Raw genomic sequence first — 72,089 nt, 5'->3', positions numbered from 1 at the left:
CACAAAACTTTAATGCCCTCTTTTTCATCCATTTTTTGTGCAATAAACATGTCAACGATTTTTATCCCTCCACTCTTTTTCCTGGCCCTTTACATCCTCCACGGAATTTATGTCTTTCCTTATGGCACACCCTTTGCCTCTTCCCTGTCCTATCTTTCGCTGAAATCCGCTCCCTGAGCCTTAAGGAATGGATAGACATAACTCTCTATCAGCATTGATTGTGCTCTCCTATACATCCATTGACCTAGTATTCTCTCGCCGGGGCAAGCTTTCTTTAAATTTCCGATCGAGATTTCCTTGCAGCACTCCATATAAAATAGAGACGCCGCCAAATATTTTAAGTGCCTGGAAGAATTGAGGTGGATAACAACCTATCCTTGGGCTAAAAAGGCCGTAAGGTATAATTATCTATTGAACCGAATCTTCGCGAGCATTTTCTCCGTATCTATTTGTCTCATATACTTGATATAATCGACCTAGTTAAACTTAATAGTGACGAAAAGAGAGAAATAAGTAATAAAACTAACCATATAATTATCTATGTGGAAGAAAGCTTAGATAAGCAAGTAAGCTATTAGAGCGATAAGGATTGAATTAGAGAAGTTAAAATTTCAAAATTATTTACCCTATCAAAAAATACTCATGCCGAAAGATGAAAACAAACATGACTAAGTATATTAAAATTTGAAATAAGAAGTGGCTAAAATAAATTAAAATGCTACACGGACTGACTGAAAATTATAATAGGAAATTCCTGTTTCCCCCTGGGTGAATAGATTATGGCAAGGGAAATACTCCAATACCAAAATAGTTGGAAGACATTCAAACTAAAGTATAGTAATAGGATAACAAAACAATGCGAGGAAAATAAAATGAATGATATACCACATGATAAAGGGGAGGGAATATAGGCACAAAACGTTTGGCAGGGAAATATGGGGTGCAGATAAAATTGGTGGGAACTTCTGGCAGAAGTTACCGAGGAAACAGGAGTGTACTCTCCACTCTTCGTCACCGAGAAAACATAGTAACCATTTAGTTTAACTAGGTCGGTTATGGATACAGCTTCTATTATCAAGTATATCAGACAAGAGGGCAAGTGATAAGTATGCTATAGGAAGGACTTTTTGATAAGTAGGGTGTGGAGAGCAATCGAATTCAAATATATTTTAGAATTTTTGAGAGCCAATCTTGCTGCGAATTGAAGATAGATGTTCATTTTAGGAGTGAGTGTAATGTTCCATGATAATCTGCCTTAAACATTAACAATTCTTCAATAATAACTTCGATCTCATATGTTGGTTCTTACACGGGGAGTGTCACAAAAGTGGATCTCAGATTTCATGCAAACTTTGTTGTATTTTAGTCTATCGGGAACGAAAAAATGGACCGTGTTTTGACACGAGAATAACGTAAATGAAACAAAGCTACCTTGTGAAAAAAGTTTGGAAAAGATCTGACGCTTCCATAATGCAGAAAAATGAAATTTTAATTGAAAATCGTGGAAATAATGACATACAGCAGGCTTTCTTAAATGAAAGGTAGAAACAAATTATGAAAAAATGCCGCGACCAAGACTTGTAAGCAGGATCTCCAGGCTAACACTTGCTTATTCCTAACGGAAAATAACCTGTAAATGTTTAACTGCGTTTTTTCTTTAAACTATTGGTTATATAACCCTACGTGGGGGGTGGTCATCCGTGGACAGCTCCCGATGGACTACAACACTAATAAGTTTGATTTAAATCCGAGGCCCACTTTTGTGACACTCCCCTTGTTAGATTTTCACGGCATATCAAGGTGCGTTTTCAACCTGAACATCATAAGCTATTTTAGTTCCCACCTGCATCAGTTATCGAGGATCCAAAGTTGGTGACGCAATTTTTTTATACCCTTTATATGTAACGCCGTATATGCTTTCGGAATAGGTATTAAATATTCTCATATCATCGTGAGTTGCACTAAATTTTACCGACTATATTTCTCCATGCATGTTATAACATCTGTGTATTCCCACGTTATGAATGGCCAAGTTAGCATCTAAATAAAATGAATTTTTATTGCATATTCAAGAGTACAGTAACGTATAAAAAGTATAAAACGAGTAAGTTCATAAATGAAAATAATTTGCAATAACTAAGTTACGAGATTGAATGCAGAAAGGATTCTCGGGTATTCCATCGTGTAATTAACTCCATATCCATCCCTCATTTTCCGCGATTTATGTAAATGCTAACTCAGCCAATTATAACGTTTGAACAAACAGATATTATAATGTACATGGGTAAATATTGTTGGTAAAATTTACTTCAACTCACGATGAGATATGGTGAGATATTATTTTAAACCTATACCGAGAATTTATACGGCGCTGCATGTTAAGGGTGTAGAAAAATTGCGTCACCAACTTTTAACCCAGGAGAGCTGATGCCAATGGGAACCGAAATACCTTATGATGCTCATGTCGAAAACGCACCATTTTTAACTACAGAACTGAGCCAAGTGCTCCGATTGGTTGAGACTTTGCCCTGATGTCGGATGCTTTGCATGCATCGCAATCTCCGGCAGGCAAAGTGTTCGAAGTTATGAGTTGTCCAGACCATCCGGCAACACTGCAAAGTCGCGGCAAACCGAAGCGCTTGGCTCAAAAATTCTGTAATTAAAAGAGCGTTTTTAGCCATATCATCAGTATAAATTTTGGATACTATTGGCATTTTTGACCTGTGTATTTTTCTGAATTCATGTATTGCGCAATAAAAGTTTTACACTATTTAATTACAATCATATAATTTTGAAAAATATTATCCATGAAATGGGTATCGATATTACCCATTAAATAGAGTAGTGCATTACGATATATTATCAATACGGTGTACAAACAACACGATTCCAGCATAGTACCAACACGGTGACGCATCATCACTTTTCCACAACGCCATGCTCAATATCTGGCCAACGCTTCATTTACTCTAAATTCTTTTCATCAAATATTAACTGCTTACTTTAGTTTTAGTTTTAAACATTTCTTACTGAGACTGCTTAAAATAAGAACTTAAGTAAACGGAAGTAAAAAATAAAAGTTAAAAAAAAAACTGAAGAAAGATTTCGTGCTTTCCCAGCGAATATACTTACTGAAGAGTACTCGGGATCGCCGCCGGGGTCAGGAACTGCAGTTGCGATTCCGAGAACTCTTCATTAAAAAACTGTTTAAAATAAGAGAAAAGTAAACAGCTAGTAATCAATGAAAAGAGGTACAGCTGACACTATTTAGAGTTAGAGCTAAATTGAGCCGATAGTACTTGATGAAATCTTGATCTGAGACTGTCTAAAAGTAAAGCTGAAGTAAGTCGTTCCTACCAAATGACAAGAGATACAACTTAGACTGTCGAAAATTAAAGCTGGAGTAAGCTGTTAATGCTTGTTGAAAAGTGGTACATCATGGGAGAATACATATATGAATAAAGGAACCTCGAGTGCCACATTTGACAGTTGTGCGGCCGATAGACAACCTCAAATATTTTTCAGAAAATTCCACCCTCCCCATTTCTCAATTCTGAATACGATATCAACGAAATATTTTCTGCATGATCCGAAAATCGTTCATATTCCATAGCTATAGGCCAAAAGCCTTTGTGAAGGAGAGAAAATCGGTATACACCGCACGGCCTCTTTCTCCCCATCCATTTTGCCGATCAGGAAGAAATGAATGAAGACATTTTATTCGGGCAATATGAAAGCCTCCAGGAATCCATAACCTTTGGTCACGCTTACACCGCTTTAGTAAAAGGATCAGGAAAAGGGAAGAAGGTACGGAAAAGGAAGGAGATGTGTTCGTCTCAGCAAAAAATAAGAAATCACATGACCTTCGAACTACACAGATTCATACAAGTACTTATATTGGTACTTATGTATTGATTGAAGCACTTATTTTAGTACTTCTAGGATTCAATTTCAGTAGATTAGTATCGCCGGTATCAAAAACGCCAATAGGAAAAAAAATATAGGCCGGAAAAAAACTTCCCTTCTTCCCTTTCCATAGCAACAATGCACGTATGAATGAACGCACAAATTTGAATGTATCAAAAATAAAATGGTCAGATTTCTCTCTTCCTTTTTTTAAATTCGTAAATACTTTAACAAATACTATCGGACTTTATTTCACATTAATCCGTTTATTATACTTTAATCGTATGGTAAGTTAATTAAATTATTATTAAATTTAATCACATTGCTTTTATATAATTTTTACATCCACTTGCTTCGCGCATATAATTGTAAACCCCTTTCTCGTACAAGCTAAAGACCTGATTCTCATAGAGGATTGGACACATATACGATACATATGTTTAAACGATAATATTTTTGTCTTTCTCCTTAATCGTGTAATTGAAAAGTAAAAATCCATGCACGCATAAGCCAAATATGTCATACCCTGACATTTAACTTTCTAAGAGGAACGGAGCAAACTATTGACATAACATTATGGTATACAAGCATTTGATAAGCCATACAAGTTATTATATTGAATCCAAATTTAATAATCGTGCGGACATAACAGCTTACAAATGCTTAGAAATAAAGAGCCTTTTTGGCCAGAAAATAGAATAGTTTCCACTTCACTCCTACAATATTTTGCAAACTACATTTTGAATTCATAAACTGCACAATGAGTAATGTACCCTTATTTTTTCGAGCCCCTACGTATAGTTGGCGGTTTTAAATGATTTTTTGTACAGTTAGAGACCGTTATAGTTTCTTACGATTTTTGCTCGACTGAGAAAGTTTTTCAAACTTTTTTACCTCATGTAAAAACCACAAGTAATAAGAAATCGTTAACATACCTATTCGCGAAATCAAGGAGCCCTTACATTTTCAACACATAACTTCCGTTCAATTATTTTTAATTTGAACAATATGGTCTACATATACCAGACGACTCAATAAAAAGAATGGCGTGCCTTTGCTATTAAACGTCTAATACGCACCGTGAAGAATGAAGGAAATGCGAAATTTGAAAACAAAAGAGGGATATCAGGCTCCTTGAGAAGAATGTGTTGAGGACGATGGGGAAGAACCGAACAATGAAAATACCAGGAATAGCTTCAGGAGAACTTCAGCTGCCGAGTCTCCCTGCAATTGTCCCAACACACGGTCCCTCAAATGTCCCCTTCAATGCCCCTTGAAATTCTCTTCTGCTACCTAAGCCATTGCTTGACCGACCATCACCCTGCAGGTTCTCCTAAAACCTTCTCCATCCGCGGACGTATCCTGAGAAAGTTTTCTTCGTTCTCCAATTTCCATTAGGCCATACGACCGCCAACGTAGCCTTTCTTCCTCCTCACCTGTCTTGTACCATACTATGTTTCTGCCGATCCCAATTCCTTCCAGCGAGCTCCTATGGCAAGACTCATCGACGCCCTTTCACTAGCCCAGAATAACACAGAAACACTATACCCGTGGCCCGCATAAGAGATTCATTACGCTTGTAACATTAGTAGTAACTCATTATGATTCAATTTTTAGCTTCATTAATAGGGAAGTGCACTAATTTTTTTTTATTGCTGAAGTTGAAAGTTTAGCCTAAAAAAGAAACATTAGTATAGTCACTTTTATTTTCTGCATCTGGGGTATGTACTTTAAAACGTTTTGAAAGTCGGAAAATTTCATGTTGCGCTGAAACATAGTGCCTCCATCTTGATTGAGATGTGACGTCACAAGGCAGTAGTCACCAGTGGAGTATCGCTGAATTCCGTCGCCTTCTTTAGCGCGGCGAGAGTTTCCGGAATCGGTGGAGTTTGCTTCCTAAAAATGTCGTCTAGTACCGAAAACATGAATTCAAAATAGAATTATAAATGATTTTTTGTTCCAAATTTCATCTCGACGTCGAAACAAAAGCCTGGAGAAGATATTCATTCCCGTGCCTTAAGCACAAGCTATACGGAATAAATGGTTCAAGGCTGCTCCTGACTCTTACTTATCGATGATATTCTGTTTTGAAGATCATTTGAAGGTATTGTAAGATCAAATTGATATTTATATTATAATAATTTACTTAATAGGTACCTCAGTCACATCAGAAAGTGTGTTGAGTCAAACTATAGCATCTTCCGCGTAGACCTACGTAATTTATAAACTGAAAGTAGTTTGGTTAAAGAATTATGGCGCGACTGTTTTTTTACACGACCGGGCAAAATGCGTACTTTGCCCATGATATGTGCATATATGATAACAAACGATTTTTGTTAAAGTTAATCTTTATTTGTTGAAATTAGTACATTTATAGGTGATACAGATATAAAGGTACACGGCAGGTCGCGCGGCGTAATTTGTACTCCACTGGTGACGGGTTCATCTTGCTCATCCAAAAAATTAGCTACAATACCTCGAACTTTGAAAACTCGCAATATAGGCAGTCAAAGTACATTGTAAGAATACACGAGACCATTATAGCCCAGAATGTACGTACAATGTCGAAATCCTTGGTTTTCAAAGATTGACGTATTTTATACGCCAGCGCGCCCGGTCCAGGGTTATCAACTTTTATTTCATCCTATTTGTTAGTTGAAATTATATTTCAGAATGGTTCTTTTAGCACTGCTACTGAGGTAAACTGGTAGGTACTGAGTACAAGGTACTGAGGTATGTACTGAGTAAGTAAACTCCCTTTGAAGTAATGTGAATTACAAGTGTTCGAGATATATGGCATTTTATATTCGCTTTGTGTTCTTATTAATTATGCATGTACGCATATTGTTGCTTGCCGCGAGCCTTTAATGGTATGTGCTCTTGCAAGAGTGGTTTTCATTTTTAATGTGGAAGTTGGTCAGTATAAACAAAGAAAAAATTAACATTTTAGCGCACACCAACCCTTGTAGTCATCGTATCTCTGCGTTTGTAATGACACTGCTAAAATACCTAAACGCCATAATGATGATAAAAAAAATTGTCTTATGTCAATGATTGCTGCAATTATAATTAATGATAAACTTGATGCCGTATGATCACAATGAAGACAACAAAAAATAATTCCGTGACGCAGTCTTGAACCGCGGTCCTTCGGATGAGATTTGTCCTATGAATCGTGCACGCTACCACTACCCCAACCGACCCATTGAGAAATAGTATACATTTTGAATTTATATATATAACTTGTTAAAAGTAACGCATGAAAATTAATTAATTACAGCCTAACTTACGCCCTAATTGAAAAAGATGGAGCAAGGTACGCGGTCTCCCCTTGTTAGCCTTAACGTCTCGCATTTCTATGGAGCGTTGAACCTGTCCTCCTTATTCAGTAACCATAAATACATCAAAGTTTGGTATACCATTTATAAATCGTTGGAATTTTCCTTCTCCCAACCAAGATTATATTTTCTTGAACCCATCCTGGACAGCGAACCATTGCAACAACCAGCCAGCTCGGAAATAAGGCTAACATCCCATGATTCTAGTTGCGAAGGGCGAACGTTCCGGCCGGCGTGAATACATACGCAACGAATAAGTCTTGCATCAAACGTCTGAAATAGGTTTATTAGTTTGACTCGGTTCTTACAAAAAAAGTTTTGGCATGATAAACGGCATTGTGTCAAAATATACCCAGCGAAAAATAAATGCCATCATGCATTTATTAAAGATTCAATGTGCTATTCGTACTACTCTTTCCAAACTTGAAGTTGACACGTAAATGAATATTAATATATTACGCAATGATGAAGTCGTTTACTCAAAAGAGAAGCAGCCACATATATATTCTGAAGATATTTTATGACAGCAAAAAACGGATACCCTCAAATTCTGTAATTTTTCTATGCAATAATAGTGGTAGAACTAAACGGTGTAGAAGCTGCCTTCTGCTACTGCCTTGTGACGTCACGGCCAATATTCAACATGGACACCCGTTTTCGCGGCCTTTGAATTTTTCCATATTTCAGACGGTCATCTCGAATAAAGTATTCACTATTAGGATTTAAACTGTGGTTTTACGACATTATGTTATTCTGAACTCTAATTTAAAAAATGTGTTTGGTGCATTTGAAACACTAGTGCACTTCCCTATTGTCCGAAGTTCATCTAAATCTAAGATAGGGGTCATCATCATAATTAGTCAACAATCCTACTGTCGGCGTCAAAATGGTGTGCCTCTGTGTTTGCAAATTTATATCTGGGCTTCAGTGCGTGCCATAATAATGAATAATACGTCATTTTATAGGAAATTTTATTCTCAATTCTAATTTGTTATGAAAAATTCAAAATTGTAGACACGCCCGTGCAATAAATGTCTCTGCGCACCGTAAAATTAGCTGTTATTTCAACTTTATAAACTTTGTAACTCAACCTAGGAAAAACTACTACGTATATAAATAAATAAAAGACCGTAGCACTTTTCCACAAAATTTTCTAAAACAATTCTTTTCAAAAACAATGACTAGTCAAAAAATTGACTGTTACAATTGGTACAACTCCACTATTTTTCTAACTCAGGGGTGTGAAAGCATTTCTATGTAATTCCACCGTTGACCGCATTCACGAGTATCCTTTGGAATTTACAAAAATATGACAGCTATGAAATATTGATATACCCGTCATGCTCTAAATATTTAGCTAACGATGCTAATGACGCTGTGAAGATGGAACATAGACAATAGCTCCAAGCTCTACAATATATATAGTTATTGCCACGTGAAACTGGCCGACGGCATTCCGTGAAAATTGCCAACATATCTACTGATGTCCTAAAATTACCATGTTTTAAAATATATATATGCTACTAAAGATAATGGCTGCTCAGTTTTGGTAAGTGTTAGTAATTGGCGTCTGTTAATCTATGTAGTTTGGAATAGTACAGCTTTTATTAATGACGAACCTCTTGCACCACTCAAATAACCCTAACTTCATTGATTCCACATCATAACAACTGAGTTTTTGTGTGTAGTGCCCATAAACACCAGATGGAGGCTTCTTATTTGCCTCTGAGCTCCACTGCAAGACTCAATCTGAAATAATGTCACTCATGGCGAATGGGATGTAACTACTACTTATGGAACTTCTACATTGCATTACGGGTGGTGAGTAGTGAACGAAAATCTTCAAAAGATTTTTATTTCGCGGATATCCATCGACTGTTTTATAAGGCTGACATCGCCCTTACAAATTGTATGTATGTTTCATAAAATCACAAAGTTTTAGAGTAATAATGGTCAGCAATTAGAGTGAATATAGATTTTCCAAACCGGAACATTTCAATTTCATAAGATCACCTGTTCGAGCTTTACTATTAGCGGAATATGAGCTTTGATTACGGAATGAATAAATAATATCTTAATGTAGCTCTAATCAATGAACTTCTTTTCATCTTCGAGGTATCATCAGTCTCATATGATCACTACATTTTGAACAACTATTTACGTTACTTTACCGATATAAATATAAAGAAATTTAAAAGCCAAAAAGCAAAAACCATGTCGGAGGTAATATGGAAAGCATGTAAAAAGGAGATATAAATATTTAAGATCCAGAAGAGATAATAATGATAGACCAGATATTACCGATGCATGCCAACGCTACATTTCAAACGGAGGAACGCGAAATCGTTATCATTAATTTTTGAAGAGCCTTGAAGTAGAATAAAACCTTGTGAAAGGATACTAGCGCTTCCAAATCGTGAATCAAATTAATTACTACGCTGGGGATTTTACGGCCATTTCATCAGAACTAACATCAATGCATTAAAATTAATTAATTAAAAGGGACGGAGTAACTTACACAAAGAATCTATTTCCAAAATGAACGAGATAATACAATAAGATAACCCTACCAACTTCTGTACAAAATCTGTATAATGAATAACTCAACAAAAGAAATAATTCATGTTGTAGTTAAGTGAAAGATAAATGGTATTTTTTACGACAGCGAATTTTATGAAAGAGTGGGAGCTGTTTACTTCAAAGAATATTTCTACAAACAAGTGAATTTCATTCAAATGAAACAAACTGTGATTCAGTGAAACAGTTAAAAGATTTCAGCAGGATTGGAGGCCGATATTTTATGATCGCTTTGAGGGAAAATGTTTCACTACGTCTATTAAATGAGCTCCATGCCTCCAAATATTCCTACAAAAGTGCCAAAGAAAGTTCTCGGAAGTGGAAAAACACATTCTAATGGGTTTCAGTGTCATATCCTGAGCTGATAGAGAGAAGGCACACCAACGATTCATCTAAGCATTCCATTTGGTATATTTCCTGTCATTATATCTAAATGGCAGAAAACAGCTCACTGATTGGAATGGTTTACCGAAATTATTTTTTGAGCCTTTCCCAAATAACGCCAAGATATTAATGACTAATTGCAAGTTAAATAAAATTAAATTCTGAGGGATATTCCAAACGTTTTTTTTATTTAATGTTCAATGTTTTTTGCTTTGGTCTTCATATATTCTTGTGTGTTATGTATTGTGTGAAAATGGTATTTGAGGGCTTTTTCAAATTTTTTTTACTTAGTACTTTATGTTTTGTATTTTGGTTTTTGGATATTTTTGTGTGTGATAAAACATATCGATCAAGCTGCTACTACGCATCTTATATTTTTGTCTTTATGTAATTTCTGATTTTATGTTACAATCCGACTTTACTGTTGACTTACAACAATTTTTGTTATAGTAATAATAATAATAATAAAGAAAGAGGAGCCCTTAAAAAAATTCAATCGCAAAACATTATCGCTCATATTTTACAGTGAAATCAAAAACAGAGAACTCACTTGCATTCAGATGTTATTTCTTCACATACGATGACTTTGAGGTATTTTTTTTCCTACCATACATTTTTATATGCATAATTTTACTGTTTTAGGGCACATTAGGACAGTACTTTGAGGTGAAACTTTAAATTAACACGTTTATTGAATCTTGGAAAGAGATCAGCCCAAACGTCACGGTTACCCAGGAAGAGAATAAAGATTACTTTTGCTTATTTATCACCCTAAATGTAAATAAAACTACATCTTGCTATACTGCTTGTTCGTAAGAAAAATTTGTAAAGAAATTATATTTCGTGTAGCTATAGTAGGGAGGCATTATAAACATACCAAATAGCAGAAATGAAATGGAATTTGGCAGTAACTAATTAATTGAAATCTATTTTTTGGAAATCCAATTGCCAAAACAATTAAAAAATGTTCTAGGATAATTATTTCACATAAAATGTAATTTTATAACAAATATATATAAAATTTAGCTTCAAACCTTTTCATTGAACCTCAGGTAAAATGAATTGAATTAAATATTATCATTCTTTATGAGATGAAAATTAAAATATTTATCAAGAGTTGAAACTAAATTCACTAACACAGAAAGGAATATTCAGATAACTCAAGCATAGCTTAGATTTTAGAAACAACAAGATACTTCTTCATACACGTAGGCAAAAAACTTATTTTTTCTTGCATTTTCTAGTATATATAGACTGCTAATGATTAAGGCGTATGTAAACAGAGCCAAAACAAATAATCACACACTTTCTCTTCGTGTAGCAAGAATATAAATCACAAGTTGGCAAGGAACTCCCTTCTTTCCGAATTTCTGAACCATTATAAATCCTGAAAGACAAGATGCGAAGCATTCTGAGGAACATACGCCTAGAGTCTACATTATAAAATACGTCTTTTGATCAAAAGCGACAAAAAAGAGCGCTTCCGGTAGCGACTTCCTTTCGGAAGTAGCTCCTTCACAACGATTCGCGGTCTGCGAACCGTTCCCCATTTCTTTATTTTCCTGACTTCTGCTTTCACCTTTTATTTCTTACATCCTTTGCGCAGCCCTTTCCAAAAACACGCTTTTCGGTGCTGAGTCCGATGCCCTTGGAACAATAAAAATATTGAATTTATCTTTGTAAGAGAGCCAATGTTTTCGTGGGAAAAAGCAACCGTATAATTTCGTTGCCTGCAGTGTAAGGACGGTGACCTAGGCTTAAAACTCGACCTTTTCTCAGCCATTTAAATGTCAGATTTGATGTATCGTAAGACCAAAACATTTAGCGCAACGAACCCCCATAAAATTTATATAAAGAGTGCTCCATCCAGTTGCTAACCGAGAGAATTCTTAGATCAATTGCAGGTCCAAGTAGAAATTTTATCGTAGACATTATGCACAAAGACATCTTCATTGGTCAAAATCAGAGGGTAATTTTTCTTGATAAATAAAATTTGACCATTTGAATGAAAGCAACTCACATATCAAGAAGTTTTTCATGTAAAAATAATTTGATGTTTACCATTGAGAGATGTCTCTTGACAATAAATCGAAATGCAAATATCTCTTTGCAAATGAAAATTTTCAACCAATACATAAGTACAAGGTTAGTTTACTACTTCGCAGAAAATGACAAAATTGTAAGTATTCATCAAATCAACTCACAATCGGGCAAAATAAATGAAACTATCACTAAGTCTGGGAATTTAATTGGCTATCTGGGCTTCTAAAAATAAATTGGAAAATATGACACAATAAATCGCAAAATTATCCCTGGAATCGGCGTAATAAAACAGCAAAATAACCGCCAATGAAAAACTAAGATAGAGCTTAGTATATAGTCAAAGTGTGGCTATAATATTACTAACTCGACCACCAAATTAATACGTAGGCATTTATCAAGTGAATACGCTTTACAGGTAAACATTACGAATTATATCGGCGATTTATCTCGAATCTACTTCAAGCCAAATGAGTTTTCTCAAATGGAATTTTTTAAAAATACTTCGATCGTTCGAGCACAAAATAATGCCATTTTTCTATCTCACCTGTAAATGAATTATGAATGTACCGACCATTTTGATATCTTTTAATTGCAGATTTTCCGACAATATCATCAATAAGTGGTAATAGTATTACAAATTTCACTTTTAAATTAATACGTAGGTAGTCATTTATTACGCGCATACACAATACATATAAACCTTGTGATAAGATGTGTGGGTTATGTCGAATCTAACTCAAGGCATATGAGTTTTCCTTGGGCATTAATTTGAATTTTTAATAAAACTTTCAACGCCCGAGCACAAATTAATACCATATTATCCTCTGACCTATATATTAATGTACCAACCTCTTTGATATCTACCCGGTGCAGAATTCCCGGCAGTATCGTTAAGCTGAGAAAGGTTTCAAGTAAATTGGATGGAATAAAACGATCGTTGATTGTCAGGCAACCTATTTTCACGTGGCTCATACCGAAGGTCGGCTTGAAAGGTGGTCGTTAATCTGATGAAGTACGGGGGGGGGTTATTGGAGAGAACTCCCGCATCACAAGCAGAGCACTACCTCATCCGCAGATTTGAATGAAGGTGAAGTGACTCACAGCTGGGGATATGCAGCAGGTGCAAAAAGTCTATCTATTTTCCTCCCGATGCGACAAGCACCGCTCCCATTATTCATGCAAAATTTAACGCTGCGTGTAGCTTCGCCTCTCTATCGAAAGAACATTTTAAATTAAGAACTAAGAAAGAAGCAATAGAAATTCTGGCTCAAATGGTTACGACAAGAAAGAACTCTTTTAAAACGAAGTAAACGGAGGAAGCATGGAGAAAGAGAAGAAAACAGTTATGCACGAGTTAATGGTCATGAAGTTAGAAAGAAAGAAAAAGCTTGAAGAAGCTATGGGGAACGTGGAATATAATCAGGAATACTCGCCCTTGAGTGTTTCCAGTGACGGCTGGCGATTAAAACGCAACGTTGCCGAGTCGAAATGACCTGCACCGCTCAGCAAATTGACGTAGAAGGCAGAAATATCGCATTTAAACGTGCCAGAGCAGGTATGCCTTCTCCACGCAGGCAAGGTCCTTGAAACGGAGGAGTCACACACAAGGCCTTCCTATTCACTTCATGTTGCCAGCACCCAGCACGACGAACGAAACAGAATGATTCATGTTTCGCTTAATCACGTTGCTAGGCACGTTAAAAGCCTAGAAGCCTCTTCCATCTGGCAATCCTTAACCTACATCTTCGTTTTTAAGTTTTGAGATACCTCCCCCAACGACACTCTCCCGTAGCAAAGTCTAGCGAGGGAAATAGCAAAGGCGAAAAAGATTAGAGACAGAAAAAATTCCCTCCAGCCCTCGTCACTCCGAGAGGCTCGTGACAACTGCACACACATTGCTTCATCCATGTCTCCGGCGACGCAACAAAATTGGAAGGGAAAGAGGTTAAGGCCTCGACCTGTCCCAGCGCTGTCCCATTCCTGCTTTTCCCATACCTTTCCGGGGTATTTGGTCCTGTTTATTTGCGGCCTTTTTTCCTATTCCCTACTTATTTCATATCCTTCCTCCCTTATCTTTCCCGTCCAACGAGCCATCCGAAGAAGGGAAAGGTGGCATGAGATCGCACCCTACGCCAAAAACCCTTCTCATCGTACAAGAATCCCGTATCCATTTCGTGGACATCCCAGCATCCAATTCCGTGAGACGGTGGACCCTTGGTATGTGTCGTTAAGGACTCGGACGGACAGTTTAAGAGTGGAGGGCGTACTGTAAGGGTAGGAAGCGGAAGGAAAGAGATTGTATTCGTGGAAGCAGGAGACGGAGAGCGTTAGCTACGTGAGGAGTGTTCCGGAAGATTGGTGCGGATGCCTCGTTGCCTTGGTCCGGATCGCTTATAACTCGCCGTAGGAGTTGCTTCGTGCATGAGGGGCTGATTCTCAAAATTGCAGTCACTGGAAAGATAGCACATACTTAACATACAGGTCTGGGCAATGACGTAACTAGGAACATGCTTTGTGGGAATGGGGGCGACCGTCCCCCTCCCCCCACTCCGAAAGTGGGGGGTCCCGGAAAACTTATGAAAAATGGCATTCCTGGAAATACATTTAACAACTTTCTCGCCCTTAGAAGCAGATGCAGTTATTATAGTCAGATCTAACGTTCCCGCAGCATTTTTCCATATGAGTCACCGCTTTCGGGCGTTCCTCTGCGTTATGTTGCCCGTAGGTGACGACAGAGTCTCCAGCCATCCCGCTTGCGACTTCTGACCTGAAGACGCCAGCAGGATGGCTAGAGACACTGCCCTCACCTATGGACAACATAACGCGGAGGAACACCCGAAAGCTGTGAATCATATGCAGTTATTATATGTCAAAACTAATCAATATTTTTAAATATATTTTTTTATTACTCGGAGTCTCGGGGGACACATATATACCCTCATCCACCCGATAGTTACGCCGCTGAGTCTGTGTATCAATGGTAGTAGCATGATAATGGATTTCATTTACATTGGCGTACGTAAGCAGTATAATTGCCAGGAAAGTAGTTTGCAAAATATTACCCATAGGCGTTCCAACTAGTCCGTGGTGGGTATTTATTAAGTGAAAATACATTTTTGGTATTTAACACGTTCCCTGCCGCGAATTTTCAGACGAATTCACCCATTGGGCCAACGTGTTTTTTTTTTCTTTCGTTTAAATACTTGGGTCATTTCCATTTGAGTTTTCGCGTGTATTCGGCTACGTGCGCCGTGTCGGTCAGGCCATACACACGACACTGAAGCAGCTATGATCAACGGCGCGCCGGGAGAGGCCAGAAAAAGTGACTAATTCTTCGGTCATTATGACCGAAGCGGCGTGAAGATGAAGTACTCGTTTCGGTCAATATGACCGAAACGCCATTGAATATGCTAAAAAGTAAAAACGATTGCGATGAATGTATGATTATGAAGGTTGCTTTAGCAAAGGTTCTCCTATGAGGCAACCCACTATTATATTCTTATTCTACTATTGTAATAAATTCAGTATTTTGTATTGCTTTGTTTCAAACTGTTAATTTACTTTAAATTTACATTTGTCACGAAAATCATACGAAAAATGTTTAATTTCAGCTGATTTCTTAGAATTTGCATTTCTAGGTAATGCGTGTCAATTGTAGTAGCATGATGATGGATTATATAAATCTTAATTGGTGCACGTAAACAGTATAATTATCAGGAAATTATATTGAAAAGTATTACCCATAGGGGTTCCAACTAATCCGAGGTCGGTATTTATGAAGTGAAAATTATAAAGTGACTATGAAGACGCCGTAAAATCACTGCAGGAAAATGGTAAAATGTGGTAGACATGATGTAGCTAAATAACTCCCATCGTTTCCATCAAAGCTAGGTTAAAATCACTTTCTACTAAGAAAGAAATAAACAAAGTGGACTTTATGTAGCAGCTTAGATCAACGATTTTGTATCATCTTCTAGTAAAATCATTTTATGGGAAGAGCTATCAATGGTTTCAATACAATATTGGATTCACCTAATTTGGCATATTTAAGCAGGCAAATTGGCAGAAAAATAAATTACTATTGATTACCCATAGGCGTTCAAACTAGTCACAGGTAGGTACTTAAAATATGGAAATTACAAAATTCGAGTAATTCGCCATACCACGTGAAATCGATGAGGAGACATATTCTATGGATTCTAATTGATTGTTTGAGGCGTAACTTTGTGAAAGCGATTCATTCTAGTTACCTTCCTCCCTCCCCCCCCCCCCGTAGCCTGGTATAAAAGCATGTGATGGACCTCTGTAGAGTTCACCTGATGATGACGTCTATCGTTGAAACTACGGTCGTGTAAATGTGTTAATAAATATTCATGTGAAAGCACTAAGTTCTTCTTTTTAATTTTTATTCTATGGATTCTATTATTCTGATCGCAAATGCATGCCTGAAGGATTAAGGCTATTCAAGAATTACTTCATGAGCTATTTATTTCAATTTATAATGGTCTTAATTCGGAAATTAATAGTAATAAACCGAGAAAGAGGCAGCTTGAGAGTATTAGCCCCTGTATATACAGAAATATGAACCTCTTTTCCAAGGTGAGAGGTACTTCGGAGAGCACTGTAACTATTTTTAATTTTCATGAGGCATACCTAGTCAGAGCGCGATCAGTAAAATATCGAGGTGCGATAAAAGTCAATGTAGCACTTTAAATTGAGCTACAGCTCAGTAACAGCATATTGAAATTTGATGGAAGCCAATGGCTAGAGTTGGTTTAAATTTAAGAATTAATCTTCAAATTAGAAGCTCTGCTAAAATATAACAATTCAGATGACATGGAAGATTATTGGAGATTCCCTAACTAACTATATATAACTAGCCTAAGAAACTAATGGCTGCAGATTGATCAAATCAAAGAATAAATCCTTAAAGCAAGGGGCTCACTAGACAAAGCCGAAGATAGTAAGAGATAGTCTTATAACTTCGATTTTTATTTCATTTCCTGTTAAACAAAATTACATTTGAATAAGACTACTCGAAACTACCATCCACCTTTATTTAGATAACTCACCGGATTTACTGATATTTTTCTCACTACAATAGTGGGCACTGTATGCATAAACGCTTGCAATGGCACATACAGCCTAAGCGATGATGTGATGACAGACTTAGCAGCAGGAGGGGTGGGTGGAGAATCCCCTAGGGCTCGAATACTCACAATAGATTCTTGAATCATCAAGAGCTGCTGAAATCGAGTGAATGACGTTTCGTGGTTGCCTCGTTCCCAAGGGTGTCTAGCATCCCCGTCGCTGCCCTGAATAAGGCTTGACATGAAAGTTGGGAAGAAGGGAGAGATATAAAAAGAGACGGTGAGGAATGGCGTTTCCATCGAATATATTGAACGTACAGGACGAGTGGAAAGAGAACGTATTGCGGGCGATTGGGAGAGAGCAGTTCTACATCTACATCAAAATACTACCCCTCAAGCCGTCTAAAAGGCGTGCGGCAGGGGGTATTAGGGCACCAGCCGCTTACACCTAAAAAGGTAATGCGAAATTAAGGAGAGCATTTATTAAAGTCCTTTATCGTTCGGGGGAAAAACGAGTCCCCATACCTATATTAAAACGCTTATCCTATTAGCCGGTTATCCTAATCGGTTATTAGCCTATCCGCTAAATATCTTTCCTAATTTATAACTTCTGTCGGATCTGGACATGTAGCGGAGCTGTAAAATTATTTTCTCCGTGTCGCTCTAGAAGATATCTATTCGGTTAAGGCGGGGAATTTTCATAGGCGGTGATAAGGAGGCATCATTGCGCTGGAGGTATGTCATACGTAACTAACGATATCGCTCTTAATAAATGTAGTACTTTTATTAAACCTATTTACAATTGGATTTCATAGTATAATGTTTCATTATTCACCTTTATTGCGGATGACTGTGCACTGCACAGTGTGCAGTGACGCAGCCAGGAATTTCGTTCGTGCCCGTTCCAAAACCGGATGGTTCCGGGGGAAAATTTTTGAAAAGCAGGGCACTAAGTAGAGAGCTCTAAACTAATTTAAGTACTTCATCATCGAATATACTTCATTTTTCAAAAAATTCTATTTAATGCATGATTTTTTCAATATTTTGTTTTCTTTTACGTTGAAGAAAAGGATTTTTTTCATATTTCGAATGGGGTGACCGCTCTTACTACGCAACTGTGACTGTGCAAGAACTGTTAACGTGTGAAATTTTTAACAGCTGTGCTAGGGACCTGACGGAAACGTAGTATTTAAGGAGTACCATGAGTACTTAAATAAATCTTTAAAAATATATTTAATACTTAATTATAATATAATAAGCAAGTAGAATTCATTATTTGTGTAATATCCATCTTCATGGGCAACTGGCAATTTTCCCACTGCGTTATTAGTTGAGGGAATGTGGTTCGTAAAACCATATTTCTCCTGAGCGAAATCGATCATATAAGTAGGTGTAAAAGCGTTCATAAAATAAGGTTACAAAAGATGTCACAAGCAAAAAAAAATACAAATTACAAATAAAACTATCACTCTATGGTAACGTTGGTTATCAGGACTGTAACATTCAATTATTACGCACTCTTTTAGTGCACCATGTTAAATGCTCCTCAAACCAGTCCCTCGTCACAATAATTGTATGATTAAACAATCAAAATTATATAGCGAGTCGTGAAGGCCAGTTAACTTCAAAAATCGTATGCTTTGCCCGAAAATAAAATATAATCTATAAAATGAGAAAAATAAATATTCAAAACCGACATGAATAATTAAATTCTCATACTTAAACGGTTATTTGACATGGTTTAAAACTTGCGACATAGGCTAAAAGTTGCGACGTGATTTATAACTTCAAACACTTAAAGGATTTCTCAGTCAACGTGAGACTATTTTTCGTTTTCTTTCGTCTTTCTATTTTTGGAACTTCTTTCAAAATAAGAACACAAATTGGAGCAAAAGACGCTTATACCAGAAGGGAAGAGATTTTTCCATGTACCAGCAATGGTTTTATGTACATTTTCACGCATAATTTAGTCCAAAAAAATGTTTTTTCGTGCTTCATGATCGTAATTTTTTTAAGCTTCTCTGTTTCAAAAATACACTTAGACGTACATTTAGCCCCAACTGAGGAATTGGTATACCCTAAATTGCAGTTAATTTTATTTGCTCATGGTGCTATGCTGTGGCAGGAAATCGTTTAGGTTTCATTTAGAAAATTTTTATTGTATAGCCAGATGAGATAATGAGAACCCCCATTTGAGAAACATGAAATTTCCAATAGGATAAATACTTAGCGTATGCTTAGTATTAGAAATATTAACACTCGCTTTCTGGATGCGTTCCGAATTAAATATTGATGTATGGTGACATTTCTACCTTCTACATCTGAGGTCTTCCGTACGTGAAGTATAATTCGTGCACAAAGCGTATTATTTTCACAATATTTCAGGTTTAAGGTGTTGAATCAACTTAATATGCTGTGACTTAAATTATTCTCAATCCGATATATAGGGCCTCTAAATACTGTGCTGATGTTCTCCAAAACGCGCTTTAATTGCAGAGTGCCACTAAACGCAGCCAATGACTCATTAATTTAATCAACAGATTTAGGCGTTACTTGGTGGAACGATGAGATATTCATGGTTAAATAAAAAACACAGTACTATTCCACAACCTTATATTTTTAGATAGATATTTAGTCTTGATAATGACGTTGTAACGTTGAAACTAGTAGACTACAAAAATATAAGGTTGTGGAATAGTACTGTGTTTTTTATTTAACCATGAATGACTCATTAATTTGTTTATGAAAGTTTCACTTTCTAATATCAATTTGGTATTTAAAAAGTAGAAACGTTTCCGATCAATTTATAATTATGAAGATTGCTTTAGCTAAGGCAACTCAGCTTTCTTCTTATATTATTGTCATAAATTCAGTATTTTATATTGGTTTGTTTTACTCTACTAATTTAGTTCAAATTTACATTTGTCACGAAAATCATAAGAAAAATGTTTAATTTCAGTTTATTTCGTATAATTTATGTTGCAAGGTAATACGTAGGTATATACGGGGCTACCTAGCTGCATGAGGCCTTGGAAAGGCGGCGGCGATGGTGCATTCACTGCATAGGATGAAGGTATTCTGCATTGGTAATATTTAAGGCACACAAAAGATAGGTAATAATGATCCCTAGAAATATGTAAACTTACTTAACGTTTGCATGGAATTTTTGGTTAGCGAAAATGTTCACGAATCAGGTGATAACTACTTTTGAAAATAATCGGTTTGATCATTCTCTTAGGAGGAGTCAAGATAAATTTGAAAGATTACCGAGGCCCAATGAGAAAAAGCACTACTTACAAAACGAAGGAAAAGGATGGGATACTATTTTGTAATTTTATCACGTCCACGAGGCTTTTTAAGTCTGCCCACTCCCTAGAGAATGTAGTGATGAGAAGGAAGATGGTAGTGAAAGATGAATTTTGTCAAATCTTTATAAAAAAAAAAGAAAAAGATGGGTAAAACTCGAATTCACCCTGCTGTCAGCTATTAAATCCGTCACGTTCCTGGTCCGGTCTCCGAACGCTTCCCCTATGTCCTTTCATTCCACTCAAAATATCCCCTCCCCTTTCAATCTTCCTTCCCCCTACACGACGACAACTTCTTTCATTAACCCATTAAAGCCCACGAGCAACTTAAGTTGCATCAAGGAAAAAAAATTCTCCTTCCCTCCTGGAAGCTCACAAATATGCAGGAGAATACCCTATTTAAGGGTTATTCCTTCTTCTAACTAGGTTATTTTTTAAAAGCGTCCAAGCAAAGAGATAACGGTGCTTTGCTGCGCCGACCCTTTTAGGGTCCGTCGCCGCCAATTGTGCTTCTGACTCTGTGCTGCTCGGGAATATATACCATCTGTCCAGCGGAATGCATATTGGATTTGAATACTCCAAAATGGTAAGTAAATATGTAATTCTCTTTGAGTAAAATATTTCGTGATTTGGCTAGAAAATAATTTTTTTATTGATGGTCAAACTTTTGATGCAACTGAAGTTGCTCGTGGGCACATAGTAGTACTAATTTTTGCCTTTCCCTTAGAATTTGTCTCCTTTGCCTTGAAAGATTGAATACCAGTTTCAGTTCTTCCCATGCATTCAACAAGGTGTAAAAAGGTTTTTCTTATGTATTACTTACTAAATGTTAAGGTGAGGTGGAGTAAGTGCGACTGCGGGATAAGTGCGACCTCCCTTGAGGAAGATCGTATTTCTGTTCTCAAAGCAGGTGGCGGTAGTGCAACATATTCCATACATTGTAATGGAACCAGAGCCAACAACTTTGTAATAATTATCCCTTTAGTTCTCGTTTCACATGCTTAGAAAATATACCCGTCCATTCATCTCGTAGTCTTAGTTGGTTTTGATGAGAGGCGACACCGCAGTTCTCTAAGAATAAACGCATCGGAGGTGTAAGGTAAGAACTGTATCTTGTTTCCTCTTTTTTATGGAATGGTTTTCCTTGCTTTACTCTAAATTTTGGAACTCGGGTATTATATTTAGTTTAGATGGGGGGGCGCACTTTCCCCGCCGTATAGAGAGAGAATTTTTTCAGTGATTCACCTACATATTATACATTGAATCTCATGTTTTAGCAAGCCTAGAAAATTTTCCTAAGCTAGTTAAAATTGATGTATGCTATTTAGGGGTCGCATACTCCCCACATTACCTTACATAATATTGATCATTTCCATGCTTTAAACGTCTATAACATTTATGAACTAGCTTTTTTGCTATTAGCATTTGTAGGTGCCGAGTGATTTGCAGTGAGGGCTGTTCTTGCTGAGACTGTTCGTCTATTGAGACATTCTTTTAAAATGTAAGTTCATTTAACAAGTTATTTATATCATATGAATTTACGATTTCCCGTGTAAATATAAACTTAAATGATGTATTTTCAGGTCTCGACAGCGTCTGACCGTAAATGAAATAATAAATATACTTGAGGAAGAGGGTGACGAACACAGGCCGCAGACAATAATTATAACTGGACCGGAGGAAGGTGCTGAGGCTATTACGGATGAAGATTCCGATGAATCAGATGCGGAAGTGACTGGAGATCCAACGCATCTACCACGACGTGTTTTGGATGCAGAAGGACAGCTTCATTCGAGGGAAACTCTGCCTGAAGAATCGCAGTCAGAGCAACCGTCGACATACAAAGGGTGCAAAAGGATGGCCAAAAAACGCAAGTTACAAGATTCAACAAAAAAATGGTCGCGCGATTTAACTGAGTTAAATTTTAAATTACCTGAGTTTATCCCCCCTCTAACTCCGAGTAGATTCTCGATCAATCAGTCACCCTTTGATTCCTTTAGGGTTTTCTTTTCTGAGGATTTCGTGTTGCACATAGTAGAACAAACAAATATGTATGCGAACTTGAGAGGGAATCATGGATTCAGCGTAGCTAGTGAAGAGATATATGCATTTCTTGGCATATTGCTATTCTCTGGATACCACTTTTTACCCAGAAAACGCCTCTTTTGGAACACAGATGATGACTGCAATGTCACTATTGTCAGAGAAACAATGAGAAGGAATAGATTTGATGGTATTCTCCGCTACTTACACTTAGCAGACAACACAAACCTTGATACTTCTGATAGATTATATAAAATACGGCCAATATTTCAATTTTTAAACAGAAATTTTAAGCTATTACCTCCCAGGATGAACTGCTGTGTTGATGAAACTATAAATCCATATTATGGAAAACATGGCGCAAAGCAGTTTATAAAAGGAAAACCAATTAGGTTTGGGTTCAAACTATGGTGTCTGGCAGAATCAAATGGCCATATAATTCACGCAGAGCCCTATGGAGGATTGTGTACTCGAATCCCGAAGTCTGATCTTGGTCAAGGAGGTGATGTAGTTGTGGGCTTATTGGAAAAGAGTCAACTAGAAAAAGGTTCAAGGTTGTTCTTCGATAACCTTTTCACATCTGAAAAGTTACTGTACACTTTAAAGGATATGCAAATTGGAGGGACTGGCACACTACGTGAAAATCGAGTGAAGTATGCAGAAAATGAGTTAACAGAAAAAAATAAATTCAAAAAAGAAGCTAGAGGAACGATGGAGGAAAGAACCAATGGTGACATACTTGTTACTCGCTGGAACGATAATGCAGTGGTAACAATGATGACAAATTGTATCCAGGGAGGAAATAAGGTTGTAAACCGTTACTCAAGGAAAGAGAAAAAAAATGTTACTGTTCCTATTCCTCTTGCCATTGCAGAGTACAACAAATTCATGGGAGGAGTAGATTTATGTGACCAACTATTGGCCATGTATAGGGTGAACATCAGGACAAAAAAGTGGTGGTGGCCATTTTTCGCCTGGGCAGTAGACGTGTCATGTGTTCAGGGCTGGTTGTTACACCGACATGTGGGGAGTACAATGGACCATTTACAGTTTCGACGAGAATGCGCTCTGTACATGATGAGGCATTTTGGATCTCCATCTGCTGGACGTGGTTTTAGACAATCACATACGGGGGCTGAGGAAATCAGGACTGATCACTTAGACCATTTGATAACTAAAGGGTCATCGAAGTATAAAGTATGTGCTCAGTGTAAAAAAAGAACAGTTTACATTTGCAAAAAATGTAATATTTCTTTACACCCAGAATGTTTTCTTGCATTTCATGAGAAATGACGAAATATTTTGTACATGGTGGAAACACCCGGTAAAAACTGTTTAAAAAAATGTAACTCTAATATTTTATGCTCATTGTATCTATGATGCATCCGAATTAGTGATATAAAAGAATAAAATGACTAACATGTAACATTTAAAAAAAAGTATCTTTCTCATTACAATACTAATGAAGATCCTGAATTTAGTTCACTCAAGTGCCCACGAGCAACTTGAGTTGCATGTAAATATTTCTACATTGAAAAATGCAAAAAATTTAAAAAATCATTTTTTTAGTATCAATGAGTTCATATAAAGTAATTCAGGTTAAAAAATTGAAATTTTTGTAAAAAAAATCATTTGGGCACTAATGGGTTAATGCCCCTCGTTCCATTTCCCGAAGCTCATTATCCACATGATTTTTCGTCTTCTTCTTCCGTTCTTCTCTGCCGCCTTTGCATTACAAAAATTTTCTTTGAATTCACATCGTCCGTGAACAATCGTCTACATTACCTCATATCACCGGCCTCGGTAGCGGCGGGGTAACGTCCTCGCATACCAAACAAGAGGTCGCGGGTTCGAGTCCCGTCTGGGTAGGTTTTCCCCGGTCCAGGGCATAGTTGTTCGTGTTCGTTTAATTGTTACATTTTTTTAATACCCCGGTATAAAATTACCAATTAGAGCTGTATCCGGTGGTTTGAGAATAAAATAAAAATGAAATATCTATCTATATAAAAGAGTACGTCTATTAGTTTGGCCGCTATGCTTTCAATACGGCTGCACGGATTGCAGCCAAAGTTTTTAAATTGGTCATCTCATGCTCTCAAACCCCGTAGTGTTGCTTGTGATTGTGCCCGATGCATCCTTTGCATTGTTTTATCATTATCGTTTTTAAAAGCACGTCACACAATTTCTGCGATTGTGCATTTTGCCGGGTAGACATCTCTCGACACGCTCAAAGGAATACATAACCCAGAGGATACTACAATTGACTATGAATCCTTTTGGTGAAATTTTTTGCTGGGGCATGCGCTCACTCGACATTTTTGGTCTACAAACGTACGGACACACGTAATGGCCAGTGGAAACTAGACTCCAGGGCGGGCTCGCAAGGTTACACTCCTGGGGCAGGGACTGTAAGCGCAAGCTCTTCTCCTCTGCACCCAGAAGCGGAAGGACGGGAAGGAACAAAGAAGGAGGCGCCGCCGCGATAGGAGTCCGACGACTCCTCCTGGGAGGGGATAGGGAAGGAAGGGAAGGGACGAGGAATCCCGCACCGTCACAAAGGCGGGCGGGTCCTACTATAAGCGAAACCAAGCATATGCAATTAATTCGCCAGCGATTATATTGCATTTTCCTATGAGGAAGAAAAATCCATCGATCAAATCGCTAGATACACGTAATGGTCAATGTTATGGTGCGACCAAAGTTATTGCGTAGGTGCAATTCATGCCCCGAACCACGTAGTCTACTTAGTGAAGAGTTCTCGGGATTGCCACCGGGTCAGGAACTCCATAACTGCCGACTTAACGATTTCCGACTCGGTCATCGTCCTCAGGGCTGTGAGTGGCGAGTGTGACTTTTAACTTGCTTATATACAGTCACTCTGGTGGTCAGGTGACTGCTGATTGGCTGTCGTAAGTTTCTTGCCAATTGTATCTAAAGATCACCGTTTTTGGTGGATCCGTTCACGGACCAATGCTAGGCTTGTCCGCCGTAGAATTCGTTGGGCCGCTGGCGACTTCACCGATGACCGAAGCTGGGCGAAGGTAGGGACCGTTTCTTCATCTCGACATCTCAGCAAAAAGGCAAGAGAGCTCAGAAAGCTCGCCTTATCCATCCGCAGCTGTTCAAAGGTCCGAATGCTGCGGTGCATATCCTCCCCGTAAAGGTAGGTGAAGAAAGATTTCGTGCTTTCCCAGCGAATAGAAACGTTGGCAATATGGTATGGTGGTATGGTATTTGGAGGAGGCGACCGACAGCTGAGTTCATTTGCGCCATGAGGGAAGGGTGTGGAAGTAAGCGTGGAGAGAAACCCGGCGTCGGCGTTAGCCTGCTCTTAACGAAAGGCGCGAAGGGGACCACGGCTTAACGTCCCATCCGACGGACGGAGTGTTGCGCTTGAAATGTCCTCCACAATGTCCTCAAGCAGGGATCGGGTAGTCTCTGAAAATTCTCTGCCACTGCCGGGATTTGAACCCGAGCCCGCCGGGTGGGAAGCTAACACTCTAGCCACCACACCAACCCGATCCCCCACGTCGGCAGTTATGGAGTTCCTGACCCGGTGGCCCGAGAATTTTTCACTAAGTCTATTCGCCGAGAAAGCAAGAAATCTTTCTCCACGTAGTCTACTTCCGGCGGCGCACGAAGCGTCCTTCCCGTCGTTTTCTCATTACCGTTTCTTACGTCTCGTCACACAACTTCTGTGGTTGGATATCGAACTGGGTTGGCACACCCCTCGACGCTCTCACAGGGAAAAAATCAAACTTACTCTTACCCGTCAATCCTCACGGTGTAAACCTTTTTCCTGGGGTAATATCTCACACAACATTTTTGGTGTGTGCACGTCAGTGGCGGATACAGAAAAAACTCAAGGGGGGGCGCAGCATATCTTGAGTTGTCTTTACTTTTATCGTAATAAAAGATGATCAAGTAACAGGCAAAGTATATGAAAATTTTATTTAAAGTGATTATAAACATGTAAAAGACAACGCCATCTTATGATATAAAAAAGTTACAATTGTGGTTTTGCAATGTTTGGCAAATCTGTATCCGCCACTGGTGCACGTGCATACACAGACAATGATCAATGTTTCCCGTGCGCGATGTACGGAAATCGTTTTTTTTTATTGTATGCTGTTATATATGCATCCCATCATCATACATAGATTGTTCCTTTGCCTAAAACTTATACCATTAATTCCAATTTCCAAGTTTCCCACTTCCCTGGGTAATAAATATCCTACCCGAGCGACGGTGGGAGGTCTGCTACTATTCAATATTTCCTAAACTTCATATTATTCCAATGCCTATTGGAATTTCTATGAGAAAAATTCTCCTGGACCGGGAATTGACCCATGAACCTTCGGCTTTCCGGGCCACTGCATAGACCACTACGCTATCCAGTTTCTTTGATTCTCAAGACAACTTTTTGGAGTATTTTTTGCTGTTTGGTATGCAAACTATTATCATAACTACTTCGTCTCTTTACCTAAAAATCCTGCCATGTGAAAATGAATTACAAGTTCCCAATACTGTGGGTGCCTACTATCCTTCCCAAACGACACCGGGTGGGCTGTTAGTCTCTTATGTTTTCCTAAGCGTCGGACATCCCTCTCTCTCTCCCGGGTCTACTTCAAAGGCTTTCCCTAAATGTCCATCCGACCAAAATCTCATTGAGTAGAGACGCGACGAATCAGAACGTGACTGACACGAAATGAAGTCTTCTTCCTCCCTTTAGGGCTCTTTTACTCCAGAAGTGTGATTACCACCTCCCCTGTCCCCATACATAGAGAGCCGATTAAAGTTAGTCGTTGTTTTTCGAGAGAATATTCTGAAAATAAAAAAAACTACAAGGAGATTTACACAAAAGAAATGGATATATATTTCGGTAGGCTAAATTATAATTTAATATTCATACTTTAACCATAAAATAGAACTCTTGAAAAACATTAACTCTCGGTCAGTCGCGTAACATTTTGAAACGCAATCAGTCGCACGGCGTCTCAAAGACACCATTTTGAAACTCTTAAACGAAATGCATGAAAGTAGAAATAACTATTTTAACTACAATAAATCATTCATTAAATACTTATTTTCATGAATGGACAACAAATTAATGCATAATAATGATGGATACATTAGTATTAATAAAATACTGAATTTAATTTATTATAATAAAAAAACTCGTAGCAATAAGACGCATATCCAAAATTTAATGCTTTAGAAAGTTGTTAGTTTAAATTGCAAACGTATTAAAAAATTTTGCGATGAATATCACGGAGTAATTAACATGTAACGTATTGAGACTCAAGTCGTCGCGCCGCGTCGACCACACTCCCAAAAGAACAAAACATCAAAATTTAATCCATAAGTGCGACAAAACATATAATCATATTGATAAACATTTCAGATTCATGAAATAATAAGATACAAGGAATATGAGTTACCTTTTTTATTGATATAGGATGCGGGGAAAGTAAAGAAAATGGCCTGGCCATTTTCAATATTTTAAATTTTCAACGTTTGAGTTTAAAGTTATATAAAATATCAATAGAATATAAAGCTGAAGCAGAATAAAATTGTAATAATAAACCTACGTATACTTCATGCTATCGTAGAAATTTCTCTACAATAACATCATGAAAGCCTTTATATCATTCCCGAAAGCTATATTTCCCTTGGTACTCTGACCGCATTTTTTTGTTAGACGCACACTATTGATAGTCTATGGTTAGTATTCCGTAAGAAAAATTATATAAATATTTGAAAATTAATCAGAGAGAGTCTAAAAATACATGAAAATAGATTAATATATTTTTTTGAAGTCATAGAATGTGTGATTGAGGGTTACCTTAGCTAATTTGGAAAAAATGTTCACAAATGAAACCGAGGTATGAATGAAGCCTATTAATAAAAATGTCATATAATTGCAGAAATTGATAAATTTTTAAGAATAACTATAATGATATCATTTATTCCCCCTCAGCATAGTTCACCACGAATATATGAGTAACAAATGGTAACCGTACACTGTAATATTGGTAACCCTTAGGTTAGCCTGAATTTGGGTTACCATTATACCTTAGCTTAAAGCAGCGGCTGGTGCAGATTCATGCACATTATTTTTCTATTCTGATGGCAGAGCAATAATTTAGGCATTCAAATTTATATTTTGCGCCGCACGAGAGTGGAATAAAAAAATAATTAAGAAATGTAAATAACTTATTAATTTTTCCTAAATAAATTAACCTTGAACCCGAAGCAAGCATCGCCACACGTTCAGCTAAAAAAAACTAATGCATATAAATTCTTTGAAATGCTGATTACGACTAAAAAAAGTTATATTACGTGTCATAAAAGAATTTCACAGATCGATAAATAACAAATTTCCTTTTCATGAACTGATTTCCTATGCCTATATTATGAGAAACAAAGTTCATATATTTCCTCATTATTAGACTTCATTTAAAAAATTCCTTTCCATTTAATAAATTCATCACCAAAGCAATACTGTATTATATTGCCTTTTCCTTTTCACTAATAACTTCTTTCAATTATTACTTAATTAAAACATGATTAATTATTAATAATTTACGCTATTAAAAATATGTTACTGATCCTTTGTATCTCAAGGTACGGGATGACTAGAGAACACTTTTCTTTCTTTGTTGTTCTTTTATCGGTGATAAAAAGATTCATCCCTAATTCCCCATTAAAAATATCAAGTTTCCTTTGTCTCTGAAGTGAATTTTTTCCTTCTACTTAATTATTTTTCTAGGGCTTAGTTTTCAATTTGCACACTTCCTCGTAATAATTAAGTTATTATACCAGTCTGAACAGTCTTGAGAGTAAATCAATTGGAAATTATTAAAATCAAGCTGAGGTCACTAATCACTAAAAAATACCATACACATGCATTAAATAATTATCATGGAGCAGCTATTTTTATTTTGGGGTGTGAAATTTCTTTAATCAAAATATTGAGGAAGTGATTCCAATATATCATCGAAAACTTGCTAGAATGCGTGTCATTTAGTCTATTTTCAAACAAAAAACTTCGTATCAAACATAATAACTTCGTTCACAACCCGAGTCGATAAAGGTTTGCGGATTTCCCTTAAAAGTTTTTGCTAACGGCGCTTGAGAAGGAATCGCAGTAAAAGTATTTTGATGGACAGTTCTACTTTCCGCGGAGAATTATCGCTAAAATATTCGTATAAATGTTCATTATTGCATCGGGAATCCATGAATGTGGAAATACAGTAAATGTAAACCCAAAATAGTATCAAATAATTCCCATTAATAGTGTTTCATAGAGAATGTGAATTGTGAATTACTACGACATTAGCAGCATACTAAATTCTACAAAGTTACTATGAAAGTTACTGTGAAATAATTAACCTACACTTTAGTAAAAACAATACATTCTTTTCATGCAAGTTTATATATATCAAACTTTTATGCCAATGAGAATACTCCAATGCTCAGCAAAGAAAAATCATCACAACTCGATATATCATATAAGAAAATCCTTTAGTAAGAAAATATTAGCGAACCATATCATTTTTTATTTAGGGTAAAATTACTTAAGTGCATCTTGGAATAAATAGCTTTGATTATGATAAATGAGCAACAAAAAAAAATTCACGAAAATCTATCGTAAAAAATAAATAGAATTTTGAAGAAAAAGATGAGTGAGAGAAAGATGATACATCATGAGTTTATTTGGTCCTGGGAGACTTCATGCATCTTTCCTAGAGTTAATCATTCGCTCTTATTCAACTAATGAGGGATAGGATACTTCAGAATTACTCCCAAACACTACCCCGAGCTGTAGATGAAATGTTTTACTTCACATACCATTTCTATTAGTCTTAATCGTTCTTTGTAGCGGAAAACTTTCTGAGTGAAATTAACCCAATATAGAATCTAATTGAACGAGCTAACAATGGCCTTAGGATAACCGTGTTCGTGAGAACTGAAAAAGTGGGGCTTGTAGCTACGATCTCCTCAATGCGCAATGAATGGAACTCGAATACTCCTTTGTCGGGCAAAAGTACTTCCACGTGGAATTCATCCCAATTTTATGGGCCCAAAACTATTGCTGGAATCTTACGAGTAGCCCAAAGTTAAAATGAAGGGGATGAGTCGAATTTTTCTTTCGAAGCGTTGGGATTTAAATCTTCAAGCCTTCCTTTCCAGCAGATGAGTGCACATTGTTTGGCAAACTCCCAATCTAGTTCAAATAAAGTTTAAGTCTTCGATCCACGATGATCGATTCTCAATAGTCTTCCACTTGAAAATGCTGGGCCACCATTTTTTTCCATCAAAAAAGTGTATATTTGCACAACCACATGAATTATCCAAATGATGAAGAATGTGATTTTTAGCCGCAAAAAAACAGCAAAAATTGGCGCATTATAGAAATTCATGACTATTCCTTTAATGCTATTGTAATACTTGAAAGTTTATATATACATAGCCAAACACGAACAACAAAAAAATATCAAAAATATAAGGCCAGCCAAAAAAAGGCGATCAAGAGCACTACCAACTTCAATTACTATCATCGGAAATGGAAAAAATTTCCAATTGAAACACTTTTAAATTACATTTCATAACGATTCTGACACTTCTTCTCCTTCTTTTTGAGCTATAAATTGAAAGGAAATACATTTTCCAGCTCCAATAAACTACATAAAAACACTATTGTCGTAGACAGCCAATAAGACCCATCACGAAATCTCGAATTGAAATATGGTTGCTGTAACGAACAACTCCACACTGATGTACCACTAGGCCAAAGCTTACGGAAGACTCTGATTTTAAAATATTATTAATCTCATCGTATCCGTCTTGCATTTAAAGATTACTGATTAATAAGTTATGTGAAAATCGCGATAGCCCTCAAAATTTAATGGATCCCAATCGGAAGTAATGTCATGACAACGAACACTATCGTAGTTGCAGAAAAGTTTCTCGGGTTTTCCACCGGTTGATGTCGTCCATGTCTCCCGACATTTCGATCCGCGACTTGCTGATCATCCTGGATCTTCCGAAGAATTCCGAAGATCCCCTGAGGATGATTAGCAAGTCGCGGATCGAAACGTCGGGAGACATGGACGACATCAACCGGTGGAAAACCCGAGAAACGTTTCTGCAACTGATACGCCGGGAAAACTTAAGATCATACGCTATCGTAGTTTTTCTCAAAAAATCTCGTATCCAAAGAAATCTCGGATTTAGCCATGTGAGTCTAGGTTCCATGTATAGGAGACGATAGTTACTCTTGTAAATATATTCTTACTAGCTGACCCGGCGAACTTCGTACCGCCTAACAATCAATGAACTTACAGTTTACTTACACCATTTATAAATCAAGAGCGGCTGTATCGTTTTTAATCATGTTTAATTTATTATAATAAAATAACGATACAAATTCAATAAACTACGTAAATGAGTACCAAAATTGCTTGTCAGAAAGACATTTTCTTTATTGAATCTACATGGGGTGGATCGGAGCACGTTTACGCGGATTTTTTTCAACAAATTTTCTTACGTTTTGGTTTAAGAAATTTTGGGCATTGTGGTTTAATAAAGCAGTTTATGAAATAAAAATTATACGCATTCAGTTGTTGGCTATTTGCGTAATTAGCTGTAAAAAAATGTTTTTAGGTCCAAGTCTGTTGCATACACTTGGCCCTTTCAGAGGGCAGGTTGACACAACCCCAGACCGACGCTTGACTGATGCTCAAAATCGTGCAAGAAAAGCCCCTATGAAGCAGCATTCGCATTAAATGACTTAAGGCGCGCCAGTTTTAGTATCTCTATTTGGAAAAAATGCACTGCGTAAACGTACTGCATGCGTAAACGCACCACGGTGAGCCCTACACATTCGGGTTTAATGTCTTGCGTCAACCACCTTCTGATAAACAACAGTTTTTGTTTTGTATCAGGCGCAAGATGAAGCGGATGAAGCTAAATAAATATAGCGAAGCAAAGCAGTGACGCAGCGAGGGGAGGCTTTGGGGGATAACCCCCCCCCCCCCCCCCCAAGAGCTTAGAGAATTTTTTTATGAAAGATTTTGTTATTAATATTAGGGGGACGGATGACTAACAAACAAAACATATTTAACTATTCACACAGCCACAAAACCCACTATTTTGAACCATTTATCTTAAAAAATGTCTGGGGGAAGTGCCCCCACACTTCCCGCTTACCTTAGCGAGTTTTCTATACCCTACAAACCCGTGGTATTAGCTGCGCCCAAAACCCCCTATCCTAGCTACGCACTTGAAGCGAAGGAAGAAATACAGAGGATGGTTTATCCACTCGTGAACATAGCACGCTAAATTGACCATGAGAAAATCATGGGTTTTCATTAGCACATGATCACAAACAACACAAAAACTGAAAGAATGACCATGCAATTTTTTAATCGTTATCACGAGTGCATAACGAATTTGAAATTGGATACGTTTAAGCTCAAAAGGACATATGAGTTGAGATCATGGAATCTACGGAATGAGGACTTCCTAACCTTTGAATTTTCCTTTGAGTAAAGTTGCGTGAATCACATTCATCACCAATTTTTTAATGATCACACACGTTCCGTTGGATAGTTATGGTTGGTTTAGGCTTCGAAAGATCATGAGCACAGAAACTACATTTTTCTGTAAATCGTGCCTTGGTAAGCCAGGTACGTCCAAGGACTTAAAATATTCAGATAGATAGTTGGTGATTTCGTCTTCGTTTGTTACACATTTAAAAGATTCGAATCCATGCAGAGTACGAACTATTTGAATTTACCTCGTTTTAGTCATCCACATCTTCGTTCTTGCTCGCTAAATCAACCATCTTTGATTCGGAACACGGACATTACCGTTTGTCAACAGTTGCTTGGAGATTTGTTTACAAACACGGTAGTGAAGTGTCAACTCGAGTTGGGCCACGCTCGAATCAGCTCGAATTAAATTTAAAAAATGTAATTTCAATTTAATTAATATTTTGAATATATTTAGTTATTAAAATGTTATATTGTTACTAAATTCAGTTATTAAAGTGGTAAAAACAAAACAAAGTATTTAATTTGTAGTTTTGACCGACTTATCAATTGTTGTGTTACTATAACTCCTAAAAGCATGTCCATAGGAAAGAGATGAATTTTTTGTGTGAAATTATCCTTTTTTTAATGGCCTATATGTTAACCCCGCCTGAGACGAATCCAAAGAACCAAATCTCATTGAAATCGGTGCAGCCGTTCTCGAGTTATAAGTGTTCTAACTAACACGATTTTCGACTTTCTTTTATATATATAGATGATCATTCGTTCAATGACAGTTTTTCAAATTTTTTGAAGATTTTTTGCTGCGAAATTGAGAAATTGTAGAAGCGAAGCTGATTCATGTTTGGGGCGAGAGGGTGGGGAAGGGATATTTTGACCAAGCCCCTCAGGGACATAGATGATGAGAAATTCAAGAAACTGAAATGTTTTCAGGGTTTCTATCTATCTAAAAAGTAACCATTTACATGAAATATTTAGGTCCACCACGTGGATTGGTATTTAGCCGTTTTAATCTTGGTCCCATGCGTAGTGGATGAAAATTGCTCTTTGGTACGTTCATCCAAAATTGGAAACTTATAGCTTCTAAAGGTTGTATCTAAGTCAAAAAAGTAGCGAGTAAATGATTATCAATGACCTAAAGACGCTGGTAGTGGTGCTAGTGAAACTGTTGTCTTGGACACAGCAACCGACGCGGTAGTAACCGAAAATGAATAACTTCAAGTATCCTAACAAATTAAATAGCACAACTTGAACACTACGCACTTATGCAAAATCAACTTTCTCTAATGATATACGTTACTCAAAACGACACACTTTATAAGCGAAATAATTTGTAATGCGTTTCCTCGAGGTTGTTATAACGAGAAGTTAATTTTAAAATATAAAAAAACATAACGTCCCAGAGGGGACATTAAGGTGTATGTCGCTATAATTTACAGTTATTCAGGTCAAAAACATGACAAATATAAAAGAATATTCTCCTACATTCCAATATCTGGTTGGCAAGCAAGCAAATGAATTTACACCATATTAAAATGCTTCATGAGCGAGGACTTAGAACAACATTCGGCTTCAGGCATGGTCTAATTCTTCCGAAAAGCGAAAATGGCGAAAGCCTTTCGAGGGAAACATTTTCGACCCGTAGTATCTCTATACCAAGTCTTCCTGGAGAATCCTAAAGAAGCAAATCGCAAAAACATGATATATATAAAAGCATTTCCTCCTTAACTTCATTATCTGGTTAAGAAGTAAAAAAATCATTTCCCACCATATCAAAATGCTTCGTGAGCGTGGACTTAGAACAATATTCAGCTTCAGGCGCGGTCTAATTCTTCCGAAAAGCAGAAATGACGACAGCCTTTCAAGGGAAACATTTTCGACCCACAGTATCTCTAAGCCTAATCTTCCAGAGTAATCTTAAAGAACCAAATCGAAAAAATAAAAGCATCGCATCTGACAAGCATCGATACATTTCACCATCAACATCGCCCATCCCTCACACCCATGCCTTCTCCACATTCCCATTCAACTCGACTGCTCTATCTTTCTCCCTTCATATCCATCCGGCTATCCTTCATCTCCCTCTGCACCAATCCAATCTTCCTCACCCAGGACCCCCTCTCCAACCCTCCTAGCAACTCCCACCCCGCGGGGGACCCCGACTTTACCACCCTATCTCCAACCACACCCCCCCCAAACAAAGTCTTACTCCGTCCCCCGAAAAAAAAACCTGGCTGCAGTCGTCCCTTCCCGAAGAACCCCCCCCCCCCTCCAGGGGTCCCCACCCTCGAAAAACCAATCATTCTTCACCTTCCACCCCTTACCTCTTCCTCCTCGTGATATCCTCCCCATAGCTGGGCCAAGCAGTTCACTCCTTTCCTTTCCCAGGGCCCTCCTTAGATTCTCATCCCACGTCCAAGGCACTAAAACCTAAACCAATGCTGTGTCCCCCGGTCCACCTTCTCATTTTTGCCCCTCACCAGTCCACGGCGCTTCTTCCTCAGCTTTCTGAACCATCTATAACTTTCCACTTCTCATCCAATCCTTCCAGAGTACTATACCCCCTTCCTGCCCACCTCGATCTCCAGGACCGCGGAATGGATAAGAGAGGGCTGAGGTACGGATGGCCCCAAAGCCTTTTATGGCTACCAGGGGATCTCAATACGTGCATGAACGAGATTATGGAAAAGCGAAATCGTTCGACGATCAAAAAGATTACTCGCGAACGGGTGAAACTATGGGAAAAAAATTAAGAGGATTTCCAAATCACAATTCCAATCGGTGGCGATGATTTGATTAACCCAGAGTGATGGAAAATAAAAATTTCCCTCGAAAAAGCCATTTAATAAGTAATCTTTCTGGATTAATCTGGAGAAGATAATATATTCTATATATAAGAGATTCAGGCACAATGTGCTTGCCATATCTTCAGAAAAGGTATCGCTTGCAATTTACTGGCATGGCATTTAAGCTCTTGAGTGTATAATACTGTAATACGAGAGCTTAAGAGGCAATCGATACATGAAAATCCTTACATTAAATGAAAGTATCGAGAATATCTATCTATCTAGCTATCAAGTAGCTAGTTCTGTTAATTATATCCTATATTTCTGAGGGGAAAACGAAAGTAATTGCTACACATCATGGCTATAAAAAATTGCCGGTTAATTGAAATTCAACAATACGGAACGCAATTCCATAAACTCGAGAACATATCAAAATGAAAATTGAGCAATGGTTTTTATTATCGAGAACTATTATTAACGGTATAAACGATAGAGTTTTGAGCACATAATAATTTCTGCCGAAGAACTATTAGCACCACATTCATACGCGGATTTAGGGAGGTGGCACGTGCCCCCCCCCCCCCCCCCCCCCCGAGACGCTTAAAAACAGACCAGAATTTTAAGACAACTTTAAATTAATTTTATATTTTAATAAAAAAGTTATAATTATTTACATATTTATAACTTTTATATTAAAATTAAGATTATATTTCATACAGTAATTGTTGCATATAGTCTTTAATCCCAAACATGAGAAGAACGTTTGCCCTTAAGGCCCTGATGCCCCCCGAGAAAAAATCCTGGATCCGTCGTTGATCACAATTATACAGGTAAACAAATCATTTTTATCTTATTAACTTAGTAACTCTCATTTTAGCAAAGCAGTTACTGAATATAACATTATGACATAGATCTTAGCAACCTACTTAATTTATTATTTAGCTTTTGATTGCCCGGACTTAAAAGGACACATATTTGAGCGTGTAAAAAAAGATTACTGAGCATAGTAAGCCACGAAATGGTGAACATTTTTCATCTAAGTGTAAAATTGAATGTTGTAGTGAATCATTTGTTCTCAAGAAAAAAATATTTCTGAATCTCTCAAGGAGCACTGTGAGTTTCCATCAGCGCGGCTCTAAATTCGAAGCACGTGAAAGGAAAGCACAATCCAAATAAAAAACAACGAATGAGTGATACACTTAACTTAAAATTAATTTTATCAAAATGTTTGCTCGCAATTAATGGTTGACTTCATTTGTGGCCGAACTATGTGATGGTTTCACCACCTTGTATTTTAAGAACATCTTGAAGGGGATCGGGTGTGTATGGTGACTTGAGAGTTGGCTACACATCCAGTCCGGGTTCAAATCCCGGCAGAGAATTTTTAGAGACAGCCCGATTCCTACTCGAATGATGTGTGGAGGACATTTCAAGCTCAATACTCCGTCCGTCGGATGGGACATTAGGCCCTGGTCCCTTGGGCACCTTTGGTTTAGAGTAGGCTAATGCTGTCACCGGTTTTCTCTCCACCCTTCCTACCATACCCTCCCCTTATTGCATAAAGGACCTCAGCTGTTGGTCTGCTTCTCCAAATACAATACCATATAGCCTGCAACTTAAAAGCGCTAGACAGTATGACGAAAATGCCTAGATAAATGCAAGGAATCATTTTCTTTCCCTTCCTCAACTCTTTGATTAGGCACATTTCCCTTTTCATCCAAGCCCCCTTAACTCCAACTTGGCCGAACAACAAACCGGGCCCTGCAGATTGAGCGAAAGATAAAACCGTGCCATCTTAATTTTATCCCTGTAAATCTATTTGCCTTCATACTCTTCTTCACTCCATCTTCGAGGATATCTTCCAAACCTGTGATTTTCCACCGCCTTCCCACACGACCAACACAATCCTGAGAATCCACAGGAAATCGCTACACCCCCCGTTTTTGCAACGCCATGCTTGCCATCTCATTTCAGGTGAACGTTTTTTGCCATTGGATACTATTTTGACGTCATCCAGCTCAAATATTTGGATTCCATTAGATTTCCAAATGCATTACGGGCTCTCTAAACCGTAACGTTTTTTTTTCACTTACCCAATTCTCCCGAGAAATTTTTTTTTTTCATTTCTTGACCACTTATCTTAATTATTTTTTAGATATCCATTTAAGATGGTTTGATTTCACCCATTCATCGAATATTGATTCTAAAATGAATTGGAGGGCACTTGATCAAATCTCAAAATAAATCAATCAGGAGCATACTCACGAATACTCGAGGAAAATGCTCACCTTGGATTGCGTCAGACCATTAGCTTTCCAATACCCTTGGCAGATCACTCGCATGATTAGCAGTTCCTCACCCCTCGCGATACAATTGGGTTGAATGATGTCACGTAGTTTTCTCCAGAATACTTGCAAAGATAACACTGCCATTCATACAACAGCGTTTACACGACCGCAGCCAATGGCAGAGTGAGCGCATGCATGAGGCTCATCACTGATTGCTCTTCTCAAAACTATCCTATCCAACCTTAATGGGCTAAATAGAAAAAATATTGTTAAGCATACCCGTGTTGAACAAAATTGTTGAACCATATTAAATTTATTACAGTAAACAAGGTGATAAAAAAGACCAAATTTACTATTTCATTATATATAAGGAGCCAGCTACTTAACAATACTTTAACCGAGACAAAGTCACATTGGAATATAAGGTTGATAAGAGAATAACAGGTAATACTACAACCAGGCATACAAAATGCACACAAAATACTAAACAAGTTACGTAGTAATGTAATTAATTTACTAGGCTATATTGTACACTCTAAACTGTCTATCATCATGACTTTTCCATGCGAGTTGCAGTTTGGTATTAGGGACGGTTAACTTATTAACAAGGAACTTCCAGTCTTAAAAAAAAAATTGAAGAATCACAAGTACAGTTTTTCTTACGTCGAGAGGTGCCGTAAAGTAAGCTATGGAGGAAAACTGCTCTTTTTTAGAGTTATTGAATATAAAATTGTGGCAGATTTAATTCTTACACTCGGAACAGGGCCAATTATGACATCAGATAAGTCATGTAAAGCGAAAAAATATTAACCCCAACCAATATCTGATGCTAATACCGATAAAAACATTCTATAGAAGTATCGTTAAGTAAGATGAATAATTAGAGGAGTGATTATCAGTGAGAAGTCATGGTGCAGAGTGCAATGGAGTCAGTAGGTACGCTCAACACCTGCTCCTACACTTGATTCTGATGAGTCAAAGACATATTTTGCAACAATTCTCGCCAGCTAATCAGCTCATATGTTGTGTTCCTAGTAATGATATACAATGAAATCATTTACTCCGGGAACTAAAAATTGCACTAATTGATAGATATAGTTAGTTTTTTTCCCATTAACATACATATATGGCGTCATTTTCCCTTGCAATAGGAGAAGGAGATTCTAAGAAGAAGAGCATAAGATTCCTATGTTATCCTAAGGAACTAAAATTAAGCCACTGTTTTACGTATACAGGGCTTCAATCCATTCATAGAAAAATTGTAAAGTGTCACTATAAATTCAAGTTTTTATTAAGCAAAAAGAGTTACCATTCATCACTGTAAATGTCCCATTGAGCCAATGTAGGTTTTATAATTTGATTAAAATCAAATTGACGATGCAAAAATGATTATCGAGACATCTCACATTAATCCTATGTCACACACGATATGGAAGAAAAATCAAATGTCATTAACAAGTCGGTAATAAAATAGGTAAATTAAATAAGTCTACAGTATGATAGGTACTATACTTTTCATGAGATGGTAACCATAATTTATGAGTCACTTTAAATGTGACTTCAACGGAGAGAGGATAAATGAAAGATCAATGAATTACTATTAATAGCGAAATATATCGTTTAAAATAGGACATGTTGTAATAAAATCGCAAGACATAAGGCTGGGTAATTAATTTGACCAAAACTCAGTAAAAAAAAACTGAGCAAGAAGCTAAGCCAGCAATGCAGTATGGTCGGAAAAAAATGAAAAGCTATCCCTAGCCTAGAGTAATCAATCTTCGAATGGAAAAGTAAACACTTCTGGACAAGTCATATTTCCCAGTCTTAAGTCCCACAACCCGAAAACAGGTCGGGCCATTCAGGATATTGCTCAGCGCCAGCTGTTGGACCATATCATATCCATTTCCACAATATTTCTACCGCTCCAAAAGGCCCTCATCTTGAGAGTTATGAAGCAATAGGGAGGGAAGAAAAAGATGGGATTAAGAATAAGGGCCTTGGGAAGAGGGAAGAAGCGAGGGTGGAATTTTCCTAGCATCTCCAAAAGAATCAATCACTCCGCATCTCTCGACCAGGAATTAAATCCTGAACGCTGCTCCTCTATTTTCCGCCCATATCTCTCCAATTTTTTGCATGAAATCACAAGTATTTTTTTTATTTATAGGAACAGGAATGCCTTTTGAATTGATGGATTATTAATAAATTTCCTTGACCTTTTTTACGCTTTCCACAAATTATCACAACGCAAAAACATTTATTCTAGGTCAAAGGTCACAAAAATGTATTTTTTTTATTTTTGGCCAAACGGTTAGTTTTACGATAAAAATTGCATGGAATAAAATTGTAGATCAGGAATTTATCCACAAAATTGTCTCTGCACTTTTCTCTCTAAGATTCACCATTTCTGAGAAAAAAGCCATTCGAGGTGTATTCTGCGAAATATACATGACTATGTTGTTGCGCTTTCCGAGCATTATTGGACAGCTTCAGGTTAATTTTGAATGGCTTTTTCTCAGAAATGGTAAATGCTAGAGAAAAAAGTGCTGTGACACTTATGTATATAATTTCCTGATCCACAATTTTCTTTCGGGCAATTTTTATCTTAAAATTAAATGTTTGACCAAAAATTACAAATAACCCATTTTCGCGACCTTCAGCCTTGAATGAAATATTTTGCACACAAGGAATCGATGGAGAATTAACGGGATTTTATAAAAGTTGTTATCCTAGCGTTTCTGTAAACTTTCAGCTTGTAGGGAATTGAAGCAAGGGTTAATATCTATTTTTACCGGGCTATTTGGACAAATTTCATTTTTGTCTTGTACGTGTTGTCTTACGCTGCCGTGTAAGTTCTCAGAATTAGTTTAATGAGATATTGCAATGTTTCCACTGGATTTATATTAACACGACGCGTACCAATGTTTTGCAAACAAACAGCACTTGAAAATACACTGTGAAATATAAATAATCAAACAATACACTTGAAACCACGATATTAAAATATATATTTAAATAGATATTAACTCACATCCGAATGGCATTCCGAGAAAGAGATTTTCATATATTGAAATACACTTAAACATACGATGTGAACGGGTCCTGTCATGCCTTGAAAAACATTTATAGTTTAAGAAAAAAAAATTAGGGACATAGTAATATCTCGCGTTTATGCTTGTAAAATACTTCACGTAAAATAACTACTGATAACACGACTATGCTGAAACCTCTTCGAATTATCTATTCTAATAGGTAATAACTTTGGAATGGACCATGGCTTGCCTTGGAAACCATAAAGTTTCAATCAGGCTCAGGAAAATTGACCTAATATCCATTAAACCGGAGGAAAATAAAGCTTGTCATGAAGCTGCTATTGCCATAAAAATTTAGAAAAATGTGCGTTAAAATTGGTAGCAATTAACAATTAACACTGGTATCACGCGTTATCTCTTGATATTTCTAGCCATCTACCCCGCTTGCCCTGCGTAGAGTGGGCGCCTAGAAACTAGCGGAAGATTTCGCCTCACCGCCCATTCCTACCAAAGGAGGAAAGGATCGCTTATTCTTCTCGGTCTCTTCCTGTTTCACACCAAACGTACTCTCTTTCCTCCCTCCACACAGTTACCTTCTACGCTTGACCACTCCAAGGGCTACGCGCGCCATTCATCTTGCCGCATGCGATCGTCCGCTTCCCCCGCCCAAACACATCTTTCAAAGCGGAATGCTCCCCGCTACCCGGCCGGCCAAAAACCTCCTCCTTTTTTCTCACTCATTGAAACACCCAGCACCATACTCTTGCTTCCGTACAGGTGCGTCACCATTTTCCCAGAGGATCGTAAAGCATCTAGTATAAATATTTTACCTCCAGAGGATTGAATAGCGTAATACACATGAATTTTTATGGATTTTATTGGCTACCTAAGCAGTTAATTAGTCGCTGGGACCAGCAATTGATTCTTAATATTGAGACACTGGACAAGGCTTTGCGTATCTGATATCATCCAGGTTTTTTCCTTGACTCTCGTTGATTAGGGTAACTATCAAAATTTTGTACGCCCACTAACACAATCATGTTTGAGATCTGCAATATGTACGGGCAACTGCTGGTAATTAGAGAAAGGGTCGAATTTATTAACCCCGAAGGCTAACTTAAAAAATCCTAAAAAGGATAGGAAATTTGATGAATTCTTCTTGGGATTTCAACTAGGCTGTCGTTCGATTGGCTGAAGGTCTTTTGAAATTCTTTATGTGCTTCCCTTATGTTTTTTTATGCTGCTGATAACAGGTCTAGATGTATTGCTAGGATAGAAGCCGGTATCGCGATTGACATTTTTGGGATTGAGGCGGATCTCGATGACTTCCTAAATTATGTGGTATCAGCAGTGCAGTGCGTAGCAAAGAATTTTTGCATCTCCCAATTTAACGGCATTGCCGTCATTAATGCTGTGATCCGCCACGGCCGACTTCTCTGGTTGCGCTATTCTGAAATGCCTTCGGTGCACTTTCAGCCTCGTCTCAATCGTTCGGCCGGTCTCCCCCACGTACACTTAACGCGTCCACAAGGAATCATATAAACCACTGGTGTCTTCAGACAGTTAGGATCTCTGGCCCCCACCAAGCAGTACTTAATTTAGGTGGTGGTAGATGGATGGTTTTGATGTTATACAGTCGAAGAATGCGGTGTATTATACCAGATATATGCCTTATTGTTGATCCCGCTAGATTATTTTATTTATTTATTTTTATTTTATTTTATTCTCAAACCACCGGATACAGCTCTTATTGGCCATTTTACACCGGGGTGTTCAACAAATGTAACAAGTAAACGTACACAAACGACCATGCCCTGGTCCGGGGAAACCTACCCAGGCGGGACTCGAACCCGCGACCCCGCCGCCACCGAGGCCGGCAATTATACCAGATATGCCGTATTGAAATTTTACTGGTTTTGTCTTTTGTTTAGTTTCTATTTCCATCCGTGGCCGTGGTGACTGCCTTCGGATTGCTTTGGGAAAAAGTGGAAAAGTCTGCCTCTTTCTCTCTCCTCATCCTACACCCCAAGTGTCGCAGGCCCCACCTCCGTGATGCGACCCCGTTAGAAACATTCACGAAGAAGATAGAAGCCTGAACGAATGAGCCAGTTCCAGATATATTTGAAATGGATCTTAGTGTGACTAAAAGGCATTTAAATTGTATTCCGACTTGCCCTTACAAGCAATGCCCACAAGAATGCTTTCCTCGGACGAAATAATGGCCATAGAATCCTTCGTAATTCAACTCCGTGAGAAATTTACGCTCACTCGTGAGAGAATTGTAGAAACGATACGAATGGATCTAAACCTGGGGAGCTTAACACGGGATCGAAACGAAATCGGAATCAAAACTACTTCGGGTCGAAACTTAATTAAATTTACGCTCACTCGTGAGATAATTGTAGAAACGAATGGATCTAAACCTGGGGAGCTTAACTCAGGATCGAAACGAAATCGGAATCAAAACTACTTCGGGTCGAAACTAAACTAAAACTCTGGGACGAAACGAAACGCAGATGATGTTTCGCACCGGAGGGACCATGTGCTTCACCTTCGAACAGTTCAGTTTCGAACCACACAACGAGTATGAAGTATGGTTCGAGGAATTAAAGGTTCCGCCTACCGCCATTAGATGCATGAGGCACTAATATTCTAACCACTAATGGTAACCGATGAACGAAAACTGGCCATTTGATATTTGAGCTCAATGTTTTAACCTGTCTACACGTATGCCAAACGTAATGGTCGAAACTATTCTCTCTTATCCCCCTCCACTCAACCTTTGGGATCGAAACTTAATTATTGGCAGCGGAGTTTCGATTTATTTATTGTCATTCCCAGGAGTAAAGTTTCATCCTGGGTCGAAACCAAACTCTTCGGTGACTTTAATTTCGTGCGGGAACGAAACTAAACCTAGCCCTCGTATTTTCGTTTTCCTCCAGGTCGCAACGAAACATTTTAGTTTCTTCGTTAAAATTTTCGCGGGTGCTCGTCATTATGAATAAAAACTTTTGGGTTATGTCGCCGCGTCAATTCTTGGGTGGCCCAGGAGAGAAAGCGACCAGCATCGGTCGGGAAACGTTGGGGCCACTCAAGAATTGACGCGGCGACATGGCCCAAAAGTTTTTATTCATAATGATTTTCGTTTCGTTTTACTTGCCATCTTTGCTCTGAACCATTCGTGCCCACCCTATCATAAAAATTAATTTGGTGGTAAAATTCACATCCTAGATGAGCTATATGCTCCCTTTTGGACGTGCCAAAGATAAGGCCCTCCTTCCAAAGTCAGATGGTTTGTTGTTCTCGGATGCAGAGGCGTGGTTCAGCAGCATTGCCAAATCGGCGTCAAATCGGGTTTTTTTTCGACTCCTAGGTAGGAAAAAAATTCTGTCCAGGACTATGCCAGGAATGCATGGGCAATGGAACATCTTGCGCCCTTGCCCAGCAATAAATTTTTGACATGAAATAACTCAGCGTAAGACGTCGCCTTGCTTTCCGAAATATGGGCCTTTTAATTGAGGAGAAATAACGAAACCCTGTTTCGGTTTATAATGTATACATTGTGAGCAGCAAGTGTGACTAGTCGGAACAGATAACGGTAGGCCGGAGGGATTTCGGAATATAAAGGTAAACCTCTCCTTAACTCTGAATCTTATCGCTCTGCAATTTTTAACGGCAAATAAAATAATATAACACATCCACACGTATCAAATGAAACTTACTCAACAATTAAAAGTTTTTAATATTGCACTTCCACACGTCCAATGATCTCTTTGAGGATGAGGCCAATAAGTGTAACTTTGGCATGAAAATAATGAGTTCATTACGGTATAAAAACGTTTAATACCTAAGTTAACATCAATGCACAATATTAAAATATGAAATTATAAATCTCGCCATTAGAGTGTGATCGCAGCATTATTAAACCAGTATTTATATTTATAAATATTTTTCCCATTTCATTACCTATACTTGACCCTAAAATTTTTTCAAATACATAAGCAATACAAATTAATACGTAAGGAGATCTCTCGTTACCTTCCGAAACATGGGCCTATAAAAACTTATATTGAGGAGAAATAATGAAACCAGCTTCGGTTTGTAATGTATACATTGTGAGCAGCAAGTGAGACTAGCCGAAAAAGATAACGGTAGGCCGCAGGGAACTATTTAAAATGCCACCAATTTTGATTCAGTGAGTTATGAAGATTTTATGCTGTAAAGAAGTTAGTTTAAAATTTAAGTAAAAAGGAAGACGTTTGTTACGGCAAACTTACGCAAAATGTAACATCACACCTGAAGAATAAAATGAAAATTTTCATTCCACTAGCAATCCTCAAACTAAATCTCATTGGCACATGATAATAAATGAATATACATGGAAAATTGGCCACAAGATTATCTAGTTACGAGGGCAAAGCAGCAATACAAACTCTATAAAAATAAAATGTACGCATGATTTCTCAGTGAAGCGAGCCATTATTCATTACCTCTCTCTAGGAGTTTCATATGCAAGTCTGCTCTCGAAGCAAGGAAGGGTTGACAGGAGAGCGTTATCTTCAATGTTCCACGCGCGGCTGAAGAGCAAGTTAATGTCATGTAAGAAGACGATAATCGTCACTTCCGTAACGATGCACGGACACGCTTCATCATTCATTGCGCGGCCTGCGACGTTCGGGATGAATACAAAATTCAGAAACGAAATAATGAAGGTAGACCCAAAGTCAGTGAAGCCCATAACAGGATTATTTTTTCAAAGTTACGGGATTAAATGGATTTGACCACTTGACGTGTCACACTGGTGAGAATATAAATTGGATAGGGTGTGAACTTTATTTAGTCGGACTTCACAGGTGAATCACACTGCCCGAAATTCATTTTTAATTTTATCGAAATCAAATGCTTACCCTCTGATGGTTCCTATAGCAATATATTAATAATATCAGCAAAGTCATTTCAAATACAGCTAACGTGTACTAGTTAAGACTTAATATTTAAAGCTTTTTTCAACAGATATAATGCTGTTTAATGGAAAACAATTATTAAATTAGAGATAAAATTTATTTTAAAAAGGCAGCAATTTTAATACAGAGAATTATCTAGATTTTATGCTGCAAAGAAGTTACTTAAAAATGCAAGAAAAAACGAGGACCTTTGTTACGGTAAACTTATGCAAAATCAAACATCACTCCTGAATAATTAAATGAAAATTTACTTTCCAGATTACAACAATCCTCAAACTCAATCACAATGGTATATGATACTCTAAAAATATGCGAGTATGCACGGAATATCTGCCTCAGGAGTATCTCGTTAACAATGCAAAGCAATTAAACACAGCTTTTAACGTAATGAAATTATAAGTTACTAATGCGATCAAATGCAGACCATGACAATCTATTTCAATGAATTTAGTTTTTTTAAGTTGTTTCATCAACTTTTTAAAATAGTTAAAGTCAATCCCAATGTTTATATTTTTAATTTAATTCGAAAAAAAACAAACGTTTTCGAAATATGCATTTTGATTAGCATAGGAATTGAAAGACAAAATTGAAGAACAATTTTATAATTACTGAATAAAAGATAAAAATAAGAATAACATCAGGAATATCTCAGAAACAGGATGCGAATTTTAAGAATGCAGGGCGGTCTTTTTAGAGCTCTATACTGATAACTCTTTCTTTCCAAATGTTTCTCCTATTTAAATTAAAGTGTAATTCAACTATGTTATGATCTTGAGACTAACTTCAATCTGCCAATAAATGCTGAATAAAGCATACTCGCATGCATAAAATAAATACACTTCGTCGTGGAGTTGTCAGCGAGCTTGGAGTTATCAGCAAACTTAAGAAAATGCAACGTTTATGTGCATTATCTTTTACCTTAAGATAACTACCCATGACATCAACATGCAAATATTTCATAAGACAATTCAGATGAATACGGCCTCAGAACTAAATTTTCCCCAAATTTGGGGACAAAAACATTTTGGCGGAGATTTTAACCTTTATCTCATAATTTCTATTGAAATACCTTTGTGCCATTTTTCAGCTTCCAAAAACAGTTATATAAACATTTAATTACCATTTACTCTACGCTACATGTCTACTTTATTCCCAGCTAATCTAGTTAACAATTAAATGGCAACAATCCAATTGGTGGAAATTACTAATGAAAAGAAAGGGAATACTTGGCGGCAAAATCACTGAACTAGAATGAATTGAGACACTTAGCGATGAAGGAGAAGCGAATTTCCGTGTGATGATATACAGGATCAAATCAATCCTGTAAAAAGGGATTTCAATGTCGAAAAATAGGTCATCGTCATCATTTGTCAAAAATCCTAAAATCTGTTTGAGGCTGCTCTCCATTCCTCACTCCTATCCGCTAGCCTTTTCACAGCGACGTATTTCTTCTCTTTTACATCCTTTACAACCTAACCTACGTAACTCATTCGGGGCCGTCCCTTGCCCTTCTTCCCGTCCACCTGTCCTTCTACGATTGTTTTCATCAGGTTATTATGCCTCATAATGTGGCCTACTAAGTTGTCCCGTCTCCTTCTTAAGCTTAAGATTAATTTTCTTTCCTCCCACTCTTCATAGCACTTCCTAATTACTTACTCGGTCGATCCATTTTACCTCCATCATTATACATTAGCACCTGTAATCGGATGCTCCCACCTTTGACTTCTCGGCTGTTGTCAACCCCCAATCCTCGCTCCCAAAGAAAAACATGATCCATATTTAGTAAGCATCTCATGAATTATTTCCTTACTTATATTCTTGCAGTCTCAGTTGTAAGAAGATTTTTTTTTTCAAAAAGAAATAGGTCGGCATATTAAATTATTCGCTTACATGCAATACATTAAACCTTTTCCAAAAAGTTTCAAAGAAGTGCCCATGATATGTACGAGCGATCAGTTTAAATTTCAGACAAATAGGACCTCATAATTGAATTTCCTCCAAATTTTGAAAATTTATGCGGAAATTTAAGCTTTCTCCATCGGCATTCATATTTAAATAACCTTGTGCACCTCCTTATGTATGTATATTGTGCTATAGGTATTGTCTAATAAAAGTATTAATACTATATTATAGAGGTGGTAATATCTAAAGAAAAGAAGATCGCAAAATCACGGAGCAGAAATAAATTGAGACACACAAATTACTACGTGGTGATCCAAAAAGGGATTTCATCACCAATAAATAGGTCGCCATATTGAGTTAATTGGAGTGAGCAAGCCCAGCAAATTCATACTATCGAGTGGGAAGATCATAATAAGGCTGCGGAAGTCTAGTTCTGCAAAACGTCTATTCTTGAGTAACTGAAACCCACCCAGCGCGTTATCCACCTGACTTCGCCTCCTCCAAACATTAAGGAAAGAGAGCCTGGATCTCCTTTTCCTGGTCTAGACGTCACCAGTACGCTTGAGTCTGCGTATTCTAATCTCCGGCTTCAAATGAAAAGGGCCTTTATACCGTTCGTTCTTCATTTTATTTCTTTTCTTCGTATTTTTATCATAATCTTCCGGTCCGTCGTCAAAAACGCCTGTGTTTCTACACCGCTACATGCAAACTGAAGCACTCTTTTTGAATGGAAGTCTTTCCACGTGGAAACACAACCGGTTTACTTTATCTTTCGATCACCTGGAGTGCTATCTCGTTTCTTACTTGTTACACAGAGCAATTCGCACCCCTTCCACGCGGTAGGAACAAAAACAAAGCGAAAGATTCGAAAGAACTCTCTCCAAAATGAACTACAGGAAAAAGGCTTGGACAAAGGGGAGCATTTATTAGATGTACTTTCAACCTCAATGAAATTGAGTTCCCTTGAATGTTGAAGGTGTGTCCATAAAATGTACATCTGAAACAAAGATATACCCTTGAAAAGATCAAATAACAAAGAGATTATGAAATCATTCATTGGACCGAATGTCACTGAGCCCGATTCCGGAATAAAATTAAGCTTAGAAATTCCCTAAGTTACATTATGGAATAAAAGCTCATAAAAATCTAGTAATTAGATTTACGCATATACTAATCAATATTTATGCATCGACCTTCACCGTTTTCAACACTGAATTAACATCCTCATCATATAAATCGTCAAATTGCCGGCTATAATTCAAGACATAAAAGAAGGCTTTTATAAAGCTTCAATGCTTCAATTCAAATTACATAATTATACACAAGTCAGTTTACGCGTTGGATATAAAATCAAATATGGAAAGATCAAAGACTTTCTTAAGCAGAAGCCTTACTTTATACATGACAACTATAAGCTTTTCAATAACCTTGATGGCTACAATTCTTACCAATAGATTATTCATACTTGAAGAGTATTCGGAAAAAGAATCAAAAGTTAGATGAATATGGCCACGCCTCGAAAGATAAATTTTTAATATAGTCAGCATATAACCATGACAATGCCAAAACAATAAAGAGCAACTAACAAATAAGTGACTGATGGTTTTCACTCAAATTATTAGAAGTTTTTGTAACTCGAGGTAATTATACTAGATGGTACAGTCACATTACCTCGCTAAATTACTTGTAGTTCGGTAACAACTCATCAACAAAAAAGACAAGTAACCATGATAATCGCAGTAAACACCAACTGAAATCACCAATTTTTCCAACTCTTCGAAAAAATAGATGTAGAACCAAAGTTAACGATTCTCTATTCGTCAGATGACCTACATAAAAACTCAAATATTAATGACTGTTGCAGGATTACATTTAAATAAAGGCTTTTTTTAGCCAATAAAGACATAGCATTACTATTCCCGCAGAGTCAACACATTTCGAGTAAAACTACTTACAAAGAATGTTATATTTTAGACTAACATTGATACAAACAGGCACCTATAAAATTTACAACAAATTTTTGCAGAATTTAGAGCAGCCACTGAAAGAAGAAAGAATTTTTAATATTAAGTGGGAACGCATCATACTTGCTTATTTGCATTTTACACCAACTCTAAATATCATACGAATTCACATCAATTGAATGAAAGAAAATAATGAAGAAATGGAAATAAATTACGGTTCGCAGTTTTAGGCAATATTTAGTAGCCGATCACCCAAGCTGGTACGCCTTGGCATTTATCTCGTCAAGTGAGAATATCTACTTAAGGTTTTCACATACTGATACCTTCCACATTATATGTACAACGACGCAAATCTCCCAGTAACATCAAAACGGCATCAATCATTGAAAAGGGTTAATATGAAGGAGGCGAATTTGATTGATGCATGTTCTAGCAAACGCGGCCATATATTTAACCTGAAGGGAGTATTTTCTTTAAGGTATTGGTATGAATGTCACGACCACCAGAATCAAAATTCACCCAATTTTACTATTCTATTCAGAGGTCAAATTTTGTTCGCACACGTACGCACAAGCGGAACTCACGGAATATCCCTTTCCATGGAGAATTGGAGGATCCCTAATTTGGTATCCGTTCAAGCTGCTGCATGCCGGGAAATCTTTTCAATAGGGTGGTTTGGTAGTGAAGAATGGCGCGAGAAACGGGATATTTGTAAGAGAACGTAAATTAAACATTTTTTTAATGATATAAATACATTTGTAACACTCGTCATTTTTCATTATGCACATTGCAGCCTAATTTAAAATTCACCATGGTACTATCCGTAATTATATTGCATTTAAATCTTATAAATATTTACAATACAAGTCCTACTCAGTGTCCGACTCATCAGGAAATGTTTGCATGCGGAAAAATAGTCATCATCACCGGTCAACAATCCTAGGATTGGTTTGACGCAACTCTCCACTCAGTTCTCCTATCATCTAATCTTTTCACACCTACGTATTTCTTCTTTTTCACATATCTCTTTACTTGTTCCATATATTTTGTTCAAGGTCTTCCTTTTCCATTCTTGCCTTCCACTTGTCCTTCAACGATTGTCTTCATCAGGCCATCATGTCTCAAGATGTGGCCTATAAGGTTGTTCCGCCTTCTTATTAAGGTTTTCATGAGGCTTCTCTTCTCTCCTACCCTTCTTAGGACTTCCTCGTTACTAACTCGATCGATCCATTTGATTTTCATCATTCTTCTGTAGCACCACAAAAAACGCGTTAGTTGATCTGGTAAAATTTATATTTTCTCATATTATCAAGAAATAGAAACCAAATTATATACTTGTTATCAGTTAAACGCATATACAGAAATATAACAATAGATTTCATTAAGCTGTATTCGATTTTCAAAAATAGCTTCTTACAATTTCCTTTTGATTCCGAAATTGTAGTTCTGTTAGGTATACTAACTTACAGAGTTGAGTAATTACGGCATAGTTACTCTAAACACTCTGTCTCGATAATTTGTGTATGTCTTCGGAATTTCATACCAGTATGTATAATGTAAGTATAGCGGCACAAGCCACGGTGATAACTTTACGGAGTCACCTTAAATAACCCTCCACAATTCTGTACGTCGCAACATCATTGTATTACATTTCATGTCTTTTTTATCCCTAAATTTTTTGTCATAGCCAACTGATTTAACGATCATTTGCAGAAAATTGGACGAAAGAACCTGATTTTGGGCACGAATGATGAAAGAATGCCTTATTCAGCGGCAGCACAGTTGTTCACTATCACGAATTGACTCATGTAAAAAATATGTACCAGGATATATTATGAGAGAGAAGAGAAGAACTAATGAATGATGAATCGCATTACCGTTTATACAAAGCCCTTCTTAATACCACGTGTTTCAAAATGAATATCTGAGTTTTACCGCTTTGTAATATTTATTGCACTTTACTTACAGCTCCATGAATAATGCGTCAAATGAACTCGAACAGTTTTTCGCTGGCATTAATACGCTTGCGCACCCAATGTTTCCGCCGCCATCGTTTAGAAAGAGCTTGTAGCCGATGAAAGATGGCCACAAGTAAAGAGAAAGCTTTTGGTGTTTTTCAGTTCGCTAAGACGGAATCTTTAGTTAATGTGCAACGTGCGTTCCGAATTAAGTTCAGTTGTGATCCTACAGGTGATCAGGCAACATCCGTGCCTCCACTAAAAGCCAACTTTTCCGAACTATGAAACGTAATTGAAACACCTATTGCAACAATTACTCGAGAGACAATGACATAGTGTAGCCAGAAATTTCGTTCTGGGGGATCCAAAACCAGGGGGAAATTTTTTGAAAAACAGTTTACTTATTAGGGGGCTTTAAACTAATTTTGACCCTTTTCATGATCGAAAAAACTTCATTTTTCAAAGAAATCTTTTGCGAATTCATGATTTTTCAATATTTTTATATGTTTAATGGAGCAAAGTAATCGTGTATTTATATATCAGGGAATGGGGGGTTCCCCTGAACCTCCCCCCTCGCTACGCCACTGTACACTCATAAATATTTGGAGAGAACTCGCATATCATCTTGACCTGTACCGTGAGAAAGATGGTGCTTACATTGAACACACACTTTCATGTAAAACTATTTGAGTTGCTCTTCCATTAGATGCATAATAGGGTGGTTTCCTATTATTTTTTTATTGCCTGTATCGGAAGAATATTACTCCTGGAGTACGTATTTCACGCTTTTAGATTTTTACATGACGATATCTATTTTTCGCGATTAAATGAAAAGTGAAAATTTTCAAGCGCGCGAAAACGCGACGGGTAAGGAAATCTCTCCGTGTGACGTATTTCTGGTTCCCCCTCCCGCCTTGTTAGGTGACCTTGATCGAGGCTCTGAGCGCTGATAGGACGCAGGATGCTAGAGGGTAGCTGAGTACCTTGCTGTCTGGTAGCGCTTGGCTTAAAAAAGGTTTATTAATACCTTATCAAACGAAGAAAACTTTCCGACCTTAGCCAGTTTTAATAGGTGATTATTAAGACATGTTTCCCTGAGCTCTGCGCCTCATGCATGCATTGGTAATCTCAGACGATGTATAACTCCTATCTTCTCCTATAGAAACTAGGTCCCTGTGACGTCACGTGGAGTGGCATCGCATGGGCGCCAATCTGGCCCTTTTCATATGAGGATAAAAATGGACCATTGCCATTCGTCTAAACCGGTATTTCTGAAACGAAATAATTTGTATATTATGAATACAGTAATTGTGGGTAACAAATCGCAACCAATGCCTTTCGGTTTCTTTGATGAAGGAAACTACCCTATTTAATAGGAGTAAGTTAATTTAGTAAATACTAAAAAGGGTTGAACCCCGCCTTGACAATGTTACTCTGTAACGAAACCATGGTCGGTGTCAATAAATTACTATGGAGAAATAGCAAATTTGTTGATCCTCCTATTCCTGCGATTATAGATTTACACGAAGTTAGGCCCACTATGATTAATTATAAACCCCTGTTATTCATTTTGATATTACCCTATCCAAAATATTGAATTAATATAAAAATATTCTCATACACTGGTAAAGGCGAGCATACGTTTAAAACGAGGAAAATCACGAATTTCACTCATGCGAATAAGACCCAACTGGAGGCACCCTCGTTCTCATTAAAAGAAAACAGCGCGTCTTCTCAGTTTCACGTCCTAAGAAGCCATTGTTTAATCCAAAGGCGCGGAGTCGTCGAGACAAGGTGGTGCTAATGAGATGCGAAATTCAAGGCATAATTTGAGTGAATACTTAACATTGGAATTTTCAATGCTAAATAACATTGGAATACTTCATAAATTACAGCGGTAAAGTACTTATGTTTCACTTAGCTTTGTTAGCTATTTATTTTTTATTGTTATATTTTAATTAGTAACATAATTCAAGTATCGGAACCAACATTTTCTATGAATAGGTTAACCCTTAGCTACACGCGAGGATAGTGCCAGTGCATGCTTGCGGCTTTTTGCCGCACTTTTTTTATTTGTGGTTTTCCTAAATAAAAATGAAAATTTTAGGGCACCTTAACGCATTCGGATAACTTCTAATTATTAAAATCACTTTTAATATTTTTCTCTTTCATTAATAATAAAAAAATAAAGCATATTAATATGAAAATTTCTTCATGAATACTATGAATAATTCTTCTTAATGAATTGCAGACGATAATGTTCTTGGTAGAGGAAAAAGTACAGAAATAGAATACCAAAGTGTGCCACCACTAATCTATATGCAGTAAACGCGCTATTTCGAATTTGCGAAAAATACGGCAAAATCCCCGCTTAGCGTGTAACGGGTTAAGTATTGTTATAACTAAGGGCCTACATAAATTTTGTGAATTCAAAGTAATACCACTGGCCGGTCTCTGCGACGGCAGGGTAAAGTCCACGTCGGTCAAACAAGTTGAATGGATTTCACCGATCTCGAGTATTGTGCAGGTGCAAATGATGAAGTTTTTAATAAACCCCAATATTTAGGGCCAATATGAGATATTTTCTGTGGTATGGAAATAAATACATACCTCCAAGAAAAGCCTATTGGTATTAAATAGCAGCAGTTATAGTGCTGAAAAAGGAAATACTTAACCCCTTGCTCTGTAATGACGAGTATAGCTGGTCGTCAACTTCCAATGCCAAATCGCGTAATAACGAGTGTAGCTTTTCATAATTTTAGTACTATTTATGAGGACAATATAACTATTTAGAAATTTTGACGATGCTAAAACATCCATTTTGTGCATGAAGAACTCATATTTCATTGATTTTTATGATGCATTGGAAAGAACAAAGCCATTTCATATGAGTAACGATAGCTGTGTTCTTCATGTATAGTAATCACTTTTTATTTTATTGTTCTGCGTTGATTACAAACAACAAATTATTATTTTATTTCCTACCATTTTATTTTAAGAAGAATCACAGGAAAAATAATAGAGGAAAGGATTACGATATCCTGAAAATAAATTTAAGTGGAAGGGTTTAAAATTGACAATACCATAATTGCACCTACACCTCCAACCAAAATATATACATATATACCTGGGTAGCTACTCCTCATTTAGACAAGCCTTGATAATGAGGTGTAACTGATGAGGTCAGTCGAACGATATATTAGCCTGGAAAATGACAACGGCTGTTTGTATCTTATCATTATGAATTTCCAAACAGTAGACTCGTCGACAGTCGATCTGAAGGAACCTGTTAAAATGTTTCATAACATTAAAAAACTACGTCATTACGTGGTTCAATATTCTTTGAATAACCGACATCATTTTTGTACATGTTTTTTAAACGTTTGCATTCTTTTTATGTGTTTCATTTTCTATAGTCCATTTGTTGTTTGATGTGTTGGCTTTTTGTTTTTTTAGTGCTTTGAGATGAGTTGGCGCCTTAGTCACAGATAGTAAAACAAGAGATGGCTGTGACAGAATCCATAATAATATGTAAGACCTGAAGAAAGATAAAATAGTGTCAAGTGATATTGATGTTTTTTCTTTTATATAATCATTTTTATTCATTATAATTTCATGTTTTGTCCGAAATCAAGTAGCTTCGTAGAAGGCCTATCACATCAACTCCTTGCTTTCTCACCTAGCATGTCCTGTGCCAGTAATTTCACGGCAAAGCAGTGAGTGGTCCGCATGGAAAACAACCACCCTTGGCCTTGAGAAAGAGAAAAGGACGGTATTTTCCCTCTATTGAAAATTCCTCGCGTCACAGGATGTGAGGAGGAGAGTGGATAAAATAAAAGGTGACAAAGATACGCCACTTTCCTCCCCCGGCATTCCCCGGAACGCTTTTAAAACGCGACAAAAATGATCAACCCCACCCCCTCCCAAAGACCCTACACACACCGTTTCGCCGACGATCGTGAAATGCGAGAGAGGAAACGAACTCGGCCTGCTACATCGAAATAAAAGAAACATAAGGACGCAGGGGGGTGGCCTAAGACGAGGATGTGGAAAGAGATTAGGATAAGGGGATGGCGGAGGGATATAGGGCGGGGAAAGCGGATTATATGCCCCTAGTGGCGACTGTTAGAGGGGAGATTGAGGAAAAAGAGACGGGAAAAAGTCTACGGACATATTTCATTTATTTACTAGCAGGCCAACCGGCGTTGATCGGGAAGGATAATACCCAGAGAAATGGGAAACTTGGAATTCATAGTCACATATCAGGATTTTTTTAGGTAAAGGAACAGAGTAGGTATGGTAGCGGTACGAAGGTGCGTAGTATATATTTATATATATTATTCGACAAGTGTAGCATCCTTTGTATTATGCTTTTACCTATACAGTGCCAAGAAGTTTGCCTACCCGGTAGGTTGGTCAACCGCTGAAGTTTATGACGTGACGTAGCAAACAGTGATTAGAAAACAATGTTTAGGACGCATTGGACACAAAAGAAAATAGCACTACGGGATTCAAAAGCATGAGATGCACCTATGTACTAACTTTGATTGCACTCCGTACTGCCGCATGTAAACGCATGACGGACAGACAAACAGATATCCTCTTTTGTGTATACCAATTACAAACTGTTACATATACGCTGTTGCCTGATGGTATCTTAAAATTTAAAGTAAATCAATGAAAAGTCTATCTATCTAAGAACGAAAAAAAGGAACGTAAGATACACCAATATGCTACAAAAAATGCATTAATTGGAATAGTATACAACGAGGGTGTGGAAAGAGATTGGGATAAGGGGATTGAGGAGGGTTATAGGGTGGGGGAAGTGGATAATATGCCCCAAGTTGCCACTGGATGAGGGGTTATTGAGGAAAAAGAGACAGGAAAAAGTACACGGTTATATTTTATTTATTGTCACATATTGCTACGAGTAGCCAATTTCCTGGTGGTACCATGAGATTTAAAATAAATAAATGAAAAGCGTAGCCATATATGAGGACAGAAAATACACCCGTAGGATACAAATAAATACATTAATCATAGTATACCGGGAGTAACCACGGTGATAACTTTACGGAGTCACCTGCACTGCACAAATTGCGCGAAAGATTCACTGAAAAAGAAATCATTTGCCTTGACCGGGGTTCGAAACCGGATCACCCGATACATAATTACATTGATTCCAATACCATACTACGCACAAATGAAGTTTTAACCAAATATGTAACCTTGTAAATATTTTAACCCAATGTAACCTACTCTCCCAAATGAATCTTCATGACATCAAGCAAGGATCGATAAACACTAATACTAAAAAACTTTAATATTCCGATATTTGTCAGTGATAAAATATATCTTATTTCAGAACACCGGGACTAGCCACGGTAATAACTTTACGGGAGTCGCCCGCAATGCACAAATTGTGCGAATGTTTTTAGGTGGATTTTTTGCATAAAATATAACCATAACATGGTAATTTCTGCACTTTCATTTGTCACTTTCCAGCTTGAAAATTTTGAGATATATATATCCTCCATCCCCATTTTGATGCAGTGTGGTGTCGAAACCGCGGATGGTATTGGAGTTATATGTTAAAGTGTGGATACTACCATTTGTTTTTTTTTATTTTATCATGTATACATCGCATTTCCTCCTCGTCAAGCCTGAAATGATTTCATGCGTGCAGATATATCGTTCCCCTCCTTATTTCACAAAAGAGGAGGGATTTTCTTTTCAAAATGTCCCTTTTCTGCTTCTTGAACTTAATTATAAGAGGCACATAATAAGAGAAGAAGTAAAACGCTGCCCAAGAGGTTGGGAAGGGAAGAGAGAGGGAAATGTGGATATGCTGGAGGGAAAAGAAGAGAAAGCTTATACGGGCAATAACTGGCGATAAGATGCGGCACGTGAAACATTCCATCGGAGGCAGCGACAGAAAGGAAGGCCAAACCCCTCGCAACCGAGCGCTGAGCTGCCAAGCAACAACACTTGGAGCTAGAAAAGAATATGAGGAGTGAAGGAAGACATAGTAGGAATGCGTCACGGAGAAGAGGGTCGGAAAAGGGCGTGGCTAGGCACAGCGTAGGTAAGGGTAGAATAGGGTGGAAAAGTATTTATTTCCAGAACTTAGTCCTTGGAAAATGTAATGGAGATTTCCTTGATGCCAAAATTGGTACTAAAATAAATTTTTTAGCTTTTTGTGATTACGAGCGATAATCGCCGAAATTTTGAAAGACCTGAAAAGACTAATTAAAATATTTTTGGAAGAAACGGAAAAATTTTACTTTAATTAATTGACTCTAAAATCAAGTAAATGCATATAATTAAAACCCCAAATAATATATGTCCCATACAAATAGAAAAACATAATTTCAATTAAGTAGACATTTTTAAATAATTAGGAGTAATTATTCCGTATGATAATAGAGGGGAAAAAGAGATAGAAATAGACTGAACTTAGCCCACAGATAGCTACACACAAGTCATAGGCTGTTCTCTCCGAAATGCCTATCCCATAAAAAAATAAGAATATAGAAAGCAATAATGTGTCCAATTCTGATCTTTGGCCAGAGAGAAGTCAGATACTAAACAAGAAAGAGGAGAGTTCATTTCTGGTATTCGAAATTAAGGTCTTTTTACGTAAGGTTTATGGTCACACACAATTTAATGGACACGGGAGGTTAAGAATAATATTAATAAGGATATCAGAGACCTCAGAGCAAGGATAATAACATTATTGGTGAAATTAGGGAAAGGATAATATAATGGTTTGGTCATGTACTGAGAAAAGAAGATGAATGTAATATGGAGGAAGTTCTACAAGCAAATACGGATGACGAAGACGGAGAAGAAGGCCAAGAATGAGATGGTGGGACCAACTGCGTAAAATCTGATTTGGAGAAGGTTGGAGCTTCAGAGCAGGAAACAACGGGCAGAAAGAGATGGAGGAAAATTGTAATAAATATCAACTAGGACATAAGTGGCCCTAAGAGTGAGTGAGTCCTTCGGACTTTAGATTTAACATTGTTACATATCCAAAAGGGTGCAGAAGACCGTGGCGTGATTCGTTATCAGCGAGATGGTGCGCCTGGTGACCGGCAATTTTCTGGTGAGTTTCACGACGCGGCCGCCTGAGGTCGTCGAGAGCGACTCACGCTTCACCTGAGCGTTGCCATGATAGAGCTTTCTACCTCAACCGCTACATCGTACACTCACGACTACGCCAATCGGTACTTTTGTTCTGGGTGCACTTTACTCAACTTTTATTTATGCTCCGAGAAACCCATAGTAACAAAAGGTGTAAGTATAGGTAGCATTCTCCTCAAAATAAAATAACTATAATAAGCATAGCATAGCATAGCCAAGAGAGAAATTGAATAGAGGGTTGAAAAATCAAATTAATCAGCACAAAGGTTCTTACATTTCAATAAAACAGTGCAATGTTTTAATTTTTCATACAATTTACTCATCAAAGATTCCCTGGCGGAGGAGCATTTTACAGCGGATGGTAATGAATTCCAATACTTGGAGGCTATAATCGGGAAGGAATTTAGGTACTGGTTAGTACGGGCTTGGGGTATATGGAAAAGGTTTAGGTCCGCTCGGGTTCTTCTTAAGGAAACAGCAGTTCTTACATACGATTTTAATTTTTCCTGGTGAATACTTGTGACGATTGTTTCTCGGGTTTTCAGCCAGGTTAATGCTTTTATGTAAGCCGACGTAGAATAGATTAGAAGCTTTCAGTAGTAGTTTTGCTTTCAGTAGTTCTTGTGGTGAATAGATTGTGTAAGGTGAAGAGATAGAAAACAAATTTGTGGGGAGATATGGAGGACTTAAGATGACAAAAGCCAAAGCAATAGTGGCTGGAAATGTCTCACGAGTGTCCTCCCTGAGCAGATTTCACCCCGTATCCCCGCCGAAGAAGACAGAGGGTAGGGTACCAGAGGGGGAAGGAATTGAGCGGACCAATGGTACGAATTCAATGGGGGTGAGTCGCAGGAGAAAACGGTTCAAGTCTAGGGGATGATGCCGCTTGGGGCGAGGCAATTTGGGTCTTCGGCCAATTCGCAATTCCAAGACATCGAGGCCCTTGCGGCCAGGAGACAGAAACGAATGGGAAGGATGAAGTATGAGAAGGATGCTACAAGCAGTGACGTCGGCGGGGGGTCTGCGAATTAAGAACAGCTTAAAACCAAGTAGGGGACAGGGCGAGGAAACTGGCCCTATGATTGCACGTGGGGTAGTTTGGTGTTCGATTTATCCCTTCATCTCGGGCAGGATGAAACTAAACAATGGATTTTTGCCAGGTAAAGAGGTGGGTAAATGGGTCACTTATTCCAGTAATAAATTATTTGTACGAGCTTTAGTTGTTCAAATATGGCGTTACATATAAAGCGGACTATTTTACTGATTAATGAAATTATTATTCATACATTTCATAATTTATGGCATGGTGGGAATTGAAAAAATCGCGTGCAAGTAGCATGCGAATTTCAGTAATCAACAAATTACAACTACTACGACAATTCGCTCTACCAAAACGACGATTTTCACTTTTTTGGCTTAATTTAATAAAAAAGAACAATATAAATCTTTCCTCAGATGACAAGTTTAGAAATATTTTTTTACGTATAGCATACGTAACTGCGGTATTCATTTTCTTTTATACACCTCGGAAATTTAAATCTCCCTTTCAGCCGTTTTAAAAATCAAATAATGGGTGAAATATAATTTTAAAAAGATATTTAAAATGCACACTTGTTGTTCTGCCTAAAAAAATTCAATGAGATGCACCATTTAAATTTTTTGCCCGTGTCGAGATGAAGAATAGTACCGTTTCACCGTTTTCATAGTTTTCCGCGTGTTCTTCTTCACTATTTCGATCGTAGAAGCTTAACGTTTACGTCTGAGCAATGTTTAATGATTTATTTTTGTTATTGAATAAACAATAAGTACAACGATATATGACACGACCCTTTGAAGCTTCGAAAAGACATTATAAAAAATTAAAGTTCAGCGTGCTACCTCTTTTGCACCGATAGTAAGCATGACCTTCAATAGCAAACGAAGCTAATTTTTGATGGATGTATGCTGTCTACTTTATTGATTCTTAGGGACGGCTAAACATAATTAACTGTTAAGAATGGAATGGTCTAAATTAAATTTTGGATTCCCTGAACTGAAAATTTTAATAAAACACACCAACCCGTTATGAGTAGCGATTTCCTTGTAACATCTTAGTGAATATTTGTTACATAAATTATGAAATGTGTTAACAATAATTTCATTCATCAATTAAATAGTCATGGTTAATATAAAAACACAGTACTATTCCACAACCTTATATTTTTGCAGTCTACTAGTTTCAACGAACATGAATGACGGTGTAAACGTTGAAACTAGTAGACTGCAAAAATATAAGGTTGTGGAATAGTACTGTGTTTTTATATTAACCATGAATATCTCATCGTTCCACCAATTAACGCCTAAATCTGTTAATTTTATTCAATTAAATAGTCTTTGTTATTTGTAATGTCACATTTAAAAAATACCAAAGCTCCTACAAATAATTGATTACTGGAATAAGTGACCCATCATTCAAGGGAGTTGTGGCAATCACAATCTATAATATTAACTTGAAAATATACTTAAGTTAAAATTTCAATATAATGAATTCCCGAAAGGACTTCGTACTTTTGAGAATTTTATATATAAAAATGATTCACATTTTTCAAGGAGAGATGAGGAGCATATTTGTTAAGACCCTAGAGTGCAGTAAGCATGCCTATGCTATGAAACTATCGTGTCCGAGAACAGTGCTGTAGTTGGGCCGGTACGACGTACCCCCTAAAATCCAAACTCGTTATAAGTGTAAGTTATAAGTGATAGTTGAACTACTTAATGGCCGTAATGTAAATTTTCCAATGGATTTCAGAAAGAAAAATTGGAAGTGATTTTATACTTGTTCAGAGTTTTCTCGTGCCACAACTTGGAACTAATGTTAGGGCTGCAGTTTGACATTTCAATCGCGGCCCGACTTATGATACATTTTCAGCTGTTGGTAAATTGTTGTGAGTACCGCCTAAATTTTTTCCCAACTACTGCACTGTCCGTGAAGGAAGAACGTCTATATCCTGAAGAATAAAGGAATACGAAGCTAGCAGAAGGAAATGAAAGAGGTTGGTAGATACGCTTTAATATAAAGTTGTTCTCTCAACAAGCAGCAGACGGATCTTACGATTCAAGGTTTATTTGATTGGGAAGTAAAGATGATCTGCTCAAACAGGCGTGAATTTGACTTATATTTCCGGAGTTTTCGAAGCGTGAAAGACAGGGTTAAGGCGGAGAGAAGTACAAAATATCCCCATGGACCCATCATCTAGACCTCTCCGCCAAATACCTAACGCCCCGCTATCATAGCTCCTTCCTTCTTCCTTAGTAGAGCGTCATACATCGTTTAATGCCAAACGCCGATATCGCAATTCCTCCCAGGCAACTATTTTCCTCTTCCCTCATTATCCAAACTTCTTCCGTCTTACTCCTGCACACCAGAAACTCCGGCCGGTACTTACAATCTTAATAGTACTTTCCCCTGCTCTTACCGACCGACGGTAGTGTAGCAATAGCGTTTCCCCTCTTTCTAGCCCCGGAGCTATTTTGAAAGTCTCCACCACTACTGAGGCGTACAACAACTTCGATAGGCGCTAAGCTCGCCTCGAGGACGACAATAAAGTGAGTTATAGCCGAAAAAGAACCAAGAAGGTCTATGAGGTAAGCGATGAGTCCGCTTGGCGAAAATAAACATTGTGGTAGGCCTAGGAAGGTTGAGAAGAGAAGCCCATAAAAATAATAAAAGGAAACTTTATTCATTTTTACTGGCATCTCCACCCTAGGCCACTATTGCTAAGTTATTTTTAAGGGCACAAAGGTCAACTAATAATGTGGGACCTTTCTAATATTGAAGGTTATGTCGTCAAATGCGTGTCTGCTTGTCGATGAATCTTCAGCAATGGATTTTACTTGAACTTTAACACCTACGAGTTGGAATGTATATTTGAGGAGCATTTTTTATGTAGTAACTACATACTGCTTTAGCATACAAATACAAAGGAAAAAGTTACTTTTTTATGTTGTGAGATCGGATAAGGAATATGCAAAGATGTGATCACAGTGATCACATACGAAAATAAATTGTTATAAATAGTAAAAAGAAAAAGTGGCTAGAAAAAAAACTTACATCTCATACATAGTACATTAAGATTTTTTCTAAGAAGTTAGAGATCTCTAAATGGACGGGTAACGGGTGAATGATTTATATTTACTTATGCTTAAATACACGTCATGGGAAAAAGTTAATAAATATTTTAAAGTCCATTACTGAGTCAAGGGACGGGTTAATTGGCTTACAGCCAACTTATGAAACTGCTGAGGCAAAACCTAACTATTGTTATCAGATGGGAAGGAAATCAATAGCATTTTTTTCTTTCGCCAAGAGCATTAAAGCAAGAACACAATCCAAAAGATAAATCAAGATACTTGTATTAGAACTTAGGGAGATATTTTCCTTGAGTGCTTGCAAACTCCATTTCAATAAGGAATTTCTTTAAACTTAAATAAAAAGGAATCAGATAATGCTAAAATAATAAATTATGAATTATGTTTCATAAAATTCCCCTTCTGAGGTAGGAAAGTTACCCAAAGTTTACATATATACCGATGGAAAACAACTATCGTAAAACATGCAAAAAATCTGCTTTAGAAGGTTTCATTCATTTATAGGAATGCCATAATAACATGCAACATCACGAAGGGCATCGTCAAAATATATTCATTGCTAGAATCTTAAGACCATATCACAGGGCCACTTTTTGTTCGGGGAAATATTATCTTAAAGTAATAATGATGCACTACATAATTAAACATCTAGAATTTATCGCAATTCACGAGCTAAACATTAATGAATTACGGAGACCGTTTGTGAAAGGAATAAAGGGCATGACGGAGAAAAAATTAAGAACGGAATTCTGAATGACAAATTGCGAGAAACACGGAATAAAAAGCATTTACGGTAGAGAATGTGCAGTGTACCAACAAGAATTCTGGGTAACACGTGACGTAAATAAATGCGTTCAATAAAAATTTCCTTAAAATATTTAAACTCAGGTCTTTCAGAAATAATCCCTTTTACATTCAAATCAATTTACTGAAACAAATGGATTGCCAGCTTGTTGTCGGAAAAAAACTACAAGTGAAAAATAGCATTGAATGCTGACCATTTTAAATATGCCTCAACTTCATATAGCAATCTGCAAGTTTAATCCATATCTGAAATTCTCGTTTTTTTATTGAAAAATGAACAATGAATATCATCTTAAATAGATGTAATTAGTGAACGTTAATAAAATATTTAACATTGAAGGAAATATTTAATCGAAATAAAATTAATATCTCATTATGATAAATAACGCTAGACGTAATTCATGCAAGTTTCGCAATGACGTTCAACTGTTGCAGATTATAACTACATCACCGAGATGCCAAGATACTACTTAAAAAATTTTTCTTGTCCAGAATTCTTAAAGGAAATCCGAACCAAAAGAGAATTTCAAATCCCTATCCAAAAGTTAATACACCTTAATATATGAGGCAGTTTGGCCACATAAAATTCACGAAATCTATTATTAATTTTAACTAAGAAAGGAATTAAAATATTCACCAAGAAAATTATAAATGCGAGAATTTTTGCACATGAGAATTAAAATAATGGTCTCGAATAGTTAACAATAACTAAACCAATAATGCACTAATACACATCAGTGGCGTTGCCAGGATTTTAAAATGTCAGGGTTCACCGAATATTTCGGAGTCCTTCCAGGGTGTATGGAAAATGCCCTAGGGCAAAGGGGATCCGGAAAATTTGGCGATTTTTAATATGGGAAACGTGATTAATAGGACTCAAAAATAGTAATTTTATACAAACAGATATTAAAATAAAAAATTGGATGAAAGAGTCTCTTTTAAAGGCTTAAAAGGGGGGTGGTTGATAAGTGAATACGGATTAATACTATCTCATCAGGATTTTGAAAATGCATTTTTCAAAATCAGGATTTTCAAAATGCATTCATCCTACAAATCATCCTAATCCCCCCGTGGCTACGCCACTGATCTGCATGCACCAATACATAGATGATCTAAGAGTCAGTTGATAGAGCAGCGAATGACTGCGCGGAATGAGATAATCCGAAATGAAATTGAAATTTCCATGCCTTTAGTACAATTCACCGCTCATCCGTAAGAAGGCAGAAACCAATGTTGCTTCCCGGTCCCAAGACTTTAACAAGGTAAGTGCAAGAAAGAGGAATACCCTGATGAATTTATTCATTGGGACCATTTTCGACACCAAATGAAAGGACTTAAATGCCGCTACCTTACCACAGCCAGAGGAGGAAGGGAGGATAAGGAGGAAGAATGCGATAATCGAATGAAATATAAATTAGAGGATTAAATGATGATAACAAGGATGATTTGTAGGATGAATTATTTAGGATAAGGAAAAAAGTTTTCCAATTTATAACATATGCAACTGGCAGAAAAAGGTAGAATTTCAAATGAATTGACGAGGAAGCAATGAGAAATCTCACATTCTCAGTTCAAATAGAGCGCCAAATTAATTCCGTTATTGTATTATGTAGGAATAATACATCTGAAAAATAAAACAATTTAGTGTTGAAGAAACCGAACTACAAAAATGCATTATCAAAATCCTGATGAGATAGTATTAATCCGTATTCATTTATCAAATCAGACAGGGTGCAACGAACTCCAGACGAGAGGGAACTATTTTTTTCAGGCTTAACACTCGTGCATTTGGGTCTTTGAAGCAGATGTGAGATTATACAAATGGTAAGGACGGTAAAATTCCAATGGATTAGGTTTTCACTGGTGCGTCTATTCATGGAAAATTTTCCGCTTTTGGGAGAAATAATAATATATGGTATAATAAAAAATAACTATGGTGAGAATATTCACTTCAAATCGCAAGAAAGTTTTATTATGAATTTTTAATATTAATGGCAAAGTTATTGCTACAGCAACATTGATGTGGAGCCTTTCTAGAGGCCCTTAAATTATATTTTAAATTATGAAAGCTATTTAGTAATTTGAAAGAGTTCAATGATCTTCTTTCTGGGAAACTTTAGGTTTACCAGTGGAAAAAGTCATTGAGGAACACTTATAAAAACAGTGTGTATACCGCAAAAAAAGCGCAAAAGTGCTTGGAATAAGGCCCATCACATGACAGGAGTGGTAATTCAAATAGTACTTGCGCCTAGAAGCCTTAGGAATGGGAAATTTAAACAGAATTGGATTGGAGGATATATTTGAAGAAAGTAAGGGACAGGAAGATAATCGATGACGAAAGTAAATATGAAGACAAACGGAGAAAGAAGGAAAATCTGATAATAATCTGAATTGGATAAAACTGCTGCTGATAATATTCATACTAGGAATGATGTTTTGTATACGAGAAATAGCATTAAAGCGTTTAAATTGATCAAGTCCCATGAAGCAATAACACGTATGATATGGAGGACAAAAATGTGAAGGGATAAGTAAAAAGATTTCGGAGAGAAAAATAAAAAGAAGTTAGAAGGATGAACAAATGAGAAAGTGTCGCCACACACTGATGCCAAATCGAAAAAAGCTGGGCAAGTCTTTTTTTCGAATTTTTGAAAGGAATTTTTGAATTCGGAATTTAGTTTTCGAATTTTATAGGATACTGTGTACAAGATATGCCACTTGTTTGAAATTTAAGTTGATCAGAGCGGCTACAGTGACCTATCAAACATGGAGCATTCAGCGTAAAAACGAAAGTTGCGTGAAATTGATTGAAAAATAAAAAAAATGGAAGATGTTCAGCTTCGCGGAGGACAAACTTTACAGAATATATTAAGCCAAAAACATTTTTACGGATAAAAATTAACATTAGCGCATAGTGGAAAATATATTTCATTCGAGTTTTACCATTTTACTATCTTATATAATTTTTTAAACTTGATGGTATGAACAGGGTGGAGTAAATTGCATAAACTACATAAAATTTGAGGCAAGCGCTCCGACTGACCGCAAGTCTTTCCTGTTGCTGCATGCTCTGGACAACTCATGACTTCGATTTCTTTAGCAACCGGAGATTGCGATGCATCGAAGGCATCCGGCAACACGGCAAACCCGCAGCCAATCGGAGGCCTTGGAAAAAGGTTTAAAAAATGGTGCGTTTTCGACATTAAAATTCATATTTATAGTCTTCGTTTGTTACACAGTTAGATTTAGGTGAATACATAGTACCAACGATTACATTATGAATTATGAAATTCAAGTCATTCACACCTTACTTCTTAGCCGCCAAACTTGCTCCCTCAGTCAATCATTTGTGATTTTTGTGGCTACCAATCATGTTCGGGAACACTTTGTCGGTGATCTCATCTTTCGGTGAAAGGAAATTGCAACGATTTCGAGGAACTTATATTAATATGTTCGATTCGTCGACAGGGACACGGCCATTACCAATAGTCAACAATTGCTTGGGGATTTGTTTATTGGCACGGTAGTGACGTGTTTATTGACGATATAACTCGAGCAGGGCTTAGCTCGAGTTTCTTTTTTTGAACAATTGTAACATCTTAAATATTTTTTAGCTATTAACATTTTTCAACATTTTTACGAAGTCTAGTCATTTAATTAGTAAAAACATTAAAAAATGTAGTTTTGACCGATATGACAGCTTTTGCACTGCTACCAACCCCTAAAAACATAGCCCTAAGATCAAGATTAATTTCTTCCTGAAATTTTACTATTTTTTAATGTTAATTCTGTTAACCGGGGCTGGGACGAATAAAAAAAAACAAGTATCATACAAAAAGGTTTAGCCGTTCTCTATCTATAAATGGTCTTACTAACACGATTATCATCTTTCTTTTATATAGATATCGTGGAATGAAGATGATGTGGCAGGTAAGCATCGAAATAAAAAGAAGAGCAAAAAGAGAAGATTAGGAGAAGGTTGATGGGGCCGCGGGTACACTCATATGTCATTCATAGTTAAACTAGGGATGAGTCAATTCCACTTTTTTCGATTTCAATTCCAATTTTGATTCTTTTAAATTGGCACCCGTTTCTCGATTCCATCAATTCTTATTATTATAGCAAGAGGGATAACGATTTTTCAGTACCATTGCTGTCATTAAAATTTAGGAATTTAGGAATTAAATGCCCCAAAAATATATTCAATAAAAATTGTAAAATTAGAATTATAGCAATATATCCTCAGCTTTAATAAAGTTAACTTATTAACTTGTGCAGTGCTCAATGTCTCAGGTGTGTTGCGGCCTTTATGCCCCCAGCATAGAGTCTATTTTCAAAATGTTTGTCTTCCTGGAATTGATGGAATCTGAATCGACTTTAGGCGATCGATTAATGGTTCTGTGCCTGAGAATCGATGAAATAGAAAATCAAAAGTTGAAATCGACTCGTCCCAAATCTCATCATATCTCATATTCTGCCTGAGTCAATCAGCTCCGTGGATAATTTTACAGAATTAATAACAATTAGAATGAATTAGTGAAAAAAATGATTGATGAAGTATTCCATGCAGAGAGTATTTTATCAAAGCTGATTTTTAAAATGTATATTATAATAAAGGTATTGATCATGAATTGTTTCATGTGAAAATCCAAATGTCAATAAATGTCATAGTTATAGTTTATACATTAACTTTGTAATGTGTTATACTGCATAGATAATGCATTGTTTGATGTTGAATTTCAAGTGTCAATAAATTCCATTATTATTGTTTATACATAAACTTTTTAATGTGTTACACTGCTCTGAGAGTGCACTGTTTAATTCCTAATTTCAAATGTTAATGAATGTCATTATTGCTGTTGAAAATAAAATTAAAATCTTTTCACGAGTGGTTTTTTAAAGCACAGCATTTCATAAACTTAAAGCTCACCAACTACTTATAGAGCATAAACCATTATTGTTTCTACTTTTCGCATTTTGAAACGTATGGGAACGGAGTCGTCAACGATGGAAAATGGCACTATAAGCGGACGGGTGACGAAAAGAGTGAGCAAGACGACGTGAAATGGGGAGAATGTAGTTCGGAGCCAAACGTGAGAAGAAGGCGTGCGTTGGCTGCCTTGGGAGAGGAAATGCTGGCGTGATGGGAAGAAGGGGTCGGGAGGGAGGAGACTATTATTGTGGTGCGGGTAAAAGGTGCCTTATCTGCTCCTTGCAGGCACCCCGGCTTTAATGGAGTGCAAATTGGCATTCTATGACACGCACCGGAGGAGGAGGAGACGGCGGGAGGTTGACAATAGCGGGAAGAAGAAGAGGAATGAAGAGGGAGACAAGACGGAGCAAGAGGATCTGGGAATTTCGGGGAGGGGGTTTAAGGGGGGGTTCGGTGAGGAAGGCTAAAGGTGGGGGCGTGAAAGCTATGAGCACGGATCATCTGCGGGTGATGTGTGCAGAAACGAGTTCAACACAAAAGTAATAATAGCAATACTTGTAATAACATAAGCAATTTAGTATAATGTTTCAGGGGTTGACTTTTGAAAATCGAGGAATCCATATCATGATAAATATAAAACAGTTGTTTATGTCCTCAGATGTTATTTATTAAGCTTCCAAGGTTTCGGTAACATACACTGTATATTTCGCCAATATAAAGTGAATATACACCTTGATAATAACAATATATATTGTATTAATAAATGCAATGAAAATTGTTAATTTTTTCACACAACTATGAGCCATTTATAGACTGCATTAGTAAACAGCATGGTAATTTATGTAATAATTATCTTTATAAGTCATAAACATTAAAAAAATGACTCTGACGTGATGATCAAATGCCATTATAAATGATAATTTACTTGAAAAAAAAGAAGCAATACTGACAAGAGTTTTCATGGAGGCCATTTTTGTAAACCAAAGACTGAAATATTCTACTCTCACTTCAAATACATAAACAACAAATTTTATTACTAAATCATACTGATTATCACTGAACCTAAATAAAAGTGTTGAGTTAATAAGTGATGAGAAATTCAATATCCCCTTGTTTTTTTAAATACCTTTATCCCTACCTAACAACTCGTTGAAATACAACGACTTTCAAATTATGATTTTTAAGTGATTAAAAGATTATACGGTATGCAGAGAAAGGAAAAAAGGGGTAAGGACAAAGGTGATTCAAATAGCAAAATCCATCATTTTTTCGAAAAAGCTTTCATTAAGGTACTCAAATAACTTATCAACGCAAATAAATACATTTTTAAATTCAATACACTGCATTGAAGTGTTATGTTAAGTAAAACATACCGTTCCAACAATTTCCGTTTAAAAGTTACACCGTAGGAGATTACATGAGACATGAGGAAACAAAAATTAATCATTCATTATAAAACCACCTAATCCCTCATTTTGCGTGTATTTTTAATAGTTTTCTCAAATGTAAATGGAAGCGAATATCATGTATAGAATATTCCCAGACTCGTCGCAATTAAGAATTTTAGGTTGAGCCAAATTCAGCAAGCATTCTTCACTTTTATAGTAATTTCTGGCTCATTTACGGCTAAAATTGGAAGATAAAAATGTGTAGATACATATTTCTTTTTTTCACATGTGAGCGAAGAATTAATATTAATGACAAAAAATTGAAATAAACACTCCTCATCTCTCATTTAAACCATCATTAGTTCATATTACACACAGTAGACTTCATGAAATAATGAGAATACCTGTTTTTAAGTTACAATTCGTAAAAACATATGTTGAAAGGTAAAGAGAAAAAAATAATCATTGCTGTTAAATGGTTACTCAGACGAGGTAACCATATGTAAGTAACCCTTTAGCAGCAATTCTTTTTTTTATTCTTAGTAATCGACAGTGTAAGTAATGAGGAAGTGCTAAGAAGAGTCATAATGCTCTTTAATGCTCTTCTCTCCATAAACAGTCCTTTGAATTTGGAATGAAATGAATACATACAGAATTTGGAGATAGTGCGAGAGGCGTAAAGAAAATGACGACACGACACATGCAGAAAATAGGTGAAAGAACATGCTATGTGCGAAAGGAGAATAGGATTGCTTACACAGCCCAGACGCCTTAAGATGCGTACGGCAACCCCTGGTCGCACGGCGATACAGCCATAAAATAATAAACATAGGCAAAATAAATGCAGGCTTTTATGCGGGACGGTGACTCTTCCATCCATTTAAACCCCTTGAGAATAAAAAATCGTGACGTCAAAAAAAACCATTCACTCGGAAAACCAAGTCGACATGAGGAGAGGCCACAATTGCTCTTCAAGAAACCTTCACAACGGAACGATTATTCATGTGCTCAGCAGTCACGAGAAAATTACACACGTAGATTGTAAGATTAACCCTTTGACATATTTTGCCTCACAAACTGATTATAAGCAACAACTGCTAAGGTCTGCTAAAGCTATCGCATGTTGGGCGGCAAGTACGAAAATTATAACCCCTTGGATGTATACACATGTTCTTTGAGATGGAGCAATCCCCTTTTTTCTTTTTGTGAAATATGTATGAAAATTTCAAATAAATATAACCAGAAATTTTTCTACCTATTGAGAATTTAAAAAAAAGTTCAAACTTAAATAACACTATAGTTTTCGAGGAGATATTCATTAGTGTCTATTAAAATCTTAAATTCGAAGATTTACATAATATCTAGAAGTGGAAAAAAAACTCTTAATTTATGGCTGCTAGCATTACATTCAACATATAAATAATTTTCATAAATTTTAGTTTTCCGATAAAAGTCGTATTTCAACTCAAATGTAATCTCGCCATTTTCAAATTTTTAGGCATTAAGCTCCTTCAGTAAAATAGTATACGTAAATAACAAAAAATGAGTGAAGGT

General features: G+C 37.0%; 1 protein-coding gene across 1 annotated transcript; it reads left to right on the top strand.

Moving 5' to 3' along the window:
- Nucleotides 1–22,995: 22,995 nt before the first annotated feature.
- LOC124166431 (piggyBac transposable element-derived protein 3-like) lies at nt 22,996–69,614 on the top strand. The gene is made up of 3 exons (XM_046543963.1): nt 22,996–23,883; nt 68,117–68,144; nt 69,433–69,614. The coding sequence occupies exons 1-3, from the start codon at nt 22,996–22,998 to the stop codon at nt 69,612–69,614; spliced, it is 1,098 nt and encodes a 365-aa protein (XP_046399919.1).
- The last annotated feature ends 2,475 nt before the right edge of the window (nt 69,615–72,089 follow it).

The sequence above is a fragment of the Ischnura elegans genome, chromosome 10 (genome assembly GCF_921293095.1).
Source record: "Ischnura elegans chromosome 10, ioIscEleg1.1, whole genome shotgun sequence".
NCBI lineage: Eukaryota > Metazoa > Arthropoda > Insecta > Odonata > Coenagrionidae > Ischnura > Ischnura elegans.
This window is presented reverse-complemented; position numbering and strand designations above follow the sequence as displayed.

What these genes read in the sequence shown, in the direction of transcription:
- LOC124166431 (XM_046543963.1), top strand. Translation starts at nt 22,996, where the DNA reads ATGAACTGCTGTGTTGATGAAACTATAAATCCATATTATGGAAAACAT. An exon ending in AAGGGTCATCGAAGTATAAA is followed by an intron (nt 23,884 to 68,116) that starts GTATGTGCTCAG and finishes TCTTTTATATAG; the next exon opens with ATATCGTGGAATGAAGATGA. An exon ending in GAATGAAGATGATGTGGCAG is followed by an intron (nt 68,145 to 69,432) that starts GTAAGCATCGAA and finishes TGCTCCTTGCAG; the next exon opens with GCACCCCGGCTTTAATGGAG.